At 41.4% G+C, this 60,948-nt stretch overlaps 4 protein-coding genes across 10 annotated transcripts; 1 reads left to right on the plus strand and 3 right to left on the minus strand.

Moving 5' to 3' along the window:
- Positions 1-2,281: 2,281 nt before the first annotated feature.
- On the minus strand, positions 2,282-10,908 carry tsku (tsukushi small leucine rich proteoglycan homolog (Xenopus laevis)). Of its 3 annotated transcripts, none has more exons than XM_035155071.2 (3): positions 10,565-10,908; positions 5,223-5,534; positions 2,282-4,456 (listed from the first exon to the last, which is right to left on the minus strand). In XM_035155071.2, the coding sequence occupies exons 2-3, from the start codon at positions 5,526-5,528 to the stop codon at positions 3,716-3,718; spliced, it is 1,047 nt and encodes a 348-aa protein (XP_035010962.1). In that variant the 5' UTR covers positions 5,529-5,534; positions 10,565-10,908; the 3' UTR covers positions 2,282-3,715. The 3 variants fall into 3 exon arrangements, with proteins under 3 accessions (XP_035010962.1, XP_035010961.1, XP_035010963.1); XM_035155070.2 differs by lacking the exon at positions 10,565-10,908 and adding an exon at positions 10,032-10,558; XM_035155072.2 differs by lacking the exon at positions 10,565-10,908 and adding an exon at positions 6,104-6,221.
- Positions 10,909-15,016: 4,108 nt separating this feature from the next.
- gucy2f (guanylate cyclase 2F, retinal) lies at positions 15,017-26,294 on the plus strand. 2 transcript variants are annotated; one of them, XM_035153846.2, is made up of 19 exons: positions 15,017-15,555; positions 15,634-16,446; positions 18,012-18,313; positions 18,806-19,160; positions 19,249-19,333; positions 20,089-20,185; positions 20,317-20,442; positions 21,180-21,260; positions 21,883-22,059; positions 22,165-22,321; positions 22,721-22,870; positions 22,964-23,112; positions 23,202-23,365; positions 23,459-23,651; positions 23,918-24,092; positions 24,588-24,686; positions 25,124-25,218; positions 25,303-25,388; positions 26,080-26,294. In XM_035153846.2, exons 2-19 carry the CDS (start codon positions 15,705-15,707, stop codon positions 26,159-26,161), a joined length of 3,315 nt encoding a protein of 1,104 aa, XP_035009737.1. In that variant the 5' UTR covers positions 15,017-15,555; positions 15,634-15,704; the 3' UTR covers positions 26,162-26,294. The 2 variants fall into 2 exon arrangements, with proteins under 2 accessions (XP_035009737.1, XP_047195655.1); XM_047339699.1 differs by having other exon boundaries at positions 15,017-16,446.
- Positions 26,295-30,690: 4,396 nt separating this feature from the next.
- LOC118105870 (von Willebrand factor A domain-containing protein 5A-like) lies at positions 30,691-60,644 on the minus strand. 3 transcript variants are annotated; one of them, XM_047339700.1, is made up of 19 exons: positions 60,432-60,644; positions 59,822-59,904; positions 58,955-59,157; positions 58,638-58,860; positions 56,279-56,445; positions 56,074-56,188; positions 55,798-55,973; positions 55,621-55,709; positions 55,369-55,513; positions 54,647-54,726; positions 37,167-37,281; positions 36,912-37,070; positions 36,420-36,523; positions 35,062-35,282; positions 34,780-34,842; positions 34,244-34,309; positions 33,150-33,313; positions 32,219-32,342; positions 30,691-32,081 (listed from the first exon to the last, which is right to left on the minus strand). In XM_047339700.1, the coding sequence occupies exons 2-19, from the start codon at positions 59,865-59,867 to the stop codon at positions 32,002-32,004; spliced, it is 2,340 nt and encodes a 779-aa protein (XP_047195656.1). In that variant the 5' UTR covers positions 59,868-59,904; positions 60,432-60,644; the 3' UTR covers positions 30,691-32,001. The 3 variants fall into 3 exon arrangements, with proteins under 3 accessions (XP_047195656.1, XP_047195657.1, XP_047195658.1); XM_047339701.1 differs by having other exon boundaries at positions 34,244-34,306; positions 60,432-60,641; XM_047339702.1 differs by lacking the exons at positions 54,647-54,726; positions 55,369-55,513; positions 55,621-55,709; ... (5 more) ...; positions 59,822-59,904; positions 60,432-60,644 and adding exons at positions 37,362-37,441; positions 38,636-38,780; positions 38,888-38,976; ... (5 more) ...; positions 40,958-41,002; positions 43,442-43,726.
- Positions 47,112-52,102, minus strand: LOC118105871 (von Willebrand factor A domain-containing protein 5A). Of its 2 annotated transcripts, none has more exons than XM_047339703.1 (5): positions 51,616-52,102; positions 50,202-50,240; positions 48,121-48,284; positions 47,746-47,869; positions 47,112-47,648 (listed from the first exon to the last, which is right to left on the minus strand). In XM_047339703.1, the coding sequence occupies exons 1-5, from the start codon at positions 51,722-51,724 to the stop codon at positions 47,575-47,577; spliced, it is 510 nt and encodes a 169-aa protein (XP_047195659.1). In that variant the 5' UTR covers positions 51,725-52,102; the 3' UTR covers positions 47,112-47,574. The 2 variants fall into 2 exon arrangements, with proteins under 2 accessions (XP_047195659.1, XP_047195660.1); XM_047339704.1 differs by having other exon boundaries at positions 50,202-50,471; positions 51,686-52,101.
- Positions 60,645-60,948: the final 304 nt, after the last annotated feature.

Raw genomic sequence — 60,948 nt, forward strand, 5'->3', positions numbered from 1 at the left:
CATGGGTCGTTTTCCTAAAGTTTGTGTTGACCCAGTTTTAAACTGAAAACTTTTTCTCTATAGTGTCAACCGTGAAGCAACCGTAGTCAGATCAAATGTCAATGGAGCACGTTGTCAGTTCATCTGGGTTTTTTTCTTTCTCTCTCAGCATCAAACAGACATGTCCACATCTCTGTCGAGATTCTCATGGACTCCCGCTCTGTGGAAAACTTTTTATCACTTTTACACTCGCTGTGAAACGCCTAACAAGTGCTCTTTAGAATGTAGAGTACAAAGCATGTTTTTAACTATCAGTCAGCTATTTTATGTGAGTGCATGTCCCAGTCCTGACAGAGAGACATTGGCAGGAGCAAAACTGAAAGGCAAATAGATGGTGGCCCTTTTGTGGCCCCTGATTCAGTAAAACCCTTGGTAGATGTCTTTTACTTTTAAGTAAAACATTTTTTATTAGAAAAGCTTTGATAAATGTATTATTTTGTAACTTCATTTCTTCTTGCCCTAATTTCTGCCGAAATTGAGAAATATCTAAATACCTTAAACCCATTTTTTCCATTTCTTCTTCACACTTCACTTTTATAAGAAGATTTACAATAGCAGGAAGCGAAACAAAATCCTTCACTTTTGATTTGTAACCTGATTTGTTGGGCTGTTGCATTCCCTGAATGTCTTTGCCATTTCACGCTGTTGTAGTGAGTGTTTGTCCCGGTGCCACTGAATGAAGCCCTTTCTGATGGATGTTTTACTTCCTTGGGTTTCAACATGCCAGCTCTTCAGGAGATGGACAAAAAAAAGCACAAACATCTGGAAGTACTTTCTGCAATGGGGTCAATTCACTGAGGGCTCTCAGGCAGCCCCCCCACCCACTTGAAAAGAATAGTCACACTGACACATAAATATACATAAATACTGTCATGTACAAGACAACTGGAGGAGTTTAGGCTGGTTTCAAGTTCTACAATTGATTGTCCATATTCTCAAGCTCACTTTTCAGGATGTAACATGTACAGGCCAACCCTGACGCAATCTGGGAAAACCCTGTCTATTCAGCTCTTTTTTTCTCTCTATTGGCTGTTTCCACGCGTCTCTGGCATAATCTGGCTGTTTTCTGTCTCACAGGACAAACACTCATTGCTGGACACACACATACAAACTAGACCAATAAGCAGCTGGGACCGAAACCCAGCTCTTTCTTCTTCCTTGTCCTTTCTCCACTTCCCAGCTCACTCCCAGTCACCTCCTTGGCGGGTTACCAGCCCAGCGTAGCATGGTAACCTGCCAAACGCTGGCATGTCTGCCCACACACAAGTGTTTATTGAGGACCATTCAAGACCACAAGTGTGTATGAGTCTGTGTATCCAGACACTCACAAGTAAACAGAGCAAAAAACAAAGCTTTATAGACTTCTGAGTAGTAAAAAGTGAAGAAAAGGCTGTGGGGGTGAACTGCTTCTGAGAGTTTCCTCTTGTCCTGTAGAGTCACACCCTGCTGTGAGTCAGTCAGGATCAAATTAGTGACTGCTATGAAAAACAGGGAATTTCAGTAAAATGGTAAATCCAGCCTCCACGCTGACACAATCTTTTCTTGTATTTGGCTTTGTTACCTTGGCAATGGAGGGGTTTTGTTTGTCTGATAGTTAGCAGCACTACACAAAAAGTACTGGATGGATTACCACAAAACTTGGGGAAGGTTGCATATGGGTCAGAAAGAGCCCATTCATTCTTAATCTTTTTTATCACTTTCTTTAACTTTGTGAGATGAAAGGTGTTTTTCAACATTTTCACTGATTTCTCTCAGAATTGTGTGAACTTTAATGAAATCATTCAGAAATAATTAGGGGTTTGGTTGATGGATGTGTGCCATTTCATGTAGATGCAAACATGAATCTGGATCTACTGAATTTAAATGTGGTTGTGTAGGTAGCAAATAGGGGTAGAAATCTGTAACTACCACTAGAATGTAGTTGAGATGTAATGTGGCCTCAGACTTGAATTGAAGGGGGCTGTTAAGTTTATGCCTTGGTGGAGGTATGTGCTCTACTGAGTGCAGTTCTAATGTTCCCATCGCCATTTGTCTGTCTGTGTTAACAGGATTTAGCAAAAACTAAAGAAACGGTTTTGTTGTTTGTGGGACAGAGAAGAACCCATTCAAATTTGAAGTGGCTCCAGTTAAATTGGCAGATCCTGCAATATGTGTTTCTCTTTCTTTAGTGCGTTCACAATCCTTTACTGTCATACCTTACAAATGTTGCCATCCTTACATCATACACGACATGAAACAATAATGTGAGAATAGTCAATGTATTACACATACGTGTCATATATATATAAAGTTATATACAATAATTTCAAACAGTACATACACAATATAAACTCCTATAACAAGTCTGGGCTCATCTGGATTTCAATTAACCAGCTGACGAAGGTGGATTTACTTTTAAAACCTCAAAAACACTTAAGCCTTTCAAAATGTCACAAATCCTAAAATGCAGTCTTGAGGCTGATCCTCTCAGAAATACCACAGGAATGTTTCGGTAGGGTTTACAGGCAACAGCACAGACAGTGCAGCTGGGTGTTAAAACATCAACAGACACCAGCATCACTTCATTACTGAATATGTCAGAGTTGGCATAGCTCGCTGGTCACGTGTGTCTTGTTGATCTGCTTTGACAGAAGGTCAAAGTAAGTCAGCATGGACACAGCTTGTTTAATCCAGTTGTCACACAAGACAAGAGTCAACCAGATCAGCGAACACCGCATATTGCAAAGACTGTGCACCAAACCTTGTGCCATATTGAAAAGAAATGGTCTAAGCGCAGTGGACAAGTTGTTGGTTTCTGGCTCATATTTGTAAAAGAAATTATGAGCAGTAGAATAATCATTTTGTGGCAGTGACAATGAAAGATCTTTCTCTTTTGCAGTTGTGTCAGTCTTTACTGGATGTTTTCCATTCAGACCACACTAGATCAATATTTACTGTTCTGTGGATAGTACATGTTGACAATCTGAACATTTATTAACTTTTTTTACTGTAAACAAACAGTTGGTTTAGCTTAGCATAAAGAACCGTAACAGGGAGGAACAGCTAGCCTGGCTCAAAATTCAAATAATACACATTAAAAAGTCATTTCTTTCATTTGTACAAAAGCTGAACTCTTTGGACAGAGCCCAGCTTGCTGTTCGCCTCAATCGTCTTCTTGAACTTTCAACTATAAAGCGAATATGTGCATTTCCCAAAATATTGAATTATTCCTTTTAATCATTTCCATTAATCATCACATTCAAAGTCAAATGAAAATTCTTAGTGGTCGACAGAAGGTTTTGTAGGCTTTAACACTAGATGACATTTTGTCAATGTGCATTTTATAAAAAAACAAATGTGACTGGTATTGGAATAAGTGCAAATAGCTCTTAACATGGTCCCGCTTTAAATGAAGAACATTAAGTTTGAATATTACTTAAAGTTTTGGTTTTTATTCAAAGTTTCCTACCATTTTAAACTTAACTGTATGTGAAGATGTGAAACAATCGTTCCTTGCTATGTAAAATTCTGTAAAATTTGCTATGATACACGTGTGTAGAGTTCCTGAAGCCTACATGAAACCTTTAAGACATATTTCAAGAGGTATTTCAGAGAGTTGCAAAACAAAGTGTTTGCATATCAAAAAAGAAGGCACAGCTCTGGCATCATGATTGTAAGGAATGGTCCATGTCCAGTCTCACAACGCTATGCCCTCCACGTTACAGTTCAGAACTTCGTTGTGTTGGACCTGACCCAGCTGCCGGTGGAACTGTCCCTGTTTCTGGGTCCTCCAGCACTGGATGCCTCGTCCCAGTGTAATACTCTTAATACTGGGCAAGTGGGCCAGCATGTTATTTGGCAAGGACACCACACCAGAGCCCGACAAATTCAGCTCTTGCAGGGAGTCTAGTTCGTTAAAAACTGCGGGGCTAAGAGCCTTCAGCTTGTGGTTGTTGGAGAGATCCAGAACCTGGAGGCTCTGCAGGCCCTTGAAGCTGTGAGACTCAATTTCCTGAAGCTCATGAAGGCCGCTGATGGATAAATAAACCAGATCTTTCAGCAGAGCAAAGGCTCCCTCCTTAATCTGCACGATGGGGTTACCATCCAGATTGAGGTACCTCAGAGGAAGTCCTGCCAGCCTGGGTACATCCGACAGCCGGTTTGCTGACAGATTTAAGGTTTGAATGTGTAAAACTTTTCCATGCAAAGTCGTGGACAATGATGAGAGCTTGTTATGAGACAGATCCACGCTGACAGGTTCACCATTGACTTTGGTAGCAAACACATTAATGTCAAACTCCTGGAAGCTGTTGTGGCTGAGGTCAACTTCAGCCAGAGGGAGGCCAGAGAAACAGCTTGAGGTGAGGCTCGCCAGGTTGTTGTGGCTCAAATCCAGAGTCTCCAGGTAACGCAGCTTGGACAAAGCATTGGGGCTTAGCTGTAAATGTGTGGGAAAGGAAGAGATTGACACAACCAACAAAGAAATGCATAAAATAAGAAACATTTGTCATATATCTCTCGGTGATCACATATAAAAGAAGAAAAAAGTATTGTTAAATATCTATTTATAAAACACCCCACTATTCTATTATTGGAAATTACTCATCCTGCCTTGTGACCTATTGAACATTTGGGTTGACCAGCTAAGCTGTCATATATGTAAAAAAAAAAAAAAACACATTAGCCTGTAGTAGCTAGCGGAGTTATAATAAAATGTGAGTGTTCTAAGTAAAACAAAATTCATGAATGTGTCCATTTCATTCAATGTGTCTATGTGACTTTAGTAAGTAGGTACGATCTCTCAGGAGAGGGACATAACTGAGTGATAGTCAACAGCTGTGATGAGGACACGGCATGTCCAAGAGTGATGCAGAAGATTACAGTAGATAAGTTAAAAAGGCCGATCTCACACCCGGCGCAAAGTCTGATGCAAGGGTCTTTCCTAGTTTCAGACTAACTCAGATTTTCCTGTCCAGTGTGCGTGGTTTGTTTCATCTGAACTCCGATGGGTGTGTCGCTCTTAAAATAAGAAATGTTCAGGCGCATTATTGACACAGCGCTATCTGAAGGCACAAAGCGATTAACCGATAACAATGACATGATTTTTTTAAGGGCACATAAAGAAAAAAAGTAACATTAGTATTTTTTTCATTCAAAAGTCATATTGTTTTGTGGCCTATTCATGCCTTCCATCAACCACCAACCTTTGTAATATGGTTGCTGCTGAGGTCTAAGCTGATGAGGGTGGTGTAGCCTGGACCAGATAACATGGTGTCACTGAGTGGACCCATGGCATTGGAGGACAGGTCCAGGTGGGCAGTGTCCAGTGGGATGGTGATGGGCATGGCAGCGCTGGGTCCTAGCCCTCGACAGTCCACCCTGGTCAGGCTGAAGCTGTCGAACAGGCCAAAGCTCTCCACCTCGCAGTGGCAACCAGGGTGGCAGCTCCTGATGTTGCTGGACTGGACAGCTGCCAGCAGTGACAAGCCAAAATACAGGAGGAGGACCATTATGCCCTGGGGAAACAACAGTTTATTTATTTTTACTTTGAAACCTTTTTAACCACATACACCTATTGAGGTTTGTTGAGCTGTCTCTTAATGAATATCACAACACCTTGTTTCTAAATGCAGAAATTAGAGCAGATGTCCTGGTTCACATGCCATCTTTAAGGTATTTCTTAATCATTGGGAGAGGAGCCCCAATTCCCTTCCTTCTCGGCTTCCCATTGGGTGTGACCTAATTTCTCAATCAAAGAGTTAATTTTCCCTTTCTAAGTTTACTGACTCTAATGAGTATGCACGGCTGTAAAAAAAAAATCTAAATTTGAGTATATCATAAGTCCCTTAAAATGTCTCCCAAGCATGTTCTCTGAGCCTTGGTGCACTGCAGCCAGACAAAACTCATTCAGAAACAACTTCTAACTCTGAAAATCCAACTTCCATATGGTCTGAGAGAAAAAAAAAAAATACACCTGAAATAACTTCAATGAAACAAAATAAACGAAACAAAGACACTTTCAAAAAAGCACAAAGAAATTATTAAATAAAGTGCACACATGTGACCAGGGAAAAACCTTTCATACCTTTTTTTCCAGCAGGTGTAAGCTCCCTCTAAGTCAGTGTAAATGAGCACTGAATGCAAAAGCTGTTCCACTTATGCAACACACACACACACAAACACACACACACACACACAATAAGAATGGATATTGGACAGAGGTTAAGAGTTGTGTAACAGGCAAAAGTGAACCGTCATGGTAAAGTCACCCGGACGTGACACAGCAAAGCATGTGGTAAAAACACAAGCCACAGTTTTACAGCTTTACAGAAAATGTTCCCAAGAAATGCAAAAAGCACTATGATTTTAATTCTCTCTAATCTTTTAATTTGTTTTTAAATTTGTTATGCAGTTAGGTTGCACTCAGTGACTCCTGTCACGGCTGCTTACACATATCTAACAGGGGTTAGTTATCTCAAATTATGTAAGAGGATGAGGTGACAGAGCTGCATAGTACTCAATATATGGAGGCTGATTACGACACCTCAGAGTCTGCTGAGACAGCTGTTCACCTCTGTGCCACTTTCTTTTGGTTGGACCCTCGAACTTCTCACGGCTGCAGCTTTCTTCAAGGCATCGACTGAACGATTTGATCTAGCGTCTCACCCTGCGTACTTTTTTGTTGTGATAACATACAGTACAAGTACACTGTTCACTGCCATGCGGTTTTTAATCCTAATTAATATATTATTAAGGAATGAACAACATGAAGGACAGACTGATGAATGACTTGATGAAAGAATTCTGCGTATTTCTAAGATAAGATGACAGTATTTCGTGAAAAGTGTTTACGAACTGGTGCTCTGTGTTTTAAATGTAAATTGTGAGCATTGCTGAGCCATGTTTTTAAATATGTGCTGTCAATTGTGAACTGTGTTGAGCCTGTCAAAAGGAGAATTTCTGTCACTTGGAACAGACTAGCTAATGCAAATGCTGCCTAGTGGGCTCAGACCTCATGTAACTTGTACCTCTTTTAGACCCAAAGTAGCAGGAATACAAAAGTTTTTGGCAGATAAAACCATCAAAAACTTGACTGACCTGTTTCCAACTGCCAGTAGAGGAATTGCAGTTTTTGATTACCCTGTGACTCAGGTTTCAGCATCACAAACATGGCGACATGTTTGAAAACAATGCGTCGGAGGTGGGAAGATGGAACAGAAGACAGCACCATGGAGACCAGTGATAATGTTACAGTTATATCTTTTACTTTAGTCTCTCTTTCAAACTCAACATCGACTCAATGCTTTTCGCTGTCTTGCCAGTGTTGCATCTTGCACAATACAAAGAAAAAGTCACTGTTGCAGGTTGTTACCAAGATTTACAAAACAAATAAGCACACAAACGTTCACGGCTATTTAAGTCTCCAACGCCCTGAAGCTCAATGCATGTCATAACGTCGCACTGATGTTAGTGGGTTTCAGTGAGTTTTTGACCAGTGGCTTAATGCTACAACCTACGTGGTCTTCAGCAGCTCATCTCCTGTGTGTGCTTCACCCATCCCTCCTTCTCCTCCTGCATCCTCGCCTCCATCTGTTGCTTCAGTAAGGATCATGAACTCTTAGCACCAGGTGTTCCTCTCAACCTCTTGCCAATAAACCTCCACTAACACAAAACTGCTGCCGGCGCTGCCTTCAAATCAAGCGCATTCTAACTACTGCAATTACCAAAAGGCAACAGCAGTTAGAGCCGTGAACCCCCCTGAGTGGACAATTGGCAAATGCCTGTGAAATCACGCCCTGACACCTTCTCACTTTCAGACACCGTTTCGCACCTTTCTATCCTGGGAAAGCAGCACAACAGGCTCCACTGTCCGCTTAGGATCATCAGCCATGTTTATTTATTTACCCACCTACAGCTCATGTACACAGCAGTGGTGAGAAATTAAATAATAACTTATCACTTTGCAACTACATACAGACTTCATGGCATGGGATAATCCAATTACTGTAGTATGATAAGGGATTAAAGCAAAAATAACTGATGGAAAGGGGGGGGGGGGTTGATTACATATACTCACTGCTGCCGTGGCCTAATTTTGCATTAGTTAACTAGAACGTGAATAACAAAGATCACCATGATAACCACATTATTGATGTTATCACTCACTATTATCAGCTGCATCAGGCCTGTTCTGACTCAAGATTTTATTTTATACATTACAAATATTAAATAGTATGTATACTATGCCTTGGCTGTATCCTTCATCGTTATTATTTACTGAGAGTTATGCATTCATGTTGTCAAGCTAATCAACATTTTAAATTCAATATTGCATATTTGTAAACAATGTGATTTGTAATCAATGTGACCTGCCCAGGGCTGGGTTAGCAGGGAAAAAGTACACAGAAAAAACCTTTCATCTCCACTATTAGTGGGCCAACCACCAACAACACCAACCTACAGTTATACTATAGAGCCCAACTGATTAATTGGCTGGCTGATAAAAATAGGCTGATATGAGCCTTTTACAGACATATCGTGTTGGCATCTATGTTTGCCGATATGAAAATATTTAATTTAAGAATAAATTGAATCTCTCCGGGTGAAAAAGCAGTGCCACACACGCAGAAGACACCGACGAAGATGTAAAGAGTTTGTGACGATAAGAGTCGTCACAGGTGTCTGTGTGTTGTAAAGAAAATTACATGATCTCCACAGCAGAGTTAATACGTCACTTCCTGCCTCCGTGTGCTGCACCCGGCTGCTCCACCTCTTACCTGAATAATGCGGAAGGAATTGATGCTGTTGTGAATGCGTCTGTGCAGAGAACCTCCTGATGTGTTGTGTGTACGTGTGAAAGGCAAACTACAGGTAAACTCTGTAGCCAATTCTCCGGATATTACCCACAGGTCATGTCTGAAAATGCCTATGTTAATGTTAGAAAAACACCACTTTAATTGCTCAAAGCAATACTCACTTTTCCTCAATCTTACAACAGATTTTTCCAGCCATATATAATGCAGAATATGCCTACATCTAATCCTAGCTTCACTGAATATCCTCCAGTGCTCTGACGTAAATGGTCTGTATTTATATAGCACCTTTCTAGTCTTGATGACCACTCAAAGTGCTTTACAGTACAGTTTGCCATTCACCCCTTCACACAGTGCATCTATGGGCAGCAACTTTTTCTATGAGGGGCAATCTTCAGCATCTTGCCAAGGACACTTCGGCATGCGGATGGGGAGGACTTGGATCGAACCGCCGACCTTCTGGTTTGAAGATGACCACTCTACCCCTCAGCCACAGCCGCCCCCATTGTATTATCTGTGCCGTTGAGATCGCTCTGTCCCAATTTATTCTTCCAGTTTGAAGGCTGAAAACTGTGTAATTTAAATTGGACAGATGCCACATTAATCCTTTTAAGCCGAATGAATGCATGACACTGAAGAGGAGGAGACGGAGAGCTTAAAAGGAAAAGAGACGCTACTTAAGTGTTTTAAAACAATTAGGCGGCAGTTATGGAGAATACATTTTTTCACAAGCACAGAGAACAATCAAACCCAGTGTCGCTTAATGGTGAGGTGACAAGAGACAGTATTTCAGAAAAAGATAAAGATCATTAAGAGGTGAAGCGGAGTGCAAGCTGTGACTACAACACTAGTTTATACAGTATTTTATCTGTTGATTAATGAGCACTGTCCATATCAAATAAATAAGTGCATGACATGGTGGTTCCACAAAGTGAACCACCATGTCATGCGCATCCTTATTCTTTCTTCGGTTTATTGACGGGTGGCAACCAAAGTCAAGGTGCATTACCGCCATCTACTGTGTAGGTGCACTGTTCCTGGAGCTACTGCAATACCAGGTCCCCCTATTTTTCTTCTTGCTTAGTTTGTTATGCACGAAACATCAAAGTAAATGCATTTGATCTTGAAAAGTTACTCGACAACAAACCTTAACCTGAATTTAAAACAGTCACGTTATATTAAAAAAAAAAAATGTCTGACCATCTGTTTCTGTGCATTGACCACAAAGTGAACCACCATGTCATGCCCTGGGAAGTCAGCACGAGTGTTCAGGCTCTGCACGGGCACCTCTGCAGATCAGATTTCCAGCAGCAGCTGTACGTGGCACCGCGCGGAGCGAGCACACACCTCCACCGGCTGGATCCGCCACACAGAAACACATCCACAGCAGCGATCACATGTGGGAGCAGCGTTCAGGATCCATTCAACCTACACCCCGCCCCTCGCAGCTGTCAATCACTGCTCCACATGTCACCTCCGCGCGTCTCAGTCACAGGAGTTTGCAAAGTTTGTGTGTGTGTGGGTGGGTGGGTGCGTGCGCGCGCGCGTGCGTGCGTGGTCACTCTCCTTGTGGACACGAGGGGCGGATTCTCAATCACACCAGAAAACGTGAAACCTGATCTGTCCCTCAGCTCCTGTGTCCGTCCCAGTTTCACCCGCAGCCTCTGACCAACTGGAAACTAGTCCAACACAACTTCTCCCACTTCTGGTCACTTTCCTCCTCAGTTACTTACTTTGCTTTTTTTCCTGTTCGCTCTTCGGGACGTTCTCTCCTCACTTCCCCGCTCCCATGTTTTAGTTCGCAGACCCCCGCAGCGGTGTCCGTGTCCCGGTGCCAGTTCCCGGCTGCTCTACATGAGCTCCGCGCCTCCGCAACAAACTGCCAACAGCTGGAAACACTGGGTCACACTCGTCTGTTCCCATCCCGTAAAGTCCTGTCTGTCTGTCTCCCTGTCTCCCTCTCTGCCTGTCTGTCTGTCCGAGTGTCTGTGTGTGACGGCCGCTTTCGGCTCCTCTTACCACCGTCAAGTCCGCCGGCAGACAAAATAAGAGCTCTTCCTGTCGAGGATTTCCAAAACAAAACGCTTCAAATGTAGCTTTTTTGAATCCACTGAAGATGTCCGAGCAGAGAGATGCTTTCCTATCATAAATTCCTTCCCGCACAGAAAAATTGTTTTGGCCCCCATCCGGCCCACTACCGCATAGAATCATGGCACTTGGGCGGCCCACACCTGTTTGCCAGACCCGGGCCACAAGTAAGCCGACGGTGCCAAAGGTGGCCCGAGTTTGTCATGGCAATTTTTGTATTCCATCAATCCATAATTTGCCATTATGCACAGGTGTAGAGAGTCATCTTACGCAGACGCAAAACAAATTTGTCCAGAATTGATTTTTGGTTTGTTGTTTATGTAGTTAAAATAATAAAAGAATGATCATTACAGCTTTTGATACAGGGAGTTTTGCCTCAGTTAGTTGGTCTGTGGTTGTGATTCATGCTGCTAGTCTGTGATCTCCTATGAGAACTGTGTGCTCTCCCAGTCCCTTTCTGTTACCTATCCCCTTCTTATTTCACCCAGTGCTTCTCTAATGACCGCCATCAAGTGTCCAAGAGAAATTATGACCAAAATATTGCCAAAATGTTTGAAACTTGGAAATCACCAAAATAATTTGGAATGCCAACAATTAACAGAAATGGCTCCAACAGCATGTTTTATTAAAAAATGAAATAAACGAAACTGTTAAATATGATGAATTTTAAATAAAATACAGTGTATAAATAAAAAAACTAAAAAATACATTTTGAAATAAAACTAATGTGAATAAAAACATTGAATTTTATAAATAGGAATACACAAAATAAATGACACCTTAAAATAGTATGCACCAAAACAGTTACGACATATATTGCCAGTCTGACAGTTATACTTGAAACAACAAAACCTCGACTTGCTCCCTTGACTATTAGTATTACATTTAAACATAGCTTTTATTTTTAAAGGGTTATGCCGCTAACTTCCGGGCTCAGTCTGCTGTCTCAGGAGCGCCCTCTAGTGGAATCGTCCTAAACAATCCTACACGGAAACAAAAGTGTTGCGCAGCAAAGGCCGTGGTTTGTTTCATTTGGCCTGAAGTTGTCATTTTGATGAAAGAGATAATACAAGAAATAATGTGAACAGAAACCCAGAGGTTTCCTGTTGCAACACACATCTCCTGTGGTTCTTTTTAACCCTGTAAAGACAGATCCTGCAGAATGAGGCCTATATAAAGTGATTTCATTAAATAGTTTACATAATACCAAAATCTGAAATAGGCCGTTAGTAGTTAAAAAATCTGAATGAGTGTGACAAAACTTGTAACAGGACAATAAGCAAACTGACCGTGCCCTGTAACATGGTTTTCAAAAGACGGAGGTCAAGTGTGATGAATTATGGTGAACATCTGTTGCTGCTCACACAACGCTGAGGGCCTCCACTCTTCAACTTTGCCCTCGACCATTGTTTCTCTCACGAGAGCATGACAGCATGACAGCACACACCAATACAGTACAACTCACACATGCACTCTCAAGGGTTCACACAATCGGAGGTCAGAGTTTAAAAAAAGGGGATTATTGTTGTGGTCATGTAGCTACTTGTAGGCCACACACACACACACACACAGACCACTTGCATGTTGCAGTGTCTGGGAATCCCCAGGGCTGTGGAGATAAGATTGGGTCTCTGGCGGCAGACAGAATGCAGAGTATAAACTCGTAAGTTTTGAGTAAGAGAAACATGAGATATTTTGATGAATATTCAACCCAAAGCAAACATGACCAAGAAGGACATGTTTTATCATATTGTAATTATGTACACGTTAATATTTCATTTAAATACATTTTTTAACTCTTCCAGTGAATATTTCATTGTCTCTTCAGTACCAGTCAGTCCCTGCACAGTGACGCCATCATGTCTTAATCTAATCTCTGTTGCAATCAGTGTTAGCGTCAGTCTTGCATTGAATGCAAACTTAAAGTGTAGCCTACAGCATGTTCTAGGGTGAGTATATTTGCACAAGAGTTTTAACAGCAGAAATACGGTTTAGCATGGAGTTCTCTTTGTAAAATATTAACCATATCATGGATATTTTAGCTGTTTAAAGATTAAAAACAACTGTTTATTATTACACTGAACAACTCAACTCTTCCAAACTGATTTGTGGTCCCTTGATAAACAAGAAAATATCCCCATTTAATCTAGATTGAAACCGGTACTATGCAATTTCAGCATCCAAACAAAATAATGACTCCCTGATGCATAAAGTCAGTTCTTCTTTTCCTGCTGCAAAACACAGTAATCAACACTGTATACTCTATCTCCACTAGATGGCACCAGAGTGCAGCCAATTAATTCACAGTCTGCAGTTGTGTCATGACTCAATTCAAATGCACCAGTTCACTGTAAAAAACACACGAGAGCTTTCAGTGACAGTAAAAGAAGAACGAAATAAATTAACAACAAATCAAGTAAAGAAAAGGCCTGAGATTGGCACTGATCTTTATACATATACCCCTTATTAAATATTAAATAAAACAGTCCTTTATTTTTTTTTTTCTTATTTTGTACATGTTTTTAATTCTGAGAGCCCATTCCACTATGCACTGCTCTATTTCCACGCACCTAACCCCATAGTGTCAATTGAAAAAGTGCAAGGAACATTAAAATATTATTTTGCCTAGTTTCTCCTGGTGCATAATTTTGCCATGAATCTCCCTGTTGATCCTATTCATTACTCAAAGGACATTTGAATGATTTATCTCCTTTTTTGCTTAAACAACATTTTCAATTTAGCTCCAATCACTGCAGAAAGTGTGTGTGTGTGTGTGTGTGTGTGTGTGTGTGTGTGTGTGTGTGTCTTATACATCATCTGGGGATATTGTTTATCTTAAATCATTTCTTTTCTTTTCGACTTTTCTGAGAATATTTGCCTGTGTTTCACTGTGTTCCTTACAGAGCAGCACTGGATGTGTTGTGTTCACTGCTCACTGGGAGAACATTGCGCTGAGTTGTCAGTTCTATCCCCTATTCCTGGATGCAGGACAGTGGTGTCAAGGTGTTACATTTAAGAGGCTCATCAGCTTATGTGGGATATGGGTCAACAAAGGTGGAATCACTTTCCAACTCTCTATGCATATAATGTAATGCAATATACCTGTAACTGCACTATATTATGTTGTGTAAAGTTAAAATGATGTTCCTTTAATACATAGTTGCCTTTAATAGTCAGTTGTTGGGACTGAGTTTAAAAGTTCAAAACACAAACATACACAGACAGAGCGAGAGAGAGAGAGAGAGAGTGGGAGAAAGAGAGGACGAAGAGGGGACACGCACATACACGTACGCATGTACGCATGCATACACATACATACACATAAATATATACATACAAACTACACATCAGCATATGTTGAATCGGTCTTTATTGATCATTTTCCCCTTTAACGTATTTTAATATCTTAAGAAATATAGCCATATAGGACCAGCACAGTTAATCAGATGTCAAATGAATATAATATGTTGATGAGCTACAACAATACACAAAAAAACATTGCACGGTCTGACATGCTTCTTTGCTGTTCTCATCCATCCAGTACATTGTCTCTAACACTGTGATCCAAGGGTTGATGTTGTGGCAACCAGCTGTTCATGGAGTCAATTGCCAGGCAGGCTGTTTCACCAGTGGAGTCTATTGGCAAAAGAAAAAAACGAAAAGAGCTGAGAAGACTGACGCAGGCGAAACACAGCACAGCTCAGGGGACCTGCAGGGAGAGCCCTTCGTTATCTTTAATGGCTCCCACTCCACCAGGGTTCAAAGTCATTTAATCTGTGGGACCTGCTGTACTGTGGGCATATTAGACCAATTAAAGCACGGTTCAGGTCCCTGTGTGTAACATGGCTGAGGTGTCTCCATGGCAAGAAAAATAAATAATTATCTCTGTATTCATGTAGAAGCTTTAGTTGTAAATTTCGTGACAAAGCATTGCCATATGTCTATGAGAATAAAAAAGATGTGTGACTACATTTCCAGAGGAGTATGTTGGGATGATGGGAAAAGGCCTCTCCATGCAGCATGCATGATAACAAGGCTTTTAGAGTATAAGGCCTGCAGCCAATCCTATTACACTGTGCCTCACTGAAAATGGATTAGTGAGTAACACCTACGTTTTGGCCCCAGGTCACTTTGGAAGGATTTGATTGAATGGGCCTGTAGCTGACACTGGGCCTAACCCTATAGCTATAAAACACACTTTTACTTGTTTTATTATTACGCAGAAACGCCCATTAAAGGAAAACCACCATTTGGGATATTTGGATGTTTTTCATTTTCAACACATGACCTGAGGGAAAGCTGCCGAGCCAGGGGCGGTTCTCCCTCGCCCAGATTCGGTGGCGGCAGGTGAGCAGCTTGTGGACACACGGCAGCCTTCAGAGGCGCTGACTGCGGGGCGTAAGTAGCTCTCCAGGGTGCTGAAGACGCAGCGCCCGCAGCCCTGCCCGTCACTTCCAGCCCCTGTAATCCCAACACCATGACTCCGCTGCTGCTGCTGCGCCTGAGCCACCCCGTGCGTCCTCGGGCTTGAACAGGCGAGGCGTGGGCGATGGCCAGGTGAGGGGACACCCGAGAGGACACCTGTGAGACCCTCTCATCGGACCTTGACACTGCCCCCGATGGATTCAAAGAAATGGTGAGTTAATTCGCTGTTGTCACGCGGCAGTGTCTTAGCGCGCAAACATATACAGTTTGTATTTTCCGTATTCTGCAGGTGTCACTGGTGTGAGTTATAATAGCGAAGTGAACACAAAGATCCACTCCCTCGGACACCCTGGAAGGACAATGCAACATATTCCTCCAAACTTCAGAGGGGCGCTATGGGAGTCAAACCATCCATGTGTGCCTAACATTAAAAGTAGGCCCACTCTGACCTCACTGCCCTTCTATAACTTCCTGCTATGGGTCCTCATCGGAGTGTTGACGTTCCCTTGCTGTGTCCGGTGTTTGATATTCAAAGTGGGGGTCTTGGGGCCCTGGAACTGCGACCCTGTGTACTACAGGGCGCTGCCCGCCGCCGCCGCCCGGCTCGCTGTGAACAGAATAAACGGAGACCTGAACCTGGACCTGGGCCTGAAACTTGACTTCATCATCCTCCAGGAGCCCTGCGAAACATCCAAGGCTCTCACCGCCTTTATTTACTACGAGCAGATGGCGGACGCGTTTCTCGGCCCCACCAACCCGGGATACTGCGTGGCGGCCTCCCTGCTGGCCAAGAACTGGGATAAGGCCATCTTCTCCTACGGATGCCTCAGCTACGAGCTGGAACGCGCCACAGGATACCCGACGTTTGCCAGGACGGTGCCGTTTCCAATTGACGTGTTGTTCATCGTGCTGAAGCACTTCAGGTGGGCCAGTGCTGTGGTGGTGTCGTCCAACGAGGATATCTGGGTGGACACTGCCAGCAGAGTGGCCGCCGCTCTGAGGAACAAGGGTCTTCCCATCGGCCTGGTCACATCTATGGGTCTGAATGAGACGGAGGTGGAGAGCACGCTGTGGAAGATCCAGGATGCAGGAGAGGTCAGAGGTGAGTCTGGGGAGGAGAACATGGGAGCTGGGGGCAGGGATAAAGTGAATAAAGTACAGAAAATACAGTGATAAAAGGTAAGAATATACCAGGAGAGATAAAGAGATAGGTTTTATATAGAGAGCACATTTCATACACAAAGGTATATTCAATGTGCTGAGAAAAAATTAAAATAAATCAATTAAAAAACTAAAAGCACAGTTTACAACAAATTTCAAGCAAAATAAAAGAGATTAAAAAGAGCAGAATAAATGAGGCAAAGAGATTCAAAGAAAGAAAGGAGGGTCACTTTTTATTGTTTGTGTGCAGAGCTCTTTATAAACAGTCTATGGTGCAGAGTGAACTCGGGAATCTTTGTATTCATCCTAGCTGGTTTATCTGCAGTGGAGATTTTATCATCAACGTTTTTCATAGATTCTGGAACTGAATTGAATTTACTATAGTTCACATGTGTGGTCTGGTGTTGTCTTTTAGTAGGTAGGCAGTTTAGTCAAAAGCGCTTCTGAATAAAAAGGTTTTCTGCAGTGGTTGGGCCGTTCCATAAGACGACCAGGCAGTTGGCTCCAGTGCTGTGCTGCTTAAAGGCTGCTTCTCCTTGTTCAGACTTTGCACTAAAAGCACATATAATAAGATGTAAATGTATTTTGAACTGAAATATGGGATTATATGTGTCTTGAATGCATGGGAGCAGGTTATCACAGGTGAACCAACTTTCCGGATATCACCTCGCATCAGCTGTCCTGATTTGTCCCCACCCCCACCCCCCTTCACCCTCCTCAGCAGGCTTATTACTCAGCTGTCTGAACAGAAGGCCATTTTGACACTGCAACTTCCACCTTGTGGCTAATGTGAACAGGGACAACAATTTAATTTGTCAGGGAATTATCAGAGGCCTTAATCCCACAAGGCTGCTCAATTTATCATTTTTCCAAATCAGTGGTTTAGCTTTACACATTTGGCCAGTTTGCATCGAATTGAACTGAATTTATAAAAGAAAAAATAAGTCTTCTAGATTAAATGATAGACGGTAATGTGTTAAAAACGTCTGCCTGGGGCTCAGAGGACTGTAACTAAATACATTTTCTCTTGTTATTCATCAAGTAGGTTTGTTGTAAATGTTTGGAGTTTAATGTACCTCTGCCAAGGAGGGTATGTTTTTGTTTGTGTTTGTTTGTGTGTTAGCAGGATTACGCAATCGATTTCCATGAAATTTTGTAGAATGGTGGGGCATGACCCAGAGAAGAAACTATCACATGTTGGTGCAGATAAAGATCAGGGAGCAGAGCAAGGATTTTCTTTCACTTTCTTTAACATTGTGAGAACAATTCATGGATCTTTATGAAAAAAATCAGGCATGTTTAGCAGACTAATATTTATGAGTATGTCCAAATAAAAAAAGGGATTTAGTGAATTTAATTGTGGTTTCATACGGTGACTGTTGGGCCTTAGTGGAGATATGCTCTACTGAGTGAGATGTAGTTGTTTACACTATAGTCATCTACTGATAAATTGTGTTGTGTTATCACTCTACATGAGTCCACAAAACAAATGTTTTTCTGTTTCAGTCATAATCATGTGCATGCACTCAGTCCTGGTTGGAGGTGAGCAGCAGGCTACTTTTCTCCTCAAAGCACAGAAAATGGGCATGACTTCTGGGAGGTACGTGTTTGTGCCCTTCGACACTCTCCTCTACAGTGTGCCCTACACCAACATTTCCTACGTGCCTCTGCAAAACAACAGCAGCCTGAGGGAGGCCTACGACGCCGTGCTCACAGTCACCATGGCCTCAGAGCCTCTGTCCTTCAACGAGGCGTTCGCTGCGGCCAAGAGGAGTGAGGAAGTGACAGTGGCCGTGCAGCCAGAGCAGGTAGGAGTTGTTAGGATGACACAACATGGAATTAAAGCATGGGTCCTACTTTTTAATTAAAACTTCACATGTTCATATGCATATGGAGCAATACGTGCAAAAGCATGTATCAAAGTTGCAGTTGAATTTGGGGAATCAAATGAAATCAAGTTTTATTAGTACAAAATACCATACTCTTGTTTATTTTCCTCCGCTGCAAGGACAAACTGAAATAGTTTCTTCTAACATTCAAACATCTTTTAAAAATGTTCTCATTATTTTTTCCTTTCCTAGATATTTTGATCTGAACACTTATCATACTAAAATAATTCTATATTTTGGATTTCTGACTCCATTGTCAATTCCTAACTTTATGTATCAACTCCACTTTGAAACAACCATTTATTTGTTGCTATACTCTTCGAGAGAGAACATCTTTCAGATAGTTGTAGCAATATAACACATCACGTCTTCTCACGTTTCTCAACCAACAAGCCTTCATCATCCTCACAGGTAAACCCACTATTTGGGACCATCTATAACAGCATCTACATCCTGGCCAAGTCCATCCACAGCGCCCGGAGAGCAGGTATGCAGCTGTCAGCCTCAAACCTGGCCTACTTCACCAGGAACACAACCTTCAGTGGTTTCAACCAGAGGGTCAAGTTGGACAATACCGGGGAAGTCAAGACCAACTATGTCGTCCTGGACACTGACAACAGCGGGAGTCAGCTGTATCAGACGTATGTGGTGGATCTGACGAGCAGAGTGCTTCGTTTTGCAGGGAGGTCCATTCACTTTCCAGGAGGATCCCCTCCGTCGTCTGATTCCAAGTGCTGGTTTGAAAAGAACGCCGTTTGCACAGGAGGTACGATATTTCACGTTTGTGTGTTGAAGTCTTATTCCTCAACTCTCATTTCCCTCACCTTCAAGTTAACCTGTGATACCATCCTCAGGTGTGGAGGTCACCTACATCATAGTGGTGTTGGCTGTTATCTTGACTCTGGCTGTAGGAGGACTCGCCATAAGTCTTTATATCAGGTACAGACTGAAAATACAAACAGTTTAATGTTATGTCAATTACACAAATTTAGACTTTGTTTCCCATTTTTTGCCCCAATCTCTTCTACCGTTTTAAGTTTGGGGATTTTTGTACCTGAAAAGATGTATTAACACACCGGATGGTGTGATGTAACAAATGTATCATGTATCAAATTTCAACCACATGTTTGAGTTTTGACAGTTTGATTCTGGCTGACATGTCATAGTAGTTGGTGCTACCAATAGAGAATTACTAATTATTAATGTTGATGATAATAAGAGCTTTGAGCTCCATTCAAGCCTGCTCTATAGAATTAGAAAACAAGAATAAATAAAAAACAAACCAACGACCTAAAAATAATGCCAGCTGAGGATGCATGCCATCTGTATCTACTTCAAACATTACTGTTCAGATCAAGTAAATTATTTAATCAACTAGAAAGGCACTTAGCAGAGGGCTAACTCACAATGTTAAAGAAAGTTAAAATAATAGCTTTGTTAGGGGTGCGTTCTCTTTTGGCCCATGTCTCATTTTTCTGCCAAGTTTCACACATGAGTAAAGCATAAAAATCCCAACAGTTATTATGCAGGTCTATCTTTTTCTTCTGTAGGCCCAACTACCATATCCTCACATCAGACTAAAAGTGATGAACATTTCTTGTTCATAATCTGTTTTTGCTCACCAGACGATCTCTAAAACAGTTTAAAAAATCCCTACGAGTGAATTCCTTAACGTTTCTAAATCTCTCTGGCAGGCGGCGACTCCAACAAATCCAGCTGGTCAAAGGTCCCAATCGGATCTTGCTTACCTTAGAGGATCTCACTTTTATCAACCCCCAGCTTAGCAAAAAGGTAATCTGCATCACCGTGTCCCAGTCATCAGCGTAAAACTTTAGCACTCTTCTGTTGACCGTGATTTTTTTTTTTATGCGCACTGAATATTTCAGGATTCAACTCATTTACTATCAAATCTTCCCCAACAGAAAATCACTTTAGAGGATCTGAGCGAGTCAAAGAGCGCTCTGGAGGAGAAATCTGCAGACTGCTCACACTCTGTGAACAGCATGCAGACTGCAACTCATGACTCCACCAATGTAGCCGTGTATGAGGTGGGTTTTACGCTTCATCCTGTAGAGCATGTACACACAATTTGAAAGAATCAGTCAGCAGGTCAGTCAGGGAGAGGAGGTTGTTCTCGAGCATACGTCAGGAACATTAACTCTGAATGGTACTTTTATAAAGTTAAGTTAAATCTTTTTGTTCAGGGTGGAGTTTAGTCAATTGTTCTGGTTAAAGATTCAAAGATTCAAAAATTGATCGTTCAATAATGCAGACATTAATGGAAATGTATCTTTCACTTATGTATGGCAAACAAAATAATACAATACAATATATACAAAGACACAATACATTACCCAAATTAGAATTTCAGAAAAATACAAAATACTGTATTTTAACAGGAGTAAAAAATGTAGAATTAAGTAAAAGTCTTTAACAAACAGACAAGAGACAACAAGCCAAAATGCCAGGGGTGAGTTGTCAGACAGTCGCGAGAGAGCAGAAAGCGTTGTTGTGTAGTAAACGTTTGCTTACGTTTTATATGTTTCTAATCAAATCCCCTTCTTTGTACACACAACTAAGCTCAAGTACTTTGTAACACTGAAGTCATTTGTAATCAGGAATTTCTACAACACGAGCAACAGTGAAATGGTGTGGTTAAGGTTTGGATTTCTATCAGTTTTATACTTTTATAAAACCTTCTGTTTTTCTTTTTCTAGTTGCTGTATGTGGAAGAAAATGTTCAAAACAAAGTTTGATCTCACTGTGACATCATGATCTCTTCCAGGGCGACTGGGTTTGGCTGAAGAAATTTCAGGGGGGGCAGTTCAAAGAGGTGAAGCAGAGCACAACAAAGATTTTCACAAAGGTAGAGCAACAAGTCCTCACCCGTGTGGGAAAAAATATAGAATTAGATTTTTCACTCAAATGAAGTGGTTTGGAAAAGCAGATATGACACTGCCAATGCTAAAAGCTGTGCGGGGAGTTCCAGCAATAACAAGAATGGCACTCAGGAGAGTGTATACCTCCACGAATTCCCAACAGTCCCCTTATGAAACCAAATTGTTTTTTCTTTTACCATTTCTTTTATTTGGATTTGCACCACATTGCCCATACTAATAAATATCAGTCCCCTAAACATGCCAGATTTTTAAAATCAAAATCCCTGAATTATTCTCTAAAAAGTCAATGGAAATGTTGAAAAATGCCTTATCTATAAAGAACCAGAAAAAAAGTTTCTGGATCTGCCCTCTAATAGATAACCGCATAAAAATGTAATGGCTGCTTCCCTGACCCATACCGCATCCTGCCACCAAGTTTCATGGTAATCTATCCTGTTGTTTTGAGTAATCCAGCAAACAAACAAATGCTCAATAAAACACAACTTCCTATTCGGAGGTAATAAATATTGTATAATATGTTATTATAGTTATCTAAACAACATACCTTCCATTCTTCCGTCCTTGCATCATCCACCTACGCTCTCCCAGATGAAGGACCTGAGAAATGAGAACGTCAACCCGTTCCTGGGCTTCTTTTCCCACTGCTCCATGTTCGCGGTGGTGACGGAGCACTGCTCGCGGGGAAGTCTGCAGGACCTGCTGAAGAACGAGGACGTAAAACTAGACTGGATGTTCAAGTCCTCGCTCTTGCTCGACCTCATCAAGGTAAACACGAACATACCATCACTTGGATGTTTTTGTGACAACCCTCCTCATCATTTTGTTTTGCAAGGGTGAATTTTTACCTGAATGTGTTTTTGTTGATTCCAGGGTATGAAATACCTTCACCACAGAGAATTCCCCCACGGCAGACTAAAATCTCGTAACTGCGTGGTGGACGGGCGTTTTGTCCTCAAGATCACTGACCACGGCTTCAATGAGATGCTTGAATCTCAGAAAGCTCCTCTAGAGGAACTTCCACCTGAAGGTACAAGCAGGGGCTTCTCTGCATAATGATATTGGTATGTGGGGTTCTCCTCACCTTTCCGTGGGTTTTCTCCGGGTACTCCAGCTTCTTCCCTCAGTCCAAAGACATGCACATCCGGGTTAGGTTAATTGGAGAATTTAATCGACCATAGGTGTGAATGGTTGTTTGTCTCTGAATGTTGGCCCTGCCATGGCGATCTGTCCAGGGTGTACCCCGCCTCTCACTCAATGTCAGCTGGGATTGGCTCCAGCTCTCCCCGCGACCCTCAAGGGGATGAGCAGTATAGATAATGAATCCATAATAGTAGATCATTTTTTACTGGTAGAGTCCAGTGTTGCACACATACAAAGTCATAAGTAAAATTTAGTACCATTGGCTGATCTTCTTTTTTCCACTCAGATCTATTTTGGACAGCTCCAGAGTTCCTGAGGGACCTGGCAAGCTCACGTAAAGGGACCTCTAAGGGAGATGTATACAGCTTTTCTATTATCCTCCAAGAGGTGGTGGTCAGAGGGCTGCCATACTGCATGCTGGGTCTACCACCTGAGGGTATGTATCCATCGGAAAGGTGGAGACGCAAATAAATAGAACACAAATTAGAAAAGATACAAGTGAGATTCAAGCAAAATATCTCCTCACCAGAGATCATCCGCAAGGTGAAAAAGCCTCCTCCAATGTGCCGCCCCACCGTGGCACCGGACCAGGCTCCACTGGAGTGTATCCAGCTGATGAAGCAGTGCTGGAGCGAGATGCCCGACCGCAGACCAAACTTTGAAGAGATCTTTGACAGGGTAACTATTTGGAGACACGCCTTATTGCTCCAAAATGTTCTAAGCTCAGCAAAATATAAATTATTCTTTATTTGTTGTTTCTCAACTAGTTCAAGATTATCAACAAAGGCAAAAAGACCAACATTATCGACTCCATGCTGAGGATGCTGGAGCAGTACAGCTCCAACCTTGAGGACCTCATTAGAGAGAGAACAGAAGAGCTGGAGGTGGAAAAGCAGCGGACAGAAAAACTGTTGTCTGAGATGCTCCCGCCGTGAGTAAACCCGCATATGATAATAAAATCCATACTGCGAAGTTAGGGAATAAATGAGCTGACTATCTGATTCTCACAACTTTCCTGCCTCAGCTCTGTTGCCGAGGCTCTGAAGACCGGCGCCACAGTGGAACCAGAGTATTTCGACCAGGTGACAATCTACTTCAGCGACATTGTAGGTTTCACCACCATCTCGTCGCTTAGTGATCCCATCGAGGTGGTCGACCTCCTCAATGACCTCTACACTCTGTTCGACGCTGTGCTCAGTAGCCACGATGTCTACAAGGTCAGAAAGAATGCTTGGTTTTTATAGTAAACCCTTCTTTTCAATCAGTGTGTCGAGTTTATGGCGTATAAATACATCCCTCCAGCATCTTAAAAATATTCATTGAAATGTTGTGTCATGCTGCTGCTGTGGAATGATCAACAGGAGAATTAGTCAGTAAACAGCACATGAGCAACGTGTTATCCAGCAGCATCTGTCTATAGTACACGTACAGTAGCCATGTACCGCTGACTCCATAACTCAGTAAATATGTTGACGTTGCCCAGGTGGAGACCATTGGTGATGCTTACATGGTAGCATCAGGTCTGCCAAAGAGAAACGGCAACAAGCACGCTGCTGAGATCGCACACATGTCTCTGAACATCCTCAGCTCAGTGGGAACCTTCCGTATGCGGCACATGCCAGACGTGCCCGTCAGGATACGAATAGGAATCCACTCAGGTGAGCTCTTTTATTTTCTTTTATTGCCACCAAATAAGTTATGTTTTTGTTTTGTTTGTGTGTTAATTAGGTGGAATACGCAAAAACTACCAGATGGGTTACCACGAAACGAGAAAGGGAATTTTGATTCCCTTTCTCCGGAGCGTTTCCCACAGATATCATTCAATCTATGGCGGTTCCAGGGGTGCACGAGCATGCGCACGCATATCGTTCTCATATGTAACAGATTCTGTTAGGGTACACTGACTAAAGAGAGAAAGTTATTGCGTTAGAGCGAGAGAACTGCATTGCATCGTACTTGTGGGTGCGCACATAACTGCAGCTGAAACTATGAGTCTGCACGGATGGTAAAAACTTTATGGATGATAGCGCAGGCAAACAAGCACCAAATAGCACTGCACACAGCAATACAAAGCAGCAATAGAGCAAGAAAAAAAATCACATTCTTCTACATTTACATGTGTTTGGCTTATTGTTTGTTCTTTGTGTTTGCAGGGTCCTGTGTTGCTGGAGTGGTAGGTCTGACCATGCCTCGGTACTGCCTTTTTGGGGACACCGTCAACACTGCCTCTCGTATGGAATCCACTGGGCTGCGTGAGTATCCAGAAAACCTCTACCACCGTGTTTTGTTGTGTTGTTTTGGTCCAAAGTCACATTCCTCTCCTCTGCTCTTCTCTTCTATTTGCTTCTTGTCTCTTCTCTTCTCTTTGCTTTTCTTCTATTCACTTCTCATCTCTTCTCCTTTCTTCGCTTCTCTTCTTGTCTTGTCTCTTCTCTTTGCTTTTCTCCTCTTCGCTTCGTTTCTCTTCGCTCTCTCCTCTCCTCTCCTCTCCTCTCCGCTTCTTGTCTCATCTCTTCTCTTTTCTTCGCTTCTCTTCTTGTCTTGTCTTGTCTCTTCTCTTCTCTTCTCTTCTCTTTGCTTCTCTTCTATTCGATTTTTGTCTCTTCGTTCTACTACTCTCCTCTTCGCTTCTCTTTCTTCTCTTCTCTTCGCTTCTACTCTTGTCTTGTCTCCTCTCCCCTCTCCTCAGCTTATAGAATCCATGTGAACATAAGCACGGTGAAGATCCTCCACTCTCTTAATGAAGGTTATAAAATAGAAGTCAGAGGCAAGACAGAGTTGAAGGTAACATTGAAAGTCAGTGTTTAATTCAGGACTTAGACTTTTTCATTGTCTACTGACTGCTTGTTTTGATTTTTGTTCTTGCAGGGTAAAGGTATTGAAGAGACATACTGGCTTGTGGGGAAAACAAACTTTACAAAGCCTTTGCCAAACCCACCAGAGATCAAACCAGGGTAAGAGCTTCAACTCACTGTTAATCTTTGTATTCTTTGTATACCTGTGATATTGAAAACACTGCATGAGGAGCACACTTAAGGCTCATCTCCCATCTGATCTAAAATTGCATAAATGCCATTAACCTGTGACTCATGCAACCTGCAACTATCCGCATGTTACTTCAGGGAAGACAATCATGGCCTGAACCCTGAGGATATAGCTGCGTACAGGAGAAAGAAAGCCGAGAAAAAGGCTTGACCTTCTTAGTCCAAACACCAGAGGTAGAGACCTGCATGCCAGCTGGTGTTGTGTTGCAGAAATATTGTTGTGTTTGTCAGTTTGATGTGACCAAACTCATCCTTTGAGTATGCGCAGACAGGGCTCCCTGTCATTGAGTTCTCATCCTTAGTGATTGCTTTGTGATTTACTAGTCTTATTAATCTCCTGATCTTATCCCCTTCCACATCGTCTTAAGCAGATTGGGGAAAGCCCTCTTTGTTTACGTCATTTACCTTGGTTGTGCCTGGTATATTTTCAAAATTTTCACACTGTGTTTGTGGCAGCATTGATGTGTTGTTATTTATTTTTTGTCTGTTCTTGTTGTACGCTTTCATTGTATTTTTGGGTGTTCACATCTCAGAGCTCTTGTTTCAAAATAAACGGCTCAAATACAATCTTGGTCCTAACTCGTCTCTGTGTCTCTACTAGGGACAACTGGCAGGAGATGGTGACAGAGGAGATCAAGACACTTTTTCGCAAGGCCAACAGGCAGGTGGACAAAAAGATCTGAGTGAGAGAAAGAAGCAAAACCCGGAGAGAAGAGGAGAGGAGGACACATCCAGAGAGCTGGGCAGGGCGGGCAGGGGACAGAGGCCACCACCCAGCCTCTCACTCTGGCTTAATGCAGACTTGTTTAAGAGGATTGTCCGTCGACTGGCTAATCTGCCTGCGGCCAGCGCAGCAGAACACCAAGGCGCTAATGTAATGAGAGCTGCCGCATTACCCGCCGACGTATCTGCTGCCGAGAAGCACATGGAAGGTGCATCCACTCCTTAATGAAGGGTGCACTCATTCACTCCTTTCTACACACACTGGCCACTGAGTGGTCACCTATTTCAGGGCAACCAGAGCTTCACCCATTGGAGGATTGATCACCCCAAACGCCTATTTCAAAATGAAATCTTTTTTTCCTCTTTCTGGGGAGGATGTCTGTTTTTAGTTTGTCATGAAAGCTCATCATAGAGTTGTGGAGCCGATGCTGTTACTTAGATATGAGTGAATAATCTATTTTACTAGCACTCCAAAGGTTGCAGGAGAAGGCTGCTATTGTGTGTAATAATCAAGACAGAAATATGTCACTTTTACTTCTAATCTACTAGAGCAGTATGAGGAGGAAGAGCCAGTCCAGGCCACACATGCTTTTTTAAGCTATCAGCCCTTTTTTGATCAACGTGAATGAGATAACACAGTGGTCAAAAAGTAGGGACAATGCAGTGGTAGCAGTGATAATGAGGATTCGATACCTTTTCTGTGATAGTCAATGATATTTGATGGTCTTTCAGTAAATCCCATCACTGTGCTCGATGATGGATTTATTCCACTGAGACATGCTGCTTTAACACCTGATTTCAGCACCTATCATTCTGGTTGTTTGTGCTACGTCTCTGAAAGATACAAAACTCCTGCTATCAATAAAAGGCCTACAATACAAAAGTAAATATTATATGACAAAGAGTTATATATAATGGCCATCAACATTTTTTGCATTTGAACAACTTCAAATTCTACTGGTTGAAGTAATGTTCATACATAAATCCATGAATGTTTACTTCTGAAAGCAAACTGTGAGTACGAGGTTAATCTTAGCTGGGAGTGTTAACAGTTGCTTCTGTTACACTATTCTACACTTAAAGATTTCCAGAAGTCCAGCTATAGTTTCCTTCCCAGAAGCATGGTGGCTCCTCTATGTTAGTGAATAAATGTGAAAAATTAATTTCTGTCATTTCAGGATTCTGTCATTTAAGGTAGTTATTGTCAAAGTGAAGTTCTAATTTTTTCCAATAAATTTGGTTTCATTTAGTGATTTGCTATAAAAACGAAGGTGAAACGTCATGATTGTCAGCTGAGTCTGACTCGTGAATTGTCAAACACATGTTGCGTCAGGACCTTGATATTGTGGCTCCATTTCCCAATGACATGATCGGCCAAGGTGGCAGCATTCATATCCAGGATGTTTTGTGGGAGGTTCACAAGCTGAAGAGCGCTAGTGTTCCAATTTACACATTTGATAAAGAATATCAAAAATAAAGTCATCACAACTGCTGGGAGGTTATGTTTTCGTCACTGTCCATTTGTTTATTTGTTTGTTTGTGAGCAGGATTGCACAAAAACTACTAAACAGATGTTCAAGAAACTTGGTGCAAGGATGGGACATGAGGCTTGAAAGAAACCATTAAGTTTTGGCGTGGATCCGGACAAAGGGGTGGATCCAGACTGATTTTTGGGGAGGCTTGATTGAATCTAAGGGAACTGTTGGGCCTCTGCGGAGGGAAGTGCTGTACTTAGTGCCATTCTGGTTATTGAGTACTTTTGAATGAAAATTGTAAAGTGACAAATTGTAGATGTTCATTGCTGATTGTAAAACTAAAAGTAAAAAGTTAATATGAACCTAAATGAATGATATAAAAAGGTTTTACTTGGTAGAAGTGTATCAGAGAAAGCTTTTACCTAAACCCCAAATAGGAAGTTGTCCTATTGATATCTTAATATATTACTGTAGACTTATAATTGTTCAGAAAATGTCTCTTTTGAATCCAGCATGCTACAGTGCAACATTCAATGTTTCAGTGCATTGTATTGTGTGTCCTTCAGGTAACTCTGGTAGAAAGCAGGACTCAAACATTCCCAGATGTTATCATCAAACACCAGTAGAAAAATCTCAACCACACGAAATATAGACAACAAACTCAACCACTTGCTAATGCTTAGGAAACCACACAACCTCATTACACACATTTAAACTGCAATGTTGGCTACTGTTAAGTCACTGTTCACCTGCAGTGTCACAGGATGCAATCCTCTGCCTTTCCACCAGCACTAAGACAAGGATACCAGTAACACGGAGCAGAGACTTGGAGACTTAAGATCCGGAGTAGATCATATAGATTATGTAAATATCCCACCGTTATATATAATAGGATCATCTGCTACATCTGCACAAATACATTTTAACAGTCACCTGTTTTTATGTGTTACTTTTATTTGGTTCACTTTGTTTCATATGTATTTTCTTCACACATTTGCACATTATCATGAGTTTAAATTTATGCCATGCTGTTAAGGATATTATTCTTAAATATATATAAAATATGAAGTTTGAGTATATTGAATGACATAGTCATAATATATGGAATATGAAAATATAGAAACATTTAATGCAATATATTCAGATTTAAACTTCATATATACAGTGCTGTGAAAAAGTATTTGCCCCCTTCCTGGTTTCTTATTTTTTTGCATATTTGTCACACTTGAATGTTTCAGATCATCAAACAAATTTTAATATTAGACAAAGATAACCAGAGTAAATACAAAATGCAGTTTTTAAATGATGATTTCATTTATTAAGGGAAAAAAGCTATCCAAACCTACCTGGCCCTATGTGAAAAAGTAATTGCCCCCCCTTGATAAATCATGAATGAACTGTGATTAACCACATCTTTTGGAAAGCTGAGTTCAATTTCACCAGCCACACCCAGGCCTGATTACTGCCAGACCTGTTGAATCAAGAAATCACTTAAATAGAACCTGTCTGACAAAGTGAAGTAGGCTAAAAGATCTCAAAAAGCAACACATCATGCCGCGATCTAAAGAAATTCAAAAACAGATGAGAAACAAAGTAATTGACATGTATCAGTCTGGAAAGGGTTACAAAGCCATTTCTAAGGCTTTGGGACTTCAGCGAACCACGGTGAGAGCCATTATCCAGAAATGGAGAAGACTTGGAACAGTGGTGAACCTTCCCAGGAGTGGCCGGCCTACCAAAATTACTCCAAGAGCGCATCGACGACTCATCCAGGAGGTCATAAAAGACCCCAGAACAACATCTAAAGAACTGCAGGCCTCACTTGCCTCAATTAAGGTCAGTGTTCATGATTCAACAATAAGAAAGAGACTGGGCAAAAATGGCATCCATGGGAGAGTCCCAAAGTGAAAGCCACTGCTGACCAAAAAGAACACAAAGGCACATCTAACATTTGCCAAAAAACATCTTGATGATCCCCCAGACTTTTGGGCAAATATTCTGTGGACTGACGAAACAAAAGTTGAACTTTTTGGAAGGTGTGCATCCCGTTACATCTGGCGTAAAACTAACACAGCATTTCATAAAAACAACATCATACCCACAGTCAAACATGGTGGTGGTAGTGTGGTGGTCTGGGGCTGCTTTGCAGCTTCAGGACCTGGATGACTTGCCATAATTGATGGAACCATGAATTCTGCTCTCTACCAGAAAATCCTGAAGGAGAATGTCCGGCCATCAGTTCGTGACCTCAAGCTCAAGCGCACTTGGGTTATGCAGCACGAAAAAATGATCCGAAACACACCAGCAAGTCCACCTCTGAATGGCAAAAAAAACAAAAAACAATGAAGGTTTTGGAGTGGCCTAGTCAAAGTCCGGACTTAAATCCGATTGAGATGCTGTGGCATGACCTTAAACAAGCCGTTTATGCTAGAAAACCATCCAATGTGGCTGAATTAAAACAATTCTGCAAAGAAGAGTGGGCCAAAATTCCTCCACAGCGATGTGAAAGACTCATTGCCAGTTATCGCAAACGCTTGATTGCAGTTGTTGCCGCCAAGGGTGGTACAACCAGTTATTAGGTTTAGGGGGCAATTACTTTTTCACATAGGGCCAAGTAGGTTTGGATAGCTTTTTTCCCTTAATAAATGAAATCATCATTTAAAAACTGCATTTTGTATTTACTCGGGTTATCTTTGTCTAATATACAAATTTGTTTGATGATCTGACTCATTTAAGTGTGACAAATATGCACAAAAGAAAAAAATCAGGAAGGGGGCAAATACTTTTTCACAGCACTGTATATATATATATGCTTATATATATATATATATATATATATATATAAGCTGAGGTCTGGCTTATAAAACAAATTCACTGGATTAAATCTAGAAGACTTGAGCACGAGTGTGATTTTAGAGTGATTTTGAAATTCAATGCACATATCTATATCTATGTCTACCATGATGAAACTGTATATGGAATGTTGCATGATTCATAAATAATCAAAAATCAAGTTTCAGGCCGTAAGATTCAACTTTAATATTACAGTATAACAGTTTCTGATTTAAGAAAAGGTTAACATTAAAGGTGTGCAACAGATGAACAATTCTTTGTTTTGTTATATGGGCAATCCTGAACAGACGAAGCATAGTGTGAATACAATTAGGCACACAATATTACTGAAGTGGATAGTGCAAATAATTATGTGCAATGTAAAAGTTGTAAATATGCCTTTATACCAATGATTATATGAAGACATACATTTATACATGAAGTGCACTTCTGCCCGTTGCTGTAATATGTCAATGCGTCCGCCATATTGGACCAGGCAAGACTGGCCTGTTAACACATACCAGGTGCAGTCTGTCTGGAAAAAAACACAATAAGGTTTAAATTCCAGCTGATTTCAATGAGCTGCTTTTTGTATTGATGAGTTTTGTGATCTACGTGGAAAACAAACAAATTCTCAATTAGGATGTCAATTGTTCGGATATCATCACTGCTAGACAGAGAGGAGTGTGTCCACGTTAGACTTAATATAATGTGAATTACTGACGTTTTCAAAATTAAAGCTCTGTTGTTTCACTCGATATAAAGCATTGCTGCAATTAATCAAACGTTGACTTTGTAGAAGAATAGCTGAAAAGGAAGTGATTCTATGAATATGAATGTTGTTGCCATAGTGGAGATCAACACCCGTGAACATCTGTGTCAGTTTAATATGGTGAAAAAAATAAATAATCAAAATGATCTGGTGGGAAAGATATTGACACTGCTGCTGTCTATAATCTGAGGACATAGATGAGGACAAGTTCAACTCGGCCCACAGACTGAATGGACAAAGCATATGCCAAGTGTGAAGCCTATGCATCCCACAGACAGACAGACAGACAGACAGACATCTGTGGAAGTCGTAGGTAGGTATATGCTGATTTTCATCCCATATTTTTAAGAAGATAAGGAACCAAATCTTTTACGTTTAACCCACGATTTTTGTCCATATTCAAATAAATACTGATTCTTGCCTATACTACAAGTCAAACTATTGATTCTAAATAACTGGAGACAAAACCCACGTAGATCACAAACCCTTGAAAACCAATTGTTGACATTAGTTGAAATTAAAATGTAAAAGTATTTTTTATACAGACAAATGGAGCTCCCCCTAACGTGTGTTTACAGGCCACTCTTTCCCAGTCCAAAATGGTGGCGACGCTGGTGTACGAGCCAGTTGGCCAATGCGGCCTCTACGTATACAGTATATGTCTATGGTCATTGGTTTTAATCCTGAAGAAGAGGAAAAGGAAGGCAGTTTAATGAAATCCTCAGAGCCCCAGGACGTTTGTCTGCACACTGAAACCCAATAGTGTGTTTGCAGCTACCACACACTCTGCCACACTTGGTGCTGGAAATAAACACAACAAAAAACACATCACATAAGTCAGTAACAGATGGTACACAATGTCTGACAGGCTATAAACCCTCACACATTGTTTAAACTTGATTCATTATTTGATCTAACTATTATTAATTGGTTGTTACCGTTCTGAGCACGGAGCCAGGACACAGCCTTCATAGCCAGAAGCTCCCACTCTTCCTTAGCATCCATCTTGAATCCATGAAGCCAGATCAGAGCCAGAATGGTGGCCCACACTTCCTGGTCCACCTAATTTACACAAAATTCAAACAAAGGAAGAGATTTTCAGGGGAAATTGGATTAAATGTTATTAATACAACAGTATGTCAGCATTTTACATTCACTAGAGAAAAGTTCAAAATCCTGCGAAAAAGTCTTGTCTATTTTACTTAAAGACACTAGTATCCAATATCTAAGCCCTGGCCCAAAATAAAACTGTATCAAACTACACAGGTGGGATATTTCTGCTCCATTGCTCTCTATGGTAAATAAATCAATAGAAAACACCCTTTGGGATTTTGAGGTAGGTTGTCTCGTTAATTCAGAAAAACTGCTGATTTTTTTCCCATGAAGTAAGAAATTCTCATTATTCAGAAAAACAGGGCAGCTTTTTTCTTTTGCAGTAATGCAGTAAGCTTCTGTACAACAGTAATAATATTATATACTAAATGAAAAAGGTCAATGCCTTTCACAAGCAGGAGGTTAAATGACCACAAGAGGGCATCATACTTAGTTTCTGAACATGGTTATGCTGAGCAGTCCTATCATCATGTTCACTCTCATATGTGCAGCTCATTAGGAACAGAGCAGCTCTGTCACATTCCTATTACATTGTAAATCAGCTCTTTCTCCTGCTGACTCATTTCCACTGCTGTGTCATAGCTTGACTCATAAGATATATATATTTTTCCAATAGAGAATCAAACATTTTCTTATGTTTGACATCATTGTTATGTTTTGCTTGATCCTATCTGCTTTTTGAAAAAGTGGCATCACTAAAAACCACATGATGAAATCCATTTCAAAATAACACAATAACTTTGTATTACGACTCACAGCTGGAGGCTTTGTGTTCTCCACCTCCTCGCTGGTCTTTCCCACAGCAGCAGCCAGAGCCGGATCAAGCAGCCAGCAGCCAGACGCCTTCTGCAGGGAGACCAGCTGCAGCAAAGGGTCTCTGGGTGGCTGCTGTTTTGGTTCAGTGACTTCATCATTGAAATCTGAGGGTGGGAAAAAAACGAGGGTAGTTATTCTAATAAAAACCTACTGGTTAGGATACTAATACGGTCCACACAGTGAGTATTTGTGTGGCTAACTATGTGAGCAAATTTATCTATATGTCTGTCTGTCTACCTATCTATGTCTTGCGTGTCTGTTCTACTGTGACTACTGTATTTCCTTGAATAAAAGGAAACCTATGTTCTCAACTAAATAGCAGAACCCTACAGTATGAAGCCGAGCATCTTCCGATCCTACAATAACAACTAAAACCATGTTAATCCTAATGAATGGATTCCGTCAACAGAAAAGGGTTAGGGTGCTCTTACTTTGAAACGGGCGCAGGAAGTGTTGCAAATGTTTATGTTTGTGACACATTCAACAGATAAACAGTGAAACTGTGGTGAAATAACTTTTTGAGAAAGTAGGTAAGACCCCAACTCTTTAGAAGAGGAACGCGGCTCACGCTGCTCTAACCTGACAACATCGGCATGAAATACAATTCAAGATTCAAGATTTCCTTTACTTTCATTATCTCATGTAAAAGCGCACAATCAAAAAATAAATGTTGTTCCTCTTCTACCAACAGTTTTTACATTAATAAAAAGAGAATATGACTGAGGAAGCTAGAAAGATCACTATGTACAGTGCAAAAACACTACACGTGCAAGATGTTCTGTGTTGCACACACACCGAAAATCTTCTCTGACATCACAAAATGTTTGTTTTTTATTGTAACCATGCCATGCACCAACAGGCACATTTAAACTTGCAAAGACATATAGTAGTTACTGGTGCATTTCCCATTTCAAAAGAAACTACGCTAAACAGTAGAAGTCTGAAAACACCCACTAATGACTACTTAGTCTTTAAAACATCATCAGTCTTTATAAATAGAATCAATATGTTGTTAAGTCAGTGTGTGCGGATACCTTCGTCAAGGCAGTTGTCATCACAATCTTCAAACTCTTCACCTTCGTCAGCCAGGCAAAAGTCTGCTTTGTTTAAGAAGAAATTAACTGATAAAATAGCAAAAAGCATTTAATGGTTCTAATAGAGAAACAGTTTGTTAGAGCCCAGTTGTGGTTAACTTACTAGTTCTATGAGCTGTAGGACCTAACCAGCCTTCAGTTAAGTATCAGTCTAGTTACTAAGATACAACATATCAGACTTAAGTGAAGATAAATATGAGAAATCTTTAATAATGAAAAAAGAAGTTTACGTTTGTCGATTATTAACTTTGGGAAGAATATATGTTTTAAGTAAGGCAGATAAGCTGTTGCCAACTAATGTGCATACAAAATATAATGTTTCAAATGGCAGTTTCCTTATACAATACATTTAAGTGGTTTTCTACTGGGTGAATGCCTGAACATGAAATATCAAGTGATGGACATGTATATTTGTGCTCAGCAGATGTAGAATGACACCAGTGTGTGTTCACGGACCCCTTGAACCTCTTACTCACCCAAGGACATACTAGCAGGTGAAGACATGAAACAGCAAGACATGGGTGCCATCGAATACATCCCTGAGACAAAAACAGTGGCAGATATTACATAAAGATCAACAAATATAAATCCTGAAGGTTTGCGGCAAATTCAGGTAACATGACATGTGCTGAATAATATATTGTATAAGTTGTTCTTTTTCACAAGCCGCACTCGTCTGTCACACATACATTTTAGGGTCTTAAACATGGAACACTGTGTGCACTGTCATTTATTTTCTCCTTGAAAAATACACTCACTGGGTACTGGTATAGCTCTGCGCATCAGAGGTCCTTGAATCGGCTCATAGTTGCCTTTGTTGACAGCAATGAAGGCTGTGAAGGAACTGCTCACTCCTGATTGGACACTGAGCTCCATCACCTTCTCCTTCACCCCCTCATCATGCTGTCCCTCGCCATCTCTTTCGTCCATCTCCAGGGAACGAATCAGACTTCGAGCACCTAACCTGTGGACTGTTAATCTGCAGAAAAAAAAGAGGAGAGAGAGGAGTGTGGATACCCAGGGAAAACATTAGACTTTGGTCAGGTTTGGACCCACAAAAACAGAATGTCTGTCGGGTTCGAGTCTGGATTGTTAGTTCTCTCTCGGGTGGTTTGAACGGGTCCGCACAGAGAGTTGCGGAATGAGTGAAGCTTACTTTATATTTCTATAAATCCAAACATTTATTCAACCCTGTTTGGTTTAGAGCAGGTTTAGAACAACCTCATTTCACCATTGTTTTTTTTTATTTAAGTACAAGTAGTAAATTGCCCGAGGTGAAAGTCAGAGAGGTGAGAAACAGACAATTAACTAAGGAAGACAGACTGGTTCCCTTCATCTTCCATCAAAAAGAGCAGAACCAGATAGATGCTTCACATTGTGGAAAACCAGCACAGTTTCCAGACTTAAACCTTGGAGCTGCTCTGGGATGAAGTGAGCTGCAAGTGCAACTTCTGCAACAGTGTTTGGACAAACTCTGGGAACACTATTTGATTTCCTTTGTATAAAGAACTCCATGGGGTTGTTTGGCTGCTGGATGACTCAAGATCCCAGTATTCCTAGATTTTAAAATCCCTCTACTGAGACATTAAACTAATTTAAATAACCAAGTTGTTTGAAAAACATTTGACAGATAGTGGACAACGTGAGCTAAGTTTTAGTTTTCAAGTAATTTTACCACATAGTGTCACTTTCTTTTCATTTACTTTGTGAATATCATTTGTCACATTAACTATAAAACTTTTGGAGAGATGGTCAATGATGGACATCCTGCAGTGGCGGATCCAGGATATTTCTAAATCAGGGGCTATTAAGGGGCCACACAATTACACAGAGGATGAAATTCTACATCCATCATCCTTGCACTATTCCTGATTCACGAAGCTGCACATTTAGGACATTCATTGTTTTCTGTTAGCTCTATAGTGTTTGACCATTATTCATCATATAATCAAATCTATATTTATTTGTTTGTATTGTTAGTGAGTAACTAGTTTGTTAAGTCTCCTGACAGGACAGGGGCACTTCAGGGGCCAGTTCCCCCCTGACCCCACCATTGGATACATGTGATTGCACAGTAACGTCAGCATGTGATTCAAAGTGATGCTGCTTTTTTTACCCAGTGTCCTCAGCAGGTTTGAGAGAGAAGTGTAGCTTGTTCTTAGAGGGATGACCTGTCAGGCTGTACTTCACCGTCACACAGCCCTCTGCTGCCTCTGAACTCTGAGAAAATATCACAAAACAATCCCATCTTCATAATTACGTTATAAAAATGCAACTTAATATTCTTTTTTTTCCTACACCTGACCATGAAAGCATCCTTACATAACATCCTTAAAAATCCCTATGCATAATTATTTTACATATGATATATAAGCATGAGATAGCAGTATGATATAAGTGTGAGTAATTATCGATTATATATGGAATAGGGAGGAAACAGATTCAGTGTATATCGTGGTAAAATTCCTGACTGAATTCTTAAATTATTTATTTTGATTACCATAGTGATTTGGCTCTGGCCATAGCAACTGATATTTTGTCAGGACTCTAAGACGTTTGGGGTCGACGCCTGCAGAAAAAGACGACCTTTACACTCTGCTGCTCCTACCTGTCCGCTGAGCTGCGCATAAATCAGTGACCGCTGACCCTGGAAAATTGTTGTGATTGTCGGGGAGAGAACAGTGACAGACACTCCCTTTGGTAAATCCCACGTGACTGAGATGTCCTCCACTGCTGGCTGGAGAGCGAATCTCAGAGACTGCATCACCTGGTAAGAGCAAAATATAAAGAATAAGGACATAAGAATGACTCTAGTAACAGTAGATTTGTATTAAAACCTTTCCACCTGTGGCATTTGTCTTACTTTGGGTTGCATCCTGTCGGTTCCTGTGATGAACTGAGCGTGACCTCCTCCTTCCTTGGCTAATCCATTGATAAGAGCAGAGCTGGCCCCTTCCCCGATCCCAAAAGAGAAACATCTACAACACAGTAGTTAAGTGTTGAACACAGACAGCATAACAACATGGGACACACTGTGAGCAGGACTCTGTGGTTTCACCTGTGGGAACCTGAATTCTTCTTCACCAGATCAATCACTTCTTTGGTGTTGAACACTTCTCCGTCAGTGAAGACAAAAAGCTGGGGAGGAGTTACACAGGAGTTACATACCAGCACACCCAGTAACATGTCATCCAGCAAAGTCAGAATAATGAGAAAGGTGTGGTAACTATGAGTTTCACACACACCATTGCAACATGCTCAAAACTGTTCTTGGACATAGATGCACATAGATGCACTGTATGAATGTGTGCGTGAAGAACTGTAGTGTAATAATACTAAGATAAGTGCTAATATAATATAAATACAGGCCATTTAAACCTAATCTATAGTTTCAATTCCATTGTTTTCTCTGAATAGGCAAGTGACACTATCCAGTATCACTGCACACACGTCACTCTTGCACGGCTGAACGATGCTAACGTTTTATGGTATCGTAAAATGAAAGATATAATTTCTGCCTAACAAAGTTTTACACTTTTAGAGTGAGTATCCTCTATGAAATGATGCAGTTGTAGCCCCAAACCTCGAGTAATCCATAGCACAGCATCTGAACATGATCTGTGCCACAATATATTCTAACAGAGTGAGGCAGAGGTTTTAGTAGGGACCACCAGTTGAGCTGCTTATGTGCATTTAGCCGAGCTTCTACATGTTAAAATGAGGTGCAGCATGTCCATAATGACAAAACTTTATATCCTATATGTTACCTCGTCGGTGTCTGTAATGTCCACTGGGTTTTAAGGCTAAGAGGTAAGAAAAACAAAAAAAACAGAAGATGTGCTTGAACTAGTTTATTTTTGGGACTGTGAGCTTTGTTCGAAAGTCTAAATTGTAAACTGTGATGGTGAACTAGTTCATTTCATTCTTTGAGCGAGCTCTTTTTAAGCATGAACTTGCATAACACTGATTGTTCTGGACCAGGAAATGGTGGAACGTTCCTTTTGAGCAAGTCACAGCCCCAGATGGGGGAGTTCAAGTATCTTGGGATTATGTTCTTGAAATCGGCATCAGCTGTAATGTACAGTATGTGCTGTACCTGACTCTAATGGTGGAGAGGGAGTGAGACAATTTTAAGTGTTATAGTTCTGTCACATAAACAGAGACAGTAGTGTCGTTGACTTGATAGTGATGATAGCATTGACTCTCGTAAAACAACTTTTGCCTACTATATGTGTGTGTGTGTGTGTGTGTGTGTGTGTGTGTGTGTGTGTGTGTGTGTGTGTGTGTGTGTGTGTGTGTGTGTGTGTGTGTGTGTGTGTGTGTGTGTGTTACTTGTCTAGGTTGATTAGGAATGCAGGGCTGGCTGTAAATGTGTTTGATGGGTTCAAGGATCTCTGTTCCTCCCAGATTCGCCTGCATCGCTTCGACTTTCTTCAGAGCCTCTTCTAAGTTCTTCTCACTGTACTTCACACTCTTACTGCCATCGCACACATGCATGAACACATGTAAACACACATGCACAAACAAGCATTAACAACAAGGACAGGATGAGATCTGTTGTGTGGACGTGAGGGAGTGACATACGGGAAGATGTGTTCAAAGCTGGAGCCGAAACTGTAGATGTTGAAGTAGCAGCCCATTGGTAAGCTCTTCAACAGGAGCAGTAGAGTATCCTGAGGGAAGCAGACACAAGATGGTGAAGGTAATTGTGTGTGAGACACTATGAAAAGTTTAATGACAGAGTTTAAACTCGCTGAATACCCTGGCACTGGCAATTCGAGTTTCTTGCTGCTTGGTGTCACTCGTTGGACAATCCATACTCCCAGATCGATCCAGTAGGAGCACAAACTCTCCACTTGACGCGAGTGAAGACATCACAGACTGGGGGAACTCAGGGTACAGGCTCAGCATCAGGACTGGATCGCCCATCAGACTCCCTGAAACATCATTTATGCCAAAAAGTGTAACTCAGTTGGACTACGAGGATGATCGACTTTTCTATTGTGCAAAGTAACAACCTGACTCGTTTTCACTCACCAGGTTTGGCAGAGGCCTGTCCTGCCTCCACCACAGCAGTGGGCTTGTGAGCATCACTGTAATAAATCAGCAGCTCAACATCTCTGTCAAACTTGTGTCCTGCAGCCAACTTCACCTGCAGTTCACAAAGCACACTCAGTTATATTTGTAGCTCTCAGTGCTGAGGAACAACCACACACAGCGGACATGTGAGCAGTCTACCTACCGTGGCCTGGGTCTGCTCTGTGTTGACGTACTGGAGAGGCTCCAGAGAGCAGCTGGACTCTACTTTGGAGATTGGACGAGGAGACGACACTCGGACAGAAAACGACAGACTGTAGGGAACCAGAGAGGCTGGAACAGAGGTCACCTTCACACCAGCACCTCCAGAACCTGTATACAACACAAGAAAAGAGAATAATATTTTTCGCAATGTTAAAGAAATTGAAAAAAAAATGGATCTGGATCAATATTGTTCTTTTATCAACCATACCACATTCTGCCACCAAGTTTCATTGTAATCCACTCATAAGTTTTTGACACCAGATACATTTTGGTTGCAAGGTTAACATTAAATGTTATGTACGTCAACTGCCGCAATCTAACAAGCAATACAGCAGACTATAGAGCAGCTTCTTTCCTCCGGCTTTGAAACTTTATAATTTATACTGCTGTGAACCATTTTGTCTGACCTCACCGGTGTTCTGACTCGGCTACAGACATTGACAATAGTTTATAGAGAAGACCAATTTTGTTGGGGGTAATGAAGAGGCAGCATTATTACAATGAGCCCATCTCATAACCAGTTCGCTGGTTTCAGTATGTTCAATTTCCAATGGAGCTTTCAATGCGCACTTGGTACTTGACGCTACCACAGTGACGGACAAGACGCAGTTTGGTGTGCAGTAAACCAAAAGTGCTGGCTGGGTTTCCTACCCTGAGGTTCATAGCGAGGGTTGAGCACAGCAGGCAGACAAAACCTCAGCCCGTCATCCGCCTGCACAGCCAGCTCAGTGACGTACTCCAGCCTGATGGAGGCGCTCTCTCCTGGAGGCAGACTGCCCACACTCAGAGTGAATATATCTGGACTCTGCTCGCTCTCCTCCAACAGGAAGGCCTGCTGACCGGAGCTCAGCGCATCATCATACTCCTCACGAGCCTGAAGACACAGACAACACACGTGAGCTACACTCACGGCTCTTTAGGATCCATCACACTGAGTGAGACGTCACTGTCCAGCTCACCTTCTGTTTCTCCTTCACCTCAGCTACAATCTGTGTCTGTCCAATCTGAGCACTGAAGTGACAGACAGCAGCGTCTCCAGGCAGAGGGAAGACGAAAACAGCCTCCAGAGGTTTGTCCTCCTTGTTCTCGTAGTTCAGAGTGGAGACCACTGTCGCCACATGGTCCTTCACCTCCAGCTCCACCTCAATGCTCTTCAGGGGAACTGAGCGAGAAACAAAAAGAATATTAAGATGATGTGAGAACTGTTGTGTATTCTCTATTTTCTTTATTCTATTCTATTCTTAAATTTATAGCCACATTAAACAGGCGTCTGTCTAATAAAGTGAAAAACAGGATTCTATAATCTGACCCCATTACATTAATGTTGTGACTGTTTTTCTAACAGCTCTGTACCTGGTTCCTTCTGGGCAGTAAGTAGTCCACAGCATTCCATTGTACCTGTGAAACAATTAACAACACATTTAAGGACTTACTGTTGTAGGGATGAGTGTTAATGACAGTTATTTTGCATTGGAGGTGTTCAACAGTACATTGTAGTGTCCACTTTAAGGGACTTTAATATCTAACTCAGAGGCACCAGACAGAGAGGCATCAACTTCAACTCTTTTGCGTATTTTACCAGTGGCAAGACGTAATGACACGATGTGATTTAGGAATGCATACTTTAGACTTAACTATCCAATAGGATGCGAACACCTACGTGTAACATAGAGAGTGACAGCAGTTCTAGCCTGTCATGGATGTGCTGTTGGAATGGGTGACGCAAGTAGAGGGAGATATATGGGGATGCTGTGGGAGACACTCCTTTCTCTGGCCCACATGTATTTTTATCACATTACTACACTGTAATAATAACTGATGCTGTTATCATTGATACCATTGTCAAATCTATAAGTATCCCTATTATGATTTTCATTATAACAACCAGTGTTATTAGGACTCTTACACAACTGTAGCTTGTCTCTCTCTTGTGCCTCCCTCCCCCTCCCCCGTCTCTCTTCTCCACCCACCTCCTCTTCCCCCATTTTTCTCCTCTTGCTCAACCGTTTGAGGAACACCGAATCTGGTTCTACTAGTTCACTTTTTTTCTCTCCACAGTCACTGTGTGTTTTGTGAACTGTTGGTTTTGTCTATAATATTGTAAGGTCTCCACCTTACGATGTGAAATGTTTCGAGAAAATGTATTGTAAAATAAAGGTAATGGTTAATGGGTCTAAATGTGACAATGCCAGCAACTCATGTTCCAAAATTCGAGTTGTTGTTCTACGACGGACTATTTGGGCCACTTAAAGGTGTACCAGGACTACCTACTACTGTTCGACCTTGTTTCCTCAACTGCTTGTCAATAGAACAACTGAATTCTTCCACTTCACTGAAATAGTGAAGTGGATGATCATTTCTGTTCCCAGAATGCATCTCGTCGGAAGATATCAGAGGACATTTAGGCTTAAAACACGTTGTAAATGACCTTGTTTGGAGTTGAATATGAATGTCTGGGTTTCCGGACACTAAGATGACACCACAGGAACAGTATGGAGGCATGTTATGGTTTTTCTGTTGTTTTATTATGTCTGGAGAAGGACTCACCATTGACTTCAATTGTATTGGATCTGCTCAAACAAAGTTTACCCCTGAGACTCCAGAGGTGTTTTGTGGACTCAAACACTTCACCCACCCCTCCATCGGCGTAGCGGTGAGTAGATAATGGGTGAATTTCCATTTTTGGGTGAACTATCCCTTGGAAGGTTCAGTGTGTAAGATTTCACTAATGTGTAATAATCTAAAGCGTACGAATTGTTGTTTTCTTTACCCTTGAATGGGCCCTATATATTTAAATACTTTATATATACATGAGGAGCGGGAGGCATCATGTTTTTTACAGGAGTCCAAACTGGAAAAACTACACACCTTTTTGAGTTTTTATGACAACTGAAGGCTACCACAGGTTCTCTCTTATGTTTGGAAAGGGAGGCTGAGGTGACGGGTGTTCAGCAGCAACATGCAACTTCCACACTAGATGTTAAATAACATAACCACTTCTTTATTAATGTAGTAAAACAAATGATAAAGATGTTGCGGCATTTGAAGGGTGAACAGGCAGCTGTCCTGGGCAAGTAAAATGCCACACTTTTTCTTGTAAGTCTGGCTAATCACTAAGTTTTCTGACGCTCACCAAACTAAACTCCTTTCAAAACAGCAGAAATTTAAAAAACACTTAGTACTAAGTCAACAGAAGCTGAATAAAACATACTCAAACCATCCTGGGTTGGGTTTCCACAGTTTCAGCAATAATCCATTCTAGTTTCGTCAAAATGAACCCTTATTATCTTGTGTTAGACTTTGAATTAAGTGCATTGACAAGGATTGAATTGCCACTTTTTTTTTAAATGGACCTTGTTGGGTTTGGATTGTGCAACATAGGGACTCTTCCTGGTAAAAAGGGAAGGATCTAACTTATTAATATACACGTCTACTCACACTTCGGTCAGCTACAATAACTTTGCTGCACACGTTAAGATCCTGTAACTGTTTTAACGTAAAACAAATACAACTGAATTCACAATTATACTTTGTGCATCGTCCATCGCGTCACACCCATACAGTGTATGGTCACACCCACCTTGTCCAGTTTGTTTACGTTAGGTGGCGCAGTCACAGAAACATGAACTTCCCATCAGTCTGATGGGAAGTTACGGATCGTAAAAGAAACTGAAGAAGGCAGCGGGTTTTTGTAGACGCCATATTCTTTATCCACATTGCAGGGATGTATTTTACCACTGAGATTCATCTCCAGCTCCAGTGTGACGTTAAACAACGTTATTTCCAGTGTGTCTGGTGACATACATGTATAAATCCAGAGAAGAAAAAGCAGCTTACCACGTGATGTGTGGGACGCTGTCACCGCAGGTCGCTGTTAGATGTGCAGACCTGGCGCAGACACAACAGGGTGAAACGAGGAAGAGCCTGTCCCGTAAACAGTGCGAGAGAAGTGCCTGTCACGCCTGCTGCTGCGTTCGATCTTATCAGTACAGAGCACCGGACGGGCGGAGCTTGAGGTTGATATTTGAGCCCTGTTGCACAAGCCCAGTATGAGAAGGTTGTGTCTGTGCCTTTTCAGGACAGACCAGTCAGTGACATGGCAGCATTTCACTTTCTGTTTCTCAGCTTTCACACATGCACGCCATCACTACCTAGTGGTGGAGGATAGGAATGAACACGCCTTCCGATTGGGCTGCCCATCTCTGTTATGCTGAACTCTGGAGATCCTCGGGACTTTCTCAACAGAGGCTGTTTGTGTGATCACATATCTGAGTGAGAGCCACACAAGTAGTATGGAGGACGATACATGACTTAAGTACAGTGTTGTGCAAGTTCACACCTCTCATGAACTAGTTCAAAGTTCAGTTCATACAAGTAAACATGAATAGTTCACGTTCATAGTTCACCATTTAAATTCTGAACTAGTTCATAGTTCAGTTCATTTCATAGTTTTAAGGTGGAAAGTGAGAATGAAAGACTTAACTTGTTTTTTAAAGAAAACTTTATCCATCACTACCCCTTGCCTTAAACTGTACTTCATATGTATCAATTCCTAAAAGAAATGTTTTTTTTAATTTTGTTTTAATTATTGCTAATTTTGCCTGTTTATTTATTCATACCCTGCACGAGTTTGTCTACCTGTTGCTGGGAAATCATACCCTTGAAGGCTGCAGACAATGTGGTTTGGGTCATTTGGGGCTGTTGGCAGGGGGTCTTGGTCTTTTTTTGACTTTCAATTACTTGGAGATAACTTTTTAGGCTAGCTGGATGCTTCAGCTCCACATGCCGTTTTAAATTAGATGCGGATGAGGCTGACGTCCGGACTTGCTTTTTCAGCGCAGGACGACACAATTTGCACAGAAAGGTGAGATTTTTACTGTCGGAATCTTTATCAGACAGTGTGTAAAAATCCCGCAAATAATAATAAGGTGCATCGGATGTAGTCGCTGAGTCTGCGTCTCTGCTTTCACTTGCCATTTTTATATGAGACCGAGAGCTGTTGTCTTGGAATACGTTGCTTGTTTGGACTACACGTGTGTGCGATGAATCATGGGTAACGTAGTGCGAAGTCGAGTTAGTTGGTTTAGGTTAGGCTACATCGCGGACATTGTACGGGCACTGAGCAACGACATGGTGCAAGCATTTCGATTTAGACAGCGTCTCTCCTCAGGAGAAGGAAAACATTCCGTAACGTTTCAGCTAGACCTCAGATAATATGAACGTGTTCACCGTTCAAATTCATTATTTGTCATTAAGTTGCGTTCAGTTCATTGTTCTCATAAAAATGAACGTGTTCAATGAACGCGTTCTTTTGAACTCGTTCATGCACAACACTGCTTAAGTATAAATAAATGTATAAATAAATACATAAATAAATGCATACATAAATAAGGAAATAAATACAGAAATGTATAAATAAATGTCTTAAATATATTTCCACATTTATTTATTTCTGTATTTCTGTGTCCGTATGCTAATGAGAAAGGCGGTCCTAACCTCAGTCTCATGCAGGATTGGTCACCGGAGTGTGATGATCCAGTCCTACTACTTGTGCCTTTCAATGCTGACTGGTGTCCAGTAGCTGTTGGCAGTGTTGAGCCAGTTCACACTTAAAATGAACTAGTTCAAGTTCAGAGGGTTAGGGTTAGTTAAGGTTATTTTTTATTGGGATGATTTAGGTGTCAGTAGTCCTGACTGTGAGCGTCACGTCTCGTGTTGTACTGAGCACAACATGTTGACGAGTCATTTTCATGATGTTTAAATTCAGCCTCATAAACTCTGGAGCGAATCAAACAAACACTAAGTGACTTCATGTACTGATCAGGTCCTGATAACTAGTGATGAGTGTTTATTAGTTGGAGTGAGAGCAGAGAGGAGGAGGACACAGAAACTCCTGCTCGGTACAAACCAGCTGCAGCTTCTGCTCTGATCATGAAGCAGCTGATCACTGAGCAGCTGAGACCAGAGAAACTCTGTGTTTCACTGTTCTTCTACAAAGTCACTGACCGGCTGCTTCACGTGAACGAGCTCTGATCTCACTGCGTGTGTTGCTCTGAGCGAGTGGTGGTGGTGTGTGTGTGTGTGTGTGTGCTCAGTTGACCAATCCTGCTCGAGACTGAGGTTGGGACCTCCTACCTCATTTCATATGGATACAGAAATAAATAAATGTGGGAATAAATAAATAAATGTGGAAATAAATAAATAAATGTGGAAATAAATTTAAGACGTTGATTCATTTACTTCTGTATTTATTTCCAATCTATTTCTGTATTTCTGTGTCCATATGTAAATGAGGTAGGAGGTCCCAACCTCAGTCTCGAGCAGGATTGGTCAACTGAGCATACACACACACACACACACACCACCACTCACTCGCTCAGAGACACACGCAGTGAGATCAGAGCTCTTCACCGTGAAGCAGCTGGTCAGTGACTTTATAGAACAGTGGAAACTGTGAAAACACCGAGTTTCTCTGGGCTCAGCTGCTCAGGGATCAGCGCAGAAGCTGCAACTGGTTTGTACCGAGCTGGAGTTTCTGTTTCCTCCTCCACACTGACCTGCTCTCACTTTACCTTATATACACTCATTAGTTATCAGGACCTGATCAGTACATGAAGTCACTTAGTGTTTGTTTGATTCGCTCCAGAGTTTATGAGGCTGAATTTAAACATCATGAAAAATGACTCAACATGTTGTGCTCAGTACAACACGAGACGTGACGCTCACAGTCAGGACTACTGACACCTAAATCATCCCAATAAAAAATAACCTTAACTAACCCTAACCCTCTGAACTTGAACTAGTTCATTTTAAGTGTGAACTGGCTCAACACTGCCAACAGCTACTGGACACCAGTCAGCATTGAAAGGCAGAAGTAGTAGGACTGGATCATCACACTCCTGTGACCAATCCTGCATGAGACTGAGGTTAGGACCGCCTTTCTCATTAGCATACGGACACAGAAATACAGAAATGTGGAAATATATTTAAGACATTTATTTATACATTTCTGTATTTATTTGTATTTCCACATTTATTTCTGTATTTATTTATACATTTATTTATTTATACTTTAAGTCATGTATCGTCCTCCATAAAGTAGAAGACACCCACACAAATGTGAAGTGAGCTTTTGGTGAGAGTACCTGATGCGGGTGTTGAGCAAGAAACAAAAACAAGTGATCTCCACAGCGGAATTAATACATTAGATCCTGTCTCTGCAGCTGCACCCGTCACTTGAATGCTGCAGAGATTTGTGTTGTGAACGCGCCTGAGTGGAGAACCTCCTGCGTTCTTCATGTCTGAAAGGCAAACTCTGGAGAAAGTCCAGATCCGATTCTGCGGACATCCTCCAGTGTTCGTGTCTGAAAACAACAACTATGGATATCAGTCCCTTCAATGTGACCCCATTTTCTAAATTAATTATTCCGTGCAAAGTCAGTGAAAATGTAAAAAACTAAAAATGCAAAGTCAAAGTAATGGTAAAGAAAGAGAAAAAAGTCCTGGATCCACACCAACATTTAATGGGTTCTTCAATGACACATACCATATGCTTCTGCCAAGTTTCGTTGAAATATTTCCAGTAGTTTTTGCACAATATGCTTACAAACAAACAAACCAACAGACAGGGGTGAAAACATAACCTCCATGGCAGGGGTAACATTCATTACATTAAATTTAGCTGATGCTTTTATCCAAAGCGACTTACAATTCGTGAATCAACATCTACGAGGGGCCATTTGAGGGGTTCAGTATCTTGCCCAAGGACACTTCAGCATGCAGATGGGGAAGATTGAGGATTGAACTGCCGACCTTCTGGTTGGAGGACGACCACCCTACCCCTCAGCCACATTCACGTGAAACATAACATCAAATGAAAATGGAAAACATGATAGAACAGGACTTTATTGTTGGGTTAAAGTGAGACAAAATAAATGCTGTAAAATGGGCACCTATACGATACGAAATCCTCAGAGCCCCATGGCGTCTTTCTGCACATTGCAACCCAACAGTGTGTTTCCAGCTTCCACGCACTCTGATGGTACTGGAAAAAATACAAAGAAAAACACAATACAAAATCAGAAGCTGATGTTATACATTGTTAAAAACAACATATCAGCTCTTAATATTATGATTGTTACCGTTCTGAGCACGGAGCCAGGACACAGCCTTCATAGCCAGAAGCTCCCACTCTAGCTTAGCATCTATCTTGAAGCCATGAAGCCAGATCAGAGCCAGAATGGTGGCCCACACTTCCTGGTTCACCTAATTCAGCAGAACAGAAGAGAGAAAATCAAAAAGAACAAACGTACATGAGAGTTTCAAATGGGAAAATAAGGCCATCAGGGACCATCAGGCTGTTTCTGAAAAACTTAATGCAACAACATGATAAGAGATTCAGATGTATAAACTTAAATGTCTCTTTGCAGATGGGTGGTCACAATATAATATCACTGCATTATTTTAAAACAAGAACCCATTATTAATTTGTGTTATTATTTTTGACAGTAACTCACAGCTGGAGGCTTTGTGTTCTCCACCTCCTCGCTGGTCTTTCCCACAGCAGCAGCCAGAGCCGGATCAAGCAGCCAGCAGCCAGACGCCTTCTGCAGGGAGACCAGCTGCAGCAAAGGGTCTCTGGGTGGCTGCTGTTTTGGTTCAGTGACTTCGTCATTGCAGCCTGAGGGTGGGAAAAAAACAAGGGTAGTTATTCTAATAAAAACCTACTGGTTAGGATACTAATACGATCCACACAGTGAGTATTTGTGTGGCTAACTATGTGAGCAAATTTATCTATATGTCTGTCTGTCTACCTATCTATGTCTTGCGTGTCTGTTCTACTGTGACTACTGTATTTCCTTGAATAAAAGGAAACCTATGTTCTCAACTAAATAGCAGAACCCTACAGTATGAAGCCGAGCATCTTCCGATCCTACAATAACAACTAAAACCATGTTAATCCTAATGAATGGATTCCGTCAACAGAAAAGGGTTAGAGTGCTCTTACTTTGAAACGGGCGCAGGAAGTGTTGCAAATGTTTATGTTTGTGACACATTCAACAGATAAACAGTGAAACTGTGGTGAAAGAACTTTTTGAGAAAGTAGGTAAGACCCCAACTCTTTAGAAGAGGAACGTGGCTCACGCTGCTCTAATCTTCACCTTCGTCAGCCAGGCAAATGTCTGCTTTGTTTAAGAAGAAATTAACTGATATAATAGCAAAAAGCATTTAATGGTTCTAATAGAGAAACAGTTTGTTAGAGCCCAGTTGTGGTTAACTTACTAGTTCTATGAGCTGTAGGACCTAACCAGCCTTCAGTTAAGTATCAGTCTAGTTACTAAGATACAACATATCAGACTTAAGTGAAGATAAATATGAGAAATCTTTAATAAGCCTGAATTGAGACTGAAGAAAGAAGTATAAGAATATCTATCCATTCATCCCATAGCTACATCACTTAATTATTGAGGTTTTCATATGATTTTTTTCCATCAAGATCCATGAATTATTCTGAGAAATTAGCGAAAGTGTTGAAAAACGCCTCTGAATGTTAATGAAAGTGAAAAAGTATTTTTGGATCCACTCCCTGATCTGGATCGGCACCAAAATTTAACATGTTCTTCATTAGGTCATTCCCCAGCCCTCACATGCACTGAACTCTGCAGATCCTCCGTATTTTCTCCAGAGGAGGTGTATATGTGAAGCAAATGTCCAAGTGAGAGGCTCCATAGTTTCTGTGGACTTTCCCTGCCTGGCCTCCTATTATAATGTTTGTAGAAATCCAGGAGAAGACATAGCCCCCTTGCTGTAATGATTCACATGTTTCTACCTGATCAAAAAGGCCTACAAAAGACTACAAAATGCATTAGTCTACTCACAAGGGCAGGGGTCGGCAACCTTTTTGACAATAAGTGCCAATGTAAAATGTTCTTGTGAATTAGTGTGCCATATCAACATTTTTTTATATTAAGTTTTATTATTGAACCACATTAATATTTCCAACAGACATGTCATTTTATTCCATCCATATTGGCTATATATAGAACACTTTAAAGAAACATGTTTATCTCATTATGATTGCAATAATAAGTTTGTCATTAACCCCACCAACCACACTCATATTCAGAATTGAAAAAGCTTGCTTCAAAGACTTTGAGAGACTTGGCTTCCCATACCTGGACACTGCACGTTTGATTGAGTCTCCCTTGTCTGCCTGATCCTTGAAACTTCTTTCGTGCCATGTTTCAAAGTTTCGCTTAACACTGGACGTTCGGCACACAACATTTTCAAAACATAACGTGCACACAGCACGGTCCTTATAAAAAACAAAGCCACAGTCTTCTGCCCATGAGGGCTGAAATGCCCGTGTCTTCGTTTTTTTAGCTAGCGGGCATGACATCACCAATACACCTGAACGGCTGCACTTAGAATAGAATTACCACCTCGCCATTTGTTATGGCCAAAAACCATTTTTGACCATCAAATTCTAATCAGGTATTTTAGTCCAAGTGAACCTGAGAGTGATGAGACAAGCAGCAATACAAGCTTTACATCAATTTACTGTATTAATAAAAATGTAAATGTGTGTGTTACTTACTTTTCGCCCTCAAACCGCATGACTGCAGCTTCATGAGAGCTATAAGAAATAAAAAGTTTGAGGTTAAGTGAACAACATGAGAATTATTGAAGAATAAATAGTGAGGAAACTACTGGTTTCTGAGCTCATTTATAACTCACAATAAAAACTTAATGAGTATTTAAAATAGTCAAGTTGTTCAAATATATTCAATATAACATAATATAATAATTGCATCTATTTACATACATATAAACGTACATGGGCATATGAACATATCTGCAAATATCTCTCCGTAGATGTGTTTAATGTGTTAAACCTCATTTGCATTGAAGAAGCTGATGGGAGAGCAGAGTGGTGTGAGAATAAATACACTGGTAATGGTTTGTGATCTCACCCAGCATAATGGTATACCTCTTTAAAGGGATATTTCAAAGAAAATGAAAAATCACTCATTATCTACTCATCACTATGCAGATGGAAGGGTGAGTGAAGTGTTTGAGTCCACAAAACACTGGAGTCTGAGGGGTAAACTTTGTTGCAACCAAATCCAATCAATTAAGTCTACCTCTTCAATGAACTTTGAACTAGATGATAGGCATTTCGGAAATTGATAAACTTTAAACGTCTTAAAGATTGATGTGGTAAACCATTGCATAAAGCTGGAGCAAGGGTGAATAATACATGGTAATGTGTGATCTCACCTAATGGTATATTTTAAGGATATTTCAAAGAAAATGAAAAATCACTCATTATCTACTCATCACTATGCAGATGGAAGGGTGAGTGAAGTGTTTGAGTCCACAAAACACTGGAGTCTGAGGGGTAAACTTTGTTGCAACCAAATCCAAGGGGAGGAGGGTTGATGTCTGGACCTCTTGCAATTTTAGTTGAAGACCCCTGCACTAGAGGCTACTACAGGGATACTAGTCTGATGAAGGTGTCTTTCAAGGCAAAGAGTAAATATGAACAAAATAGAATCATAAATGACGTTTAGCAGGGTGTGCATTTGAATCATAAGTGGAACTCTCTGTCTGAGCCTGATGGAGCAGCACTACCGAGATGTTTAATGTTAACCTCATTGCATGAGCGATGAGCAGTGTGAGAATAAACACACTGTAATGGTTTGTGATTCACAGATAATGGTATAGCTCTTTAAGGATATTTCAAGAAAATGAAAATCACTCATTATCTACTCATCCTATGCCGAGAAGGTGAGATGTTTGATCCACAAACACTGAGTCTAGGAACTTTGTGCAACAAACCAAGGGGAGGAGGTTGACGTCCTAACCTCTTGCACTTTAGGTTGAAGACTCCCGCACTAGATGCTACCACGTGATACTAGTCTATATGTGTCTTTCAAGGCAAAGAGTAAATATGAACAAAATAGAATCATAAATGGATGTTTAGCAGGTGTGTGCACTGGTCTACTTACAAGTGGAATCATACCCGTTGAGGGACATCTCCTGTTGTCTTGGAGCCTGATGGGAAGCAGCTCTCACTACCTCCGTAGATGTGTTTAATGTGTTAAACCTCATTTGCATTGAAGAAGCTGATGGGAGAGCAGAGTGGTGTGAGAATAAATACACTGGTAATGGTTTGTGATCTCACCCAGCATAATGGTATACCTCTTTAAAGGGATATTTCAAAGAAAATGAAAAATCACTCATTATCTACTCATCACTATGCCGATGGAAGGGTGAGTGAAGTGTTTGAGTCCACAAAACACTGGAGTCTGAGGGGTAAACTTTGTTGCAACCAAATCCAATTCAATTGAAGTCAATAGCGACCTCTTCTTCAGATGTAATAAAACAACAGAAATCATAACGTGCCTCCATACTGCTTGCTTGTTGTCATCCGAGTGTCTGTCAGATATATATAAAAAAAATAGAATTACCACCTCGCCATTTGTTATGGCCAAAAACCATTTTTGACCATCAAATTCTAATCAGGTCTTTTAGTCCAAGTGAACCTGAGAGTGATGAGACAAGCAGCAATACAAGCTTTACATCAATTTACTGTATTAATACAAATGTAAATGTGTGTGTTACTTACTTTTCGCCCTGAAACCGCATGACTGCAGCTTCATGAGAGCTATAAGAAATAAAAAGTTTGAGGTTAAGTGAACAACATGAGAATTATTGAAGAATAAATAGTGAGGAAACTACTGGTTTCTGAGCTCATTTATAACTCACAATAAAAACGTAATGAGTACTTAAAGTTGTTCAAATATATTCAATATAACATAATATAATAATTGCATCTATTTACATACATATAAACGTACATGGGCATATGAACATATCTGCAAATGTGCACATACAAACACACTCAGCACAGTTGGAAATCTGGCTCTTATGTACAAATTAAAACCAATAAGGGTGAATTGTATATTAGGAGTAATGACACTTAGTGGAAATTGAGTCAAGAAGACCACATGCCTCAGAGGTCACATGCACAGTTCCTGCTACCTTGAGAAATAGGCAGGTATCAAAGACCTGAGAGACTGTGGCCAGGACCACATTTGTAATGACCAGACGACTGGTTCAAACTACCTCTGACACGGTGAGGCTTGAGGGGGCTGGGTGTGTGGGGGGAGCTAGTCAGCGGTGGTTCGAAACTACCGACAGTGATACGAGGATGGAAAAATCACGAACCAATGGCGCAATGGATGCGCGAAAACAAGTTCAACCTATGTGGGCTCCACCACAGAAGGATGGAGATGTTATGTGAAACAGCATGGTAGGCAGAGGTGGTATCTTGGATCTTCAGACTCTTGGCATCTGTTTTTCCTTTGCTATTTGAAAAGAAAACCCTCACCTGGTGTTGGAACATGTCTCCGCACCAGAGGTCCTCTAATCGGCTCGCCGTTGCCTTTGTTGATGGCAATGAAGGCCGTGGAGGAGCTGCTCACTCCTGATTGGACACTGAGCTGCACCACCTTCTCCTTCACTCCTCTGTCTTGCTGTCCTCTGTGTTCTCTCTCCTCTGTCTCTAGGGAGCGGATCAGAGTCCGAGCACCCAACCTGTGGACTGTTAGTCTGCAGACAGGAGAGTGAACACAGAGCTAAAACATCTTATGAGGTCTCAAAACATCAGATTACTTCTCAGTATATATACATGACAGTTATGTCATTACTGCTACACTTCTTACTAATGAGCTACAAAAAGCCAGTGGTGAACATCAACTCTAGATTTTTTTTACTCTAATATTCAGAGTTTGATTCCTATGGAAAGAAAAAGAAGCATATTTATTGATAGAAATGTGTCACTCTCTGTGATGAAACAAGTCAAATTTATAGACGAATAATACTATCAAGTATTTTTGTTTGTGTGTTAATCAGTTAATGACATGTAACAGTACATTTTTCTTGTATTAAAAAACATCCTGTTTTGTACAGCTTGGTGCAATTTCTAATTATTCTAGTTAGTTTATTCTATATTAATGATTAAACTCAAACTTTGTACCCAGTGTCCTCTGGAGGTTTGAGAGGGAAGTGAAGCTGGTTCTGAGAGAGATGACCTGCCAGGCTGTACTTCACCGTCACACAGCCCTCTGCTGCCTCTGAACTCTGAATTATATCAAGAATTGAATATTATACATGGTATTTTCACTAATAAACATTAATTAATGAATAATAATATGCTGAGCAGAGAGGTATTTCATTATAGGAGTGTGCTGCACCCACCTGTCCGGTGAGTTGGGCATAAATCAGTGACCTTTGACCCTGGAAAAGGGCTGTGATTGGTGGCGAAAGAACAGTCACAGACACTCCTGTTGGCAAATCCCATGTGACTGAGATGTCCACCACAGCTGGCTGCAGAGCAAATCTCAGCGACTGCATCACCTGATGGGGAAAATACAGTTTTCAAAAGTAGGAACAGAAACTGAAGCTGCTTTCAGACAAGCGCTGAACTCCAGAGATCCTCCAGATATTCTACGGTTCTGCCAGTGCCCTAGAAAAAGTCCGCAGACAACAGAAGATCCTCTGCAGGATTCATCACGAGCTATTGGGACTGTTGATGACGTTTCTGACGTGTGACAGATGCATAAATTAAAGAAAACAAATATTTTGGGATGAAAAAGCAGAGCAATACATGCAAAGATGTCAAGAGAGCTTTTGGTGATAAGGACCGACACCAGTGTTGATGTGCTGATTAATGCGTCACGTCCTGACCTTACTGAAGCCATGATTTGTATTGAGTTGTTTCAGCAGTGTGTAACGCAACAGTTTTGCCATGTTTAATGTCTTTCTTACTTTGGGTTGCATCCTGTCGGTTCCTGTGATGAACTGAGCGTGACCTCCTCCTTCCTTGGCTAATCCATTGATAAGAGCAGAGCTGGCCCCTTCCCGATCCCAAAGAGAAACATCTACAACACAGTAGTTAAACACGGCCAAAGGGAAATTTAACACAGACAGCATTACAACATGGGACACACTGTGAGCAGGACTCTGTGGTTTCACCTGTGGGAACCTGAATTCTTCTTCACCAGATCAATCACTTCTTTGGTGTTGGACACCTCCCCGTCAGTGAAGACAAAAACCTGGGGAGGAGAGTGTACACAGGACTTACATACCAGCACACCCAGTAACATGCGGAGTCATCTACGTAGTTCTGTGAGAGCAATGTTAAGATGCCTCTGTAGTAACACAACTGTTTTTTTATGGTGGAGTCAAATACAATGGTCACAAGTATGAGCGTCAAACACACAGTCCGGTTGGTTCAGATTTGTACGTGCCATTTAAATAAGACATTGGGAATTCTGTGCTGATGGTATGGTATAGTCTTAAGCTATGTTGATGACATGCATGTTAAACACTATGAAGGACAAAAAGTGTCTATAAAAGATAATCACATAAACAAATGTATATATAATACTGTTTGCGATGAAAAGGCAATTTCTGTATTTCTGAAGAAGTGAATTGATTTACTTTAACATTTATTCATTGATGTATTTCTACATTTATTAATTTTTTTCTGTATTTATTTGTGTATATGATAATTATTAGGGCGGGGTTAACTCAGTGTAGAGAAGGATTGGTTATAGCAGTGTGATCATCAGATCAACTTCTGTCTTGAGTTTGCCAGTATAGGCTGGAACAAACATAGAAATACAGAAATAGCCTTTTCATTTATACTATTGAAATTGTTTTCATTCGTGGGTGTGTGTGTGTGAGTGAGTTACTTGTCTAGGTTGATGAGAAATGCAGGTCTGGCTTAAAATGTGTGTGAGGGGCTTCAGAATCTCTGTTCCTCCCAGATTCGCCTGCATCGATTCAACTTTCTTCAGAGCCTCTTCTAAGTTCTGCTCACTGTACTTCACACTCTTTCTGCGATCGCACACATGCATGAACACATGTAAACACACATGCACAAACAAGCATTAACAACAAGGACAGGATGAGATCTGTTGTGTGGACGTGAGGGAGTGACATACGGGAAGATGTGTTCAAAGCTGGAGCCGAAACTGTAGATGTTGAAGTAGCAGCCCATTGGTAAGCTCTTCAACAGGAGCAGTAGAGTATCCTGAGGGAAGCAGAAACAAGATGGTGAAGGTAACTGTGTGTGAGACACTATGAAAAGGTTAATGACAGAGTTTAAACTCGCTGAATACCCTGGCACTGGCAATTCGAGTTTCTTGCCGCTTGCCACCACTCGTTGCCCAACCCATACTCCCAGATCGATCCAGTAGGAGCACAAACTCTCCACTTGAGGCGAGTGAAGACATCACAGACTGGGGGAACTCAGGGTACAGGCTCAGCATCAGGACTGGATCGCCCATCAGACTCCCTGAAACATCATTTATTCCAACACGTGTAACTCAGTTGGACTACGAGGATGATCGACTTTTCTATTGTGCAAAGTAACAACCTGACTCGTTTTCACTCACCAGGTTTGGCAGAGGCCTGTCCTGCCTCCACCACAGCAGTGGGCTTGTGAGCATCACTGTAATAAATCAGCAGCTCAACATCTCTGTCAAACTTGTGTCCTGCAGCCAACTTCACCTGCAGTTCACAAAGCACACTCAGTTATATTTGTAGCTCTCAGTGCTGAGGAACAACCACACACAGCGGACATGTGAGCAGTCTACCTACCGTGGCCTGGGTCTGCTCTGTGTTGACGTACTGGAGAGGCTCCAGAGAGCAGCTGGACTCTACTTTGGAGATTGGACGAGGAGACGACACTCGGACAGAAAACGACAGACTGTAGGGAACCAGAGAGGCTGGAACAGAGGTCACCTGCACACCAGCACCTTCACTACCTTAAGAAGAAAAATCATTGCATTACATTTAAGCAAAACCTCAGTAATAGGCACTGGGCAAACTAAAACAAGATGCTGGTGGCTAATCGAGGATGGACATGTATAGCCATTAAACGGATAGTTCACTCAAACATTTAGTTTCACTCATTATCTACTCACCACTATGCAGATGGAGAGGTGGGTGAAGGGTTTGAGTCCACAAAACAAGTTTGGAGTCTCAGAAGTAAACAGTGATGCAGCCAAATCCAATAAAATTGGAGACATTAGTGACCTATCTTCAGGTATAATAAAACAACAGAAAAAACACAACACGCCTCCATACTGCTCGTGTGGTGTCATCCAAGTTTCATCAAGCCCCAACAGTCATATTTGTCTCGAAACAGTGTCATTTACATGATGTTTTTAGCCTAAAATTCCACTACCGTAAGTAGCGATGCGAGCGGAAGTATTGATGCTAGCCGATGTAGCTATGTTAACACACATCATGCGCCTGCGAGTGGGCTAGAGCTTGTGGGCAGTGTGTGAGGTGTGTGCATGCAAATGTGAACGCGGCTCCGAGGAGGATATCAGAGGACATTTAGGCAAAAAACACGGTGTGAACGACCTCGTTTCAGGTCGAATTTAAATGCCTTGCGGACACTTGGATGACACCACACCAGCAGTATGGAGGCATGTTATGTTTATTATCTGTTGTCTTTATTACACCTGAAGATGTGGTCACCAGTTACTTCACTTGTTTTGGATTTGGCTGCAACACTGTTTATTTCTGAGACTCCAGAAGTGTTTTGTGGACTCAAACACTTCACCCACCCCCCCACCGGCATAGTGGTGAGTAGATAATGAGTGAATTTTTATTTTGCGGTGAACCATCACTTTAAACTATGTAGCATGTTGACTTCATGTACTTTGTTCCCATGCTTGCATTTGCTGGTCGTTGGTCCTAAAGCAAAGCACTGGACAAATGGTTACTTGGTGGGCTAAAAACTTAATATCTGACATTTCACTAGATGCCAAACAACTGACTGACTAACAAAGCCACGGTCATCTCTAGGGCCATGCAGCTGTAGTATGTCCAAATATAAGAAAAATGTACCTCATCATCTCTATTTTAACCAGATCCCAAGTTATGTAAAAACACAGAGCCACACACTACACTATATCAGGCCTCTTTTATAGTACTACTGGGGCAGCTGTGGCTGAGGAGGTAGAGAAGGTTGGTGGTTCGATTCCTGGCTCCTGCATTGTGCATTCCACAGTGTCCTTATGCAATATACTGAAGCCCAAATTGCATGAAAGGTTTGCCTAAAGAGTTGCTGAGTGCATGAAAACTGAAAACTGCCCAACGCATCACCGGTTCCTCACTCCCCACCATTGAGGCTGTCCAGAGCAAGAGACATCTGCGGAGGGCACACACACACACACACACACACACACACACACACACCTCCTCCAGTGACTGTACTTCCCCCCTCCACCCTGGCTTGGACTGCCACACACCCTCCTCCAGCCACTGAACATTTGCACTAGACTGTTATTTTTTTTTACTACTGTATTATCCCACCTATAGTGTATTCATACTTATATCTATTTATATACTTCTTGCTCATAGTGTATTCATCGTAATTATATCATACCATACATTTTAACTTACTCTGTATACAATATTACTACTACCTCATTCACTTAATTTCTCATTTTTATTTCACTTACTACCACCACTTATACTTACACCTGCACTTTATATACACTTATCATATCTACACTACCTACCTCTATTGCTGCTAGTCTTGTATCAATACTGTTCATATTCCATATCTATTTCTTACTGTACATATCTTATTTATTTACATATTCCACTTTTCATATGCACATACTCTGCACTTTTACTGCTTTTTTTTGCACTTCTGGTTAGATGCTAAACTGCATTTCGTTGTCTCAGTACTTCTACTCTGTGCAATGACAATAAAGTTGAATCTAATCTAATCTAATCTAATCTAATGAATAGGTGAATGCAATTTATACTATACAGCGCATTGAGTGGTTGATAAGACTGGAATAGAGCTATATAAATACAGGCCATTTGCATTAATGCAGACAATCATGTCACATGGAAAATTGTGACTGTTGCAGTAAATCCCAGGTGTAGTGTGTTGATGTTTAAAAGGGTTCAAAGTGCTGGCTGGGTTTCCTACCCTGAGGTTCGTAGCGAGGGTTGAGCACAGCAGGCAGACAAAACCTCAGCCCGTCATCCGCCTGCACAGCCAGCTCAGTGACGTACTCCAGCCTGACGGAGGCGCTCTCTCCTGGAGGCAGACTGCCCACACTCAGAGTGAATATATCTGGACTCTGCTCGCTCTCCTCCAACAGGAAGGCCTGCTGACCGGAGCTCAGCGCATCATCATACTCCTCACGAGCCTGAAGACACAAACAACACGTGAGCAACACTCACTGTGTTTTACTGGTTCTTTAGGATCCATCACACTGAGTGAGACGTCACTGTCCAGCTCACCTTCTGTTTCTCCTTCACCTCAGCTACAATCTGTGTCTGTCCAATCTGAGCACTGAAGTGACAGACAGCAGCGTCTCCAGGCAGAGGGAAGACGAAAACAGCCTCCAGAGGTTTGTCCTCCTTGTTCTCGTAGTTCAGAGTGGAGACCACTGTCGCCACATGGTCCTTCACCTCCAGCTCCACCTCAATGCTCTTCAGGGGAACTGAGCGAGAAACAAAAGTAAACAGTGAACTGGAACAGAAAACTATATTGTTATGTGACACAAAGTAAAGGTTCCTGAATTGCTGGATTCCCTAAAGCATTAAACTGTATGTTATACTTTCATGTTTAAAGATTCCAAAAGTTTGAAAAGCCCTTTCTTGCCACCCTAAAGCCCCAAAACACACACTTGCATGGACAAATATCAGCACATGCCAGGCAAGATATCTACACTCCCCTTAACGCTTTTGCACGTACAGAGAAATCAACAATAAGGCCATAAATAATCACTAATAAAAATGATCAATGAATCAATAAATGTATTTTTCTCAGTACGAGACAATAGAAGGTACTGGAGCGGAATTTCAGGTCTTCAAATCGCATCCAGTTATATCAGAGTCCATACACCCAAAGAGGAAATTAGGAAATGTTCAACCAAAAACAGAATCAAACACTGAGAATGATGCCTTTGCTCCTCAAATATTATTCAAATCGAGTTGTGTTTCCTGCAAGCTAATAGTTGAACATGGAGTTTATTGGCATATTTAAAAATGTACAGGCCAGTCAAATGTGAAAGGTTGTGGTTACAAAGAAACGTTAGCAAATCCACGTCCTGGGGAAGTAAAACATAAAGTAAACATTAGTTGTGTTGTATGACAGCTGTGTACCTGGCTCATTGTTGGTATTAAGTAGACCACAGCAGTTCACCATCATGTCAGTTCAGCACGTAACACAATCAAGGTAGTTATTCCTGTTTAAAAAAAGAAAATTAAATGTTGCAAGTGTAATAGACAGACAATAAGATACAGTTAAGATACAGTGGACAAGACAGAATCTGAATTATATATATGTATTATATATCATACAATTGTAAAAGTTTTTTTGCTTTTGATTTGGCATGATATGAAATGATTATAAATGATACAACAAGTTGTGCTTTCTCATTGGGGTTCTCTCTCTAACATTGTAACATCTCCACCTTACTCACCATAGAAGTAAAACTGAATAAAAAAGACTAACAACAACAACCTGTAATTTACATAAGTAATTGTGTATGTAGGCAGACATGATGGAACATTGAAGTGTGTTTTGAGAGTCAGTATGACACTGTCCTGTGTAAAGGTGGCACTGTTCACCTGGTGTATAATACACCTGAAGTACATCATACAGTAGGTTTACTACACTGTACGCAACATCCTGACCTATAAGTACAGTAGGCTATAGACGGTCAATAAAGGCTATTATATTTAACTTGTTGAAACTGTACCAGATTCCTACCTTTACAGAGAACTTGTATCCTGTGCAGTAGGTGGCCACAGTAGGAAGTAAATCACGGAAGGCTGCTGCTGGAATATAAGCTCTCAAAACAAAGACACGCCCACTGCATACTGTACGCCGTGTTCACACCGGACGCGGAAGCGCCGCGCCGCGCAGCGCCATTCTCAAGCGCGCAGCCGCCTGGAATGTTCACACCGGACTCGCATTTCTCCGCGCTGGTCAGACCGCGATTCTGCCTTCTCCGCTTGTTGTTGTATGTAACCCGTTCAATGTAGGGGTTCGGAGGTAAATGATGATGGACCCCCTAGCCCCCCTCTCTTTCCGCGTCCGGTGTGTGAACATGTGATAGGTGGAGTTTCACTGTTTCCCTCACTGATCCTTTTCTAAACCTAGATCCCACCCATCTATCCATCCACACACACACACACACACACACACACACACACACACACACACACACACACACACACACACACACACACACATTCATCCTTATTAGGACTTTGTATTGACTAAC

The sequence above is a fragment of the Hippoglossus stenolepis genome, chromosome 4 (genome assembly GCF_022539355.2).
Source record: "Hippoglossus stenolepis isolate QCI-W04-F060 chromosome 4, HSTE1.2, whole genome shotgun sequence".
Taxonomy (NCBI): Eukaryota; Metazoa; Chordata; class Actinopteri; order Pleuronectiformes; family Pleuronectidae; genus Hippoglossus; species Hippoglossus stenolepis.

What these genes read in the sequence shown, in the direction of transcription:
- tsku (XM_035155070.2), bottom strand. Translation starts at nt 10,070, where the DNA reads ATGGTGGTTCACTTTGTGGTCAATGCACAGAAACAGATG. An exon ending in TCAATGCACAGAAACAGATG is followed by an intron (nt 5,535 to 10,031) that starts GTCAGACATTTT and finishes TTGTTTCCCCAG; the next exon opens with GGCATAATGGTCCTCCTCCT. An exon ending in GCAGCAACCATATTACAAAG is followed by an intron (nt 4,457 to 5,222) that starts GTTGGTGGTTGA and finishes ACACATTTACAG; the next exon opens with CTAAGCCCCAATGCTTTGTC.
- gucy2f (XM_047339699.1), top strand. Translation starts at nt 15,705, where the DNA reads ATGCAACATATTCCTCCAAACTTCAGAGGGGCGCTATGGGAGTCAAAC. An exon ending in GAACGCCGTTTGCACAGGAG is followed by an intron (nt 19,161 to 19,248) that starts GTACGATATTTC and finishes TACCATCCTCAG; the next exon opens with GTGTGGAGGTCACCTACATC. An exon ending in CCAATGTAGCCGTGTATGAG is followed by an intron (nt 20,443 to 21,179) that starts GTGGGTTTTACG and finishes GATCTCTTCCAG; the next exon opens with GGCGACTGGGTTTGGCTGAA.
- LOC118105871 (XM_047339703.1), bottom strand. Translation starts at nt 51,724, where the DNA reads ATGCAAATGAGGTTTAACACATTAAACACATCTACGGAGGTAGTGAGA. An exon ending in CAACGGGTATGATTCCACTT is followed by an intron (nt 50,241 to 51,615) that starts GTAAGTAGACCA and finishes TATTTCTTATAG; the next exon opens with CTCTCATGAAGCTGCAGTCA. An exon ending in ATGCGGTTTGAGGGCGAAAA is followed by an intron (nt 48,285 to 50,201) that starts GTAAGTAACACA and finishes TCCCACCCTCAG; the next exon opens with GCTGCAATGACGAAGTCACT.
- LOC118105870 (XM_047339700.1), bottom strand. Translation starts at nt 59,867, where the DNA reads ATGATGGTGAACTGCTGTGGTCTACTTAATACCAACAATGAGCCAG. An exon ending in TGACAACTGCCTTGACGAAG is followed by an intron (nt 33,314 to 34,243) that starts GTATCCGCACAC and finishes TCCCACCCTCAG; the next exon opens with ATTTCAATGATGAAGTCACT. An exon ending in CTGGCTCCGTGCTCAGAACG is followed by an intron (nt 32,082 to 32,218) that starts GTAACAACCAAT and finishes GTTTATTTCCAG; the next exon opens with CACCAAGTGTGGCAGAGTGT.